Source organism: Dromaius novaehollandiae, chromosome 13, assembly GCF_036370855.1.
Source record: "Dromaius novaehollandiae isolate bDroNov1 chromosome 13, bDroNov1.hap1, whole genome shotgun sequence".
Lineage (NCBI taxonomy): Eukaryota > Metazoa > Chordata > Aves > Casuariiformes > Dromaiidae > Dromaius > Dromaius novaehollandiae.
The window spans coordinates 17,126,062-17,198,150 of record NC_088110.1 but is presented as its reverse complement, the minus strand read 5'-3'; the positions used below and the strand labels follow the sequence as shown (position 1 = coordinate 17,198,150).

Genomic DNA, 72,089 nt, shown 5'->3' with positions numbered 1-72,089 from the left:
TGTCACATTACTTAATGATACTAGTGGAAATTGCCTCGATATTTCACATGAAATGTACCATGAGAATATATTCATTCAAGGACCACAGTTCATTGCGTTCATATTCCTTCAATCTTTGCGTTTAACTAATGTAGAAACTTCAGCATAAGAACTTCTGTTTTCCAGTTTGTTTTATATAAGAGGAAATGGTTGGAGGCAGAAAGCGTATGTGAAAAAATAAGCATACACACACATGCTAGCACTGTGTGTGTGTTTGTATGTGTACATATATAAACAGGGAGTGTATGTTTGTTGTTCTGATCTATTCAAGGGTCCATGAATAACAGTCAAACTTAAGGACTAATCTTCGGTCTAATTTTTCCCTCATTGACACCAAGTGCCCTCATTGCCTTCAGTGGCACCTGTGATAAGCTAACACTAAAGGCTTGTGAAACACTGACTTCCTAATGGTTCAAATGGGACTCTGTGTGCTAATTAACATTTTATTTTATGGCAGCCCTTTCGTCTGTCCTATGTCTGTGTGCTCCCTTAGTGGAGTGAACAGATGTAGTCACACATCTCTTGTGCTTGGCAGAAGATGGATACCACTCTCTAGAATAAATGTTCTTAGTCAACATCAACATCTGTCTATATGGCTACATTCCATATGTGGGGTATTATGGTGTTGTCTAGAGAGATTTCTGAATTAGTCATTGCAGGACTTTGCTTGCTTTTATGTTGTCCAGGCAACCACTTTTTCCTACCTTTTCTTTCATCTTCATATTCTCTATTTAAGTTTGAAATGTGTAAACTGTTTCAGCCTCTAGCTGGCAAAGTGTTTTTTCAGAAACTGTAATGCAGGATAATTCCATGGGGGAATAGTACCAGAAGCTAAAATTTGTCCTATTACAATAACTGAATTTTCCAACTTACAAAACTCAGTTACTTGAAAAGAGACTATTAATGCTTTGCCTTCGACATCTCAGCCTTGGATGGCGTTATCTTCCGTAATGGTGGAACACCAGCATCACCGCATTCATTTCTAGGCAGCCTGAGAAGGGGACACACGCTTCTCAGGGTGACTAACTTCTTGTGAGCTCTGTGGTGCTGCGCATGCGTATCCTGGAAGACAGTTTGGGTTATTTGTGTGGCTCAAGTGTGTCACCCTACTTCTCTTCAAATGCTTCAGATATATTTTCTGAAGCCTTTGCATTATTATTTCAAAATGTAATCCTGTGCCTTTAATAATGGGAATAATCTATAATGAATCCTAATCTATACTGAATCTCTACTGAATCCTGTCAAAGTTCCCTTTTAGTTTGTTTGCTGTATACACATATGTGTGCACGCCAGCACAGCTCTCCTCCTCTCAGGCAGCCACAGCCATGCAAACTTCTAATTGTTATCTTAACTTTTTCAATGAGCCAGGATGGCTTTTCCACCAAAGACTGTTGAATGCAATAAATAAAGAGCAAATAGCAAGAAGGGAGACCAAGATCATCATGTTTCTTCACAGAACAAGTCTGCCAAGCGTTAGTGCAGAGGAAAATTCCCAGGTACCGTTTTGCGTGTGTGCCTCAGGGTGCAGTCTCTGCCCGGCCGGAGAGGCAGTCCCTTCCCATGCCCATTAAATGTGTGCTATGTGATAAACCTGCCAGCACACATGCCAAAGCCTGACTGCTGTGACAGCATCTCTGTGATGTTGGCACCTCAGTGCTGGAAAGCGGAGGGAGACCATCAACTTATTTCACGTAGGCCTCAAAGTAACTTTCCGAATAGTGGAATTTTAACTAACAGTCATGCAAAAGGAGGACAGTAATGAGATTTCACATGAGAGCCAGGGCCTATACCTGCCTATGTTAGATGGTTAAATTGCCTTTTCCACGTGCCTTTTGGAAAGAAACTAATTAATACTTTTTTCTTACATGTCTTCAGTCTGATATTAAGAAGCTGAACATTCCCATTGATGACTAAAATTAAATAATCAGTCTCTCATGAAAAAAGGGTATGATTAATTAATAAACTTTGAAGAAAATAATTCATTTTCACTTTCAAAAAGCTTATTGGTAGATATTTTGAAGGCAAAGGACATGATGATATGTGTAATAAAATACTGTTGAATTCCACTTCCCCATTTATCTCTTTCCCTCCCTTTTGTTCTCTTTGTAGTAAATTCCTCAAAGATCATTTAATTTAATTAAAGTTGAGAAAAGTACCTAATTCAGATTGGTAGGCTAGAGGTGCCTTCTCATCCACTTTGCTGTGAAATAACAGTATAAACTATTGTCAGTCGCCACCTTTTACTTTCAGAAAAGTAGGAGCAGCTCCTGCCTCGAAGTTGTCAACCCTGCATTGATACTTTGGTGTAACCAGAGTTTATGCATTGCAGTGTATATTTATATACATGTGTGTACATTCACACATGGATGTGTAATTTTTATATATCATTTGTACAATATTGAGCCCTTGCTTACATTAAAAGTAGACCCAAGGGGTTTGATGTGTACCATTACGCTTGTTGGCAAACGTAGCAAAAGAAATTGGCCTGTCTCAGGAAAAAAAATTATAATTTCCTCCCACACTAGAAATGGTCCCCTTGAATTTAAAATTGATGCAGTAGGCAGTGCTGCAGTATATTTTGTACTGATTCTGTCACTCAGTAACATTTAGGCCTGTCAGTTGAGCACCATGTACACATGCTAAATATGATGGATTTGTTTTCAAAGGTTTTTAAAAATAAGGAAAGAAAAGGTAGAGTGTACTCTTCATGGAAGCTTCCTGTGAATTTTAACACACTGTGCAGTAAATGTAATAGCCTTCTATACCACAAGCCTAAATAGAGACGTCCTCAATATGGATTTTTGCACTACAAAGTCAAATTTTGAAATTCATTAAACCTACAAAGGTATGAACAATTTTATTATGTATGTATTTGAAACATTTTACTATTCAAGTTGTGCCTTAGGACTCAGTAGAGGACTTTATTTTCAGTGGATCTGTTTCCACGTGATGTGATGAGCGTCGGCAGTCCACTCTGTTTTTATTGGACACGTTTCTTAAAGCATCTCTAACATTTGAAGTAAGAAAGTATTTTTGATATAGATTGTTGCCTAAATCATGTGACCACTTCGGTCACAATTTTAAGGACCGAAAGTCACTGGATAAGTTGCAAAAAGATATCAGCAGGTGCAAGGGATTGCAATGCATTTGAATTGCTGCTTATAATATGTTTGAGCAACTTCTGGAATAGCTCTGATATTCAGTGTATATGCAATTATTTCTGACACTGAAGGGAGAAACTGCCCTTCATGAATTTTAATCCAGTAGCCTTTTGGATTCTCATCTGCACCTTTTTCCTCTGTTTTGTTGTTAAAGCAATGCAGATATTTGAGAAGCTAGTTTTCACAATGCACTTTAAAAGAAGGTACTGCTTGAAAAATTTACTGGAAAAATTCAGTTTATATTTTGAAAGCAAAAGCAAGAACAGTTTTAAAAGTACAGTTTTAAATGGTGTGTGACATAAAAAATGTGTCAGTTTTGGTGACAAGACTCAGAAATCCACCATTTAAATGAAATCATTGTAATAATAGTAGTAAAAATAATAATAAATCAGATATTTCTGTATTTTATGCCTATAGTTGAAGTCTTGGGTAGCTGAAAAAGACTTATAGCTGTGGGGAAGATACTGTGTGTGACTACTTTTGTAATCAAGCAAACAATACTTGATATGTTATTAATAACTATGGTAATAAGAAATACCTGACTCCACCACTGTTTTTGCCTACTGACAGCAACAACCTCTAAGATTGGATTTTTTGATCACTGTTCAGGTCAAAAAGGGTTGCTAAGAAATCCTATAATTATCTGTTAAAGTAGATGATAGCTTGTTGTAAGAAAAGCTCTATGATCAGAGATACATTGTGCAAAAAAACAAGTTTTTAGATAGTGTACACAATCAAAATGACTTTTGTTTCAAGAGAGAGGGAGGAGAACTTTCAGGTATGGACTTTGAAGTGTTCAGCAGTGCAGAGGATGTCTTTTATTTGATCTTCATGTATATTTTTTTGTTGCATGTAAAAAAAAGCCTGTCATTTTCAGTTAATGCGATGTGGTTATGGATAGTTTAGTAAGCTTACCATTCTGTTCCATACTAATCATCAGAAGATACTTTTGGGGAGTTAGCACTCTGTGTTTCATTTTCTACTTAGTGTACCGTACTGCTCTTTCCTGGCCTGACAAGAGTACGCAGGTGTTGGCTGCTCTTACAACTTTTCCACTACTTCTTCTTGCTGAAGAGGTATGTATTTCATTGCTGGAAATTCACTGGGATGTCTCTTAGCTCTTGCTCACTATAATGCCTCCATCTCTCTTTGGTAGAGAATGCCAGAAAGTAGCTTCCAACTCATGTTTAACAGACCTGTCTTCCACTGTTCTCAGCACATGCTTTAAATGATGCATTTTGGAAGAGTCGCCGTTATATCTTCCCAGCGTACATCTTTATTTCAGCATGTTTCTTCAGTGTGAACACAGATATTGTGAGGCTGACATATCATATGTGGGTGTATTTAAAATGCTGTAAAACACCCAGCCACCACCGTGACCTATTCATCTCAACATTCATGACAGAAACATCATTTTTTTCACACAAATCCAGGAGTCCTTAGTGAGATAAAACTCATCTCAAAAAGAAAGAGTACCATATTCAGTAAAGCCGTCATGATCAGTCTCCTAAGCATAAGCTTTATTGTGAAGAATCCCATTCCTTTTTTCCTAGTTTTTTTTCCCCCTTGGTAGTGGTTGTCAGTCAAGTAGGTTAATATAATTTCAAGTTCTGAATAGACTGTTATGATCAGCTAGTATCTGGTACATCACTTGAAGATATGCACCTAAATGTCTTCACATATTTGGGCCCTAGTCTGATTTTTTTTGTAATAAAGATGAAGCTCACTGATGGTTAAATACCATAAGGTTTATTTAACCAATCTGTAATAAGTTTAGCAGACATAATCATCTTTTTTGCACATTCTAATGACCATGTTTTTCCTGCCCAAATTCAGGAACAAGCATTTAACTCTGGGCATTTTTCTAAGTCCCACTGGTTTCAAAGCCATGGGAATTAAGCAAGTGCTTAAAGTTAATGAGGTACTTAATTGCTTTGTAGAACCAAGATGGACTGTTGCATTGCAGGTACAATGAGAAATAGTCACTGTTTTTCTTTCTGAGTGATGAGATTTTTAAGGATCAAGATCTCAGCTGCAATCCATCATTTTAGCATTTATGCATAATTTGATGGTTGGAATTGTAACATTCTGTTGCAGTCTGGGTGGATTCAGCTATACCATCATTAAGACTGTTCAAGCTTGATCAACAGATTTTATAAATTTTCTAAACCATATGACTGAAACCATGGAGGGCTGAGCAAAGTCTAAGCATTTTATGCCACCGTTTTAGCAGAATACAATCAATGCCAAATCATACAGACCAAACAGATTGACAGCTTGGAGGAAAGTGGATCATCAGAACAGACTTTCTTCCTGACAGAAGAGGTTAATCATCTTGGGCGAGTGGAGCAGGGAGAAAGAACAGTGATGGCTATAAACATTAGTCATGAATATATTTTTATTTCAAGGAGGTATCTTTATCACAAAAGATAACTTTACAGGTGGAAATGTTAAGCCAGATTTTAGCTCTCAGTTACATTGATGAAAATCCCATGTATTTCTTGGTACGTTGCTGCATACCACGTGTGCTCGCTGACCGCTGTCATTCTGTGAGGGAGGATTTGAGCAACCTTCACAGCTATTTTGGTAGAGCTGGTAGCATCAGGTACGAAGCAGAAGGAGCATTTCTTTTTGTCAGAAAATAAAGTAGCTGTAGTTGTGGCTGATCCCTGTATAAACAGTAAAGCACTGAGAAGTAGTACAAAATTAACCTTGAATCATTAATATTATATTTATGCCCTAAATCTTGCTCTAATAGAAGACATTCACCATACACGTGCTCTTTAATTAGCATGTCCAACATCTGTTAGATTTTCGTCATCTTTAAAGTACAGAATAAAATACTTTACCATGCTAATGTTTGTTATGGCAACAAAGAATCCACTTGAAGAGGAAAGGCAATTTTTACATTTATGTCTCAGAGTAACTTTAAACTGTTCATGGTATTTCTATTTAGAATAATTCCAGAGGTGTGTCTATTTATCTCCTGCATTAAAATTCAAGAAAAAGGTTTAGCTTTTGGCTTGCCTTCGGGGCTAAGCTGTGCAGCAGACATGTTTCTCTGAGATAATTTGTTTTCTAATTGCCATTCGTTTGCTGAAATACAATTAAAGTTATTGCTCTAATATTAACATCAACATCTTGATTGCCTTATCAGAATATGAATATGTATTTTTCTTACTCTGCTTAGAGACATCTTTGACTAACTTTCTCTGAACATGTAGCTCTTAATTAAAGAGAATTTTTAATTCATGTGTAGCAGCAACACTTTTCCAGTAACTGTTCGCAGTTTGTTGGAAGGGCACACCTTGCGTTCGTGGCCAGGCCTGCCTCACAGGCTGTCGTTCCACCAGTGCACATGTTAATCTTGAATATCTGGGCCTTTGAAACAGCTTATACAAATAATTTGTGCTGTGTGTAATTGCCAAAATTAAGTTTGAAAGCGGGCAAATCTTAGTCAAGCACAGATTTCATTAAGAACTGGAATAAGTCAAGCAGGTGTGTGAAAGCACTGACCAGACCCTTTAGATCTGAAGTACATCAAATGGAAAAGGGCATTCAGCAGGTTTTGACTCAGGCCACAAGATCAGAAAAAGATTACTAACTTTACTTAAAAATAATGAAGAAGTGTTACTGAGCAGTATGGCTTTTTTGTTTCCATTTTCTTTGTGTTTTAGAGAACCATTTATTTAATACAGACATAACAATTATCAAAAGAAAGAGGACACAGGCTGTTTTAAAAATGTCTTTGTAACCTTCTGCTTTGTTTGTTACACTGTTTTACAAAGCTGTGGAATGAAGGGGATTCTTTCAATAAGTAAAAGCAGGAGAATGTTACAAAATAGTTACATAAATGAACAGGCCACTTGGGATGGCAGAAAACCAGAGACAGAGTGAAGCAGCGGTTGCATTTGGTGATGGAATTGTTCTTTTCACTGTGAGAGGTCCTTTTAAAATCTTTTCCTCATTTAGTGATTTTGCTTTTATGATACTGTATCTATTTCCCACACCTCATTAGTTTCTGAGCACATACGAATATCCCAGTGAGTTACATAGGAAATTATTATTTTTGAATATGATGTAAAACGCAAAATTGAATCTTGGTTTTGAAAAATAGTAAGGAAATTGACATCTATGCTCTAGTGAGTTGTTCGGTAAAATGAATTCACTGTATAATACTCAGCAAAAATTAACTTGTATTTTATATAATTTGGGGGTAATCGCTCCATTTTATAAAACTCCATATTTTTAAAAAAGTGGAATAGCAGACCTCAGTTTGCAGGCCTCAAGTGTGTGTTTGTTTTCTCCGAGGAGAAACATTTTTACATCTTGCTAAAGATGTAAAGTGCTAAGATACTCACGTTCCAGTCCTGTTGTAGTGCAAGTAAAATTCGTGGGTGTACTGCATTACCTCTTCTATGTAATGATGAAGGGGCATCTGACTTTTTAGCTCTGAGCATTCAGATTTTCTTCTGTCTTCAGGCGTATTGCTGTGACGCTTCCCTGATAGATAAATTGTGCTTCTCCCTGACAGGAGGAGAGCTGCCATAAATGACCTTAGCTAGCCAATATCTGGAGTGTCATTCATGTCAGAGCTGAAGATGATTGTATGGTTGTGAATGGACAACACTTCACAACTACAAATGTTAGAAGCCTGCAAAGGACATAGGGGAAAAATCTGTAAATGTCTGAGAAAAAGAAAAAATAAAGAAAAAGGAGATTGCTAAAATTCACTGTAATAAATGTGTGCTTGCAAAGGAGGATTAGTTAACTTGGACCAGCTATTTGTTTTTCCGCATGTAGTGCTTTGAGTTTTACATTGTTTTATATCTTCATAAGAGATCCATTCAGACTAAACCAGATTCATTGTGCAGATTAGTGTGTCCAGAAATTCTCTGTCTGCTGCTTAAATATACTTCCTGCACTAACACACTTTTATACAGTGTTTTATTCCATGAATAGATGTCATCATAATTAACACAAGTTCAGTAACTGTATGAACAATTTTGCTTTTGGTTGAAAAGTGGCTGCGAGTGGCATGGAAGAATCAACCTATAGATGATAACTTCATGCTTAAAAGATGTGCTTCTAGCCCATGCATTAATAGTCTTTAGATTTCTAATTGTTATATTTTGAGATCAATAGTATTAGTCTGCTGTAGCTATGCTTTTGTAAAAGCAAGTCCACTCAGCAGCAGTTGTTGGCTTCAGAAAAGCCTGTGCTGATAGTCCTCGGAGATATTCTTCAATTAATGGGAAAAAAAAAAATCAAAACTAGAAATACTCTGCTGTGATGAAACTCTTAGGTGCACTGCATTTCCTTATTTAGTGCAGCTATTGTGGAAGTTTTTTATATGAGTCCTGCTATGATAAAATGTATAATACTTATTTAGTAGTTAAAACAGAAGTGACTACAAGCCTTGAAGAGCAGACAGGCTCTTTCATGTTTCAAGAAACCAGTGTTTCCTGTTGCTGTGCTGTCTCATGGTAGGAATTGCCTAAAGAGCCTTTTCAGTGCATAGATGCTGCATAAAAATCAACTTGCCTCATTGATTTCAATGAGCAGTTCCAAGGTCAAATGTTATTCAGCTGTAAAATTATCTATTAAATTTTTTTTACTAAGGGAAACCATCTGAGTTTTGAAGGACAAGATAATAGTCCATTTACAGAATACAAAAGAAAGCATTTTGTTTGTTCAGCACATCATAACAATAGGGACGTGCTTTGCTTCTCAACTTTTATTCGTAGCATTACAAACCTTAGGATCATCACCAGTTGTGAACAACAGTATGGTTAGAAAGGGAGGACTATAGAAATGTAGCTCCAGATATATCACAAGTGTATACAGAATAATTAGAGCTAGGTAAAGCTTAAGATTTCATGACAATTAGATAAAACAAGAGATAAAACCAACCAACAAACCAAAAAAGAAAAGCTCTTAAAACTGTGTGACCAAAAAGTATTCTGAATGTTGTTTTTCAGAAGCATTGGATATGTATGTGGGGGGAGGGAGTAAGTTAAAACTTCTCGTCTGAGTCTACGTAGAGATACCTGACATTTTCCAACAAGGCTTGCATTTGGGGGATGCCTGAGGTGTTACATTTTTATATTTTTAAAAATATTTTTCAGCTTTAGTATTTTGCTTGGGAGGAAAAAGAACAGAAAATTAAATTTTCCAAAATCTTCTGGCAAAAAGCCGTTTTTGTTGGAATTATTAGTTTTATTTTTATATTAGAACTTTTTTGCTAAGAAATTCTAATCAGTGCTACAAATAAAGCTATAATCCTCCACGTGTATCAGTTGAGGCAGTAAAACCTTAGGCAGAGCATGATACCTCTTAAAGCCAAGTGCGTATAGCCCATAAGCATGTTATGTTAACATGTAAGAAAAGAGTAAGTTGAGACCTTTTCCTACTTCATAGCTGGGAGCCATAATAAGACTGCTCAGTTCAGAGAGTGAGACCAAGAGAGCAAAACCCTGCAAGGCAGATCAGCAGGGGGTAGAGAAAGCTCCACAAACTCTGAAAGCGTTCAGCCATTTTGCACTAGCCACTTTTCCCATAGTCGTGAATGATATTCTGCTTTCCACAGGAAAAAATCCTCCCTGTGTTCCCAGACACTTGCCTTCTCTCCTGAAAGGGCACTTGTCTTCCCTCAGTGTCTCTCATTAAAGCCTAATCTTCACTGGAAAATTACGTCAATTTAGATTATCACCTTGAGAAGTCTTGTTAAATTTGAGGCGTCCTGACTCGGCAGTTAGTGTAGTCGGGATCTAAGAGAGTCCAGCTAATACGATGTTAAGCATAAATTGCTTCCGCCTCTCCTGAGTACAAAGTCACGGTCAACATCAGGTAATTTAACTTAACACCTCAGAATCAGCTTCTAACAATGTCGTTGCCTAGTGAAAACTTATTTACCGGTTTACCTCAAATATGAGCACTTACCTTTCCCCTGTTTGTTTCATTTAGCTAGTTATCAGATTATTTGGCACAGGAATTTGATAACAGTTATTAAGATTCCATGTGCACACTGTAATCTTCATCTTTGTGGTGATGCATTGCGATAACCAGTTTAATGCGGGCAATTACTAGCTCACCTGGCAATTGTAAAAATGTTTCCAAATAAATTGTAACATATTCTCTACTATTACATTGGTATTTCCCATGGGACTGTGCAGATAACACAGATGTGTCAGGATAACTGGCATTCTTTTATAATGTACTAAAATAAATTGTGTTTTTATAGGATGGCCTTAATGTACAGTAACACAGAAGTCTTCAGAGAGACATCGACAGTAAACTGAATTTAAAAGGAAAACGTTACGGATGAGTTGCAAAGAGGTTGTTAAGTTTTCATGGAACTATGAGGTGTGTGACTGAACTAACAACAGGAGTTAGGACAAATGGAAGAGTAACTGATAATTATGGAGTGTCTTAACTAAACTGAATGATTTTCTTGCCCTTATTTCTGTGATTAAGATTTCATCCATTAGCATACAATTTGTCAGCGTAGGCAGACCTAATAGAATAATACTCACAGCTCGGTATGTTCAGTATGATGTGGAGAATGGATTGTATCATTTATCTAGCTTTTTCTTGACAACAGCTTAACATTTATTACAGTGGTGTGTGCTTCAGTATTTCTGTCTGACATAAAAATTACGATTTTTGTAATTTTATCATGATTGTTCTTAACTCTTCCTCTGAGAAGTAAAGAGCAGTGCCCACTCTAAGCAGAAGTGAGGTAGGGAGAGATATCTTTTACTACCCGGATTACTCACAATAATAAACTATCACGTTTTTTTCTGTGACTTTAGCTTGCTTATATCCTTTGATCAGCATGGCTACAACAGCATACCACTGCGATTGGTAGTACACCAGTCTCTCGGACAGATAGATAGATAAACAGGCAGCCTTTGCAATCCTGTCCTCAGTATTTCCCTATTGGGTATTTTTAATCAGTTGTATATTTTTTGTCAGTGTGCTGGCTGAATGTCGTTATAACTACTCCCTGAAAATTGGAATTTTAAAATAACATGATCTAATATCTGTGCTCTCTGTTGCTGTAAAAAGAGCACTGTCGCTCTGTCTCTACCTCATTTGAGTACTTTTATGCATAGAAAATCTCTGTTAATTAAAAAGCAAAGTTATTTACAGAATCCTGCAGTAATGAAGAGCTTAAGTAGGCTTTTAATATAGCTCTGTTATCTACTATATTATGTGCAATATGTCACCTTAACTAGAGGAAAATGTTCTCATACAGATAGTTTGTGTACTGAAAAGTAAACCAGTAATTTTGCCCACACTGCTAACTCAAAAGAAGAATACCTAATTATAGTTTAAACAAAGGCAGTATTTCGTAGGTCTCAGTGAAAACTTGGAAATTCTGTTTATGTTTAATTACATACTTTTTTCCCCTGCTTCCATTAGAGCTTTGGAGTTCCCCATTTGTCTACAAGACAATTTTAGTCATCCCCTCAAGTCCTGTGCCATTATCAGGAGCTGTTTTGATCATTCATACCATTTTTCCAATTCAAGGAGGACTGGATTATTGCATATCAGAATAAGGAACAGGTGTGAGCTACTCCCAAGTAGGTAATACTGAGTTTCATAGCAGACTTCAAGGAGAGATCGTGATATATACAGGTTTTACAAGTACCAAAATGGGAAAATCCATCTCAAAACTCAGTGGAGTCTTTTTAAAGCTAAAGTGAACATAGAGAGGAACATATTATCCACATAAACTTGTGGACAACGGTGTAAAGGGAGGCTTCACGACCTCAGGTGGACACAGGTGCTGGAGGTTCTTGGCTAACCTCTCACTCCAGTCTCAGGTGACAGCTTTTGAATTAAAGCATATGATGTGGTGAACTGCCTGGGGGAGCCACTCCAGACCTTGTGCTGTAGGGGAGGTTTCCTTCCCTCCATTTTGCAAGTGTCCTCCTCTGCCTGTGCTGCTTTTGCAGAGCTTCAGCACAAGCCGATGCAGGTAGGGAGCAGAATTAGCTCAAATGAAATTTGCCTTCAGTTCCTTTGCAGCCTGCCAGTTTCTTAGGCTTGCTGGGCAATAGTAACTGCATTTCAATAGCAAGTGAAAAAATCATGTTTGGATTACTCTTGTTTCTTCAGATATCTTCTGAGTTTTGTTTGGTCAGTTTTATTTTTTTTTCCTTTTTGGAATGTTTGTAAGTAGTTTAGGCCTTTAGATTAAGAGCTATGCTCCATAACTTTCAGTTAATATATTTACTATTCTTATTTGAAGAAAAGAATGTTTTTACAGTTAAATCAATATGCCAGTAAGATCAGAGTGTAGCGAGGACTGTAATGGCTGTGAAGATTTTGGAAGTGGTTTTAATGAACACTCAGCAGGCAAGAAAATATGCTTTTATGTTCACTCAAAACAAAAATATACAAGCTGAGGACAAAAAAGGCAGGCTGTAGCCAACCTTATTAAATGAGAAGTGGCTATGAAATGATTTATTTCAACTAAACTAAATCAGGCCAATTATTGGCTCTCCATATAAAATAAAAGAGAAATTCTCTGTGTGCTTATGAAACGAGGACCTGTTTTGATAAAGAATTACATACAGCCAGCTTACGATTAAGTAATGCCTAGGGAAAACAGAAGGATTTTTTTCCTCATAGATAAACTGTAAACCATACCTTAGGGTCAGATATTCTGCTTTATTTGTATTTTATTATATTCATTTCTATATAATATGAAACATATATAATAATAATACTATAGATGTTATATTTATTCATATTTACCCAAGAGTAAAACATCAATAAGTGTCTTTACTTACAGACACTTTCTGTAGCTTGAATCATGAGTCAGGTCTTTTGGTTCCAGCAGCCAGGGCTGAAAACATTCACCGGTTGTACCCTTAGCCCTGTGAAGGGTTCAAGTAAAAAAGGGATGAAAAAAGATCTCCATGGCACTTCTTCTGAAATCCTGTTTCCTCCCTTTGAAATCAGTTTTCTTTCTTCTTTCCCTGGGCCCTCTGAAAGACTGTCTCACAGGCTGGTACGTCAGGCATGGATGTATACACAATGTGCTGCTTTTGGCTGAACTTCCTGGTGAAGTCCCAGGTGATGTAAATGATTAAGTTGGCCTCAAGCCCAGAAGGAAATGTGATGTGATGCACGATGGAAGGGAGTCTGTGGACAGGTGGCTGTGGAAAGGGAGCACAGGGATGGCTGAGTAAGAGAGAGGACTATCCAGTACCTCAGAGAGCATTCAAGCCCTGTGATTTGAAAGGCCATTTCAAGTCCCTGTTCTGCTGTACACTGCGTGTGAACTTAGACAAATCACTTAGTCCCTGTGTGCTTCAGTTCTCTGTCTGTAAAATGGATATAATAGCATTTACCTACCTGTGGGGTTACTGTGAGGACAGCTTCATTAAAAGGTGTGAGCAACTTGGATGCTGTTACAGCAGATGCACAAAAGAAGAATGGCACAAAGCTGCAGTCACCTCTGGACTAAACAAAACACACGCATTTTAGCTTTAATTTCCTTTTTTATCAAAAAACATGAAAATTTTGAACAAAAATAAACGTGAGCGTGGAAAAGGAATTCCTGAATTATACTCAAAAAAATAATTTCCAGACCAGTTTGCAAAGTGTAAAAGAGCAGTATGACATCTGTTTTGTGAGATATTGATGGAGTCTGTCTTCAGGATCATGTCTGCCTTTCAGTATCTTCCAAAACTTTGTCCCTTTCTGGATAGTTTCAGAACTCAGAACAAAACTGGATAGTTGTCATTCTTGAAAAAGCATACCTTTTAACATGAAACTTGTATGCGGCATAGCTATAAAGCACATAATCAGGAACTTGCGTTATATTGCTCAAAGGCTGCTAACCAAGTGATAAAATTATTTATCTTATTTATTAGTATTAGCAATAGCCTTTCTGTACCTCAATTTATCATAGCAGAAGAAAGATTTCAAAATACTGTTATTTTAAATGGCAGAGACTGAAACTAAACATTAACAATGGAGTAATGTTCATTGCTTTCAGCGTTATTGCCTATAAGCAAGCCGACACCATGACTTACTGCTTGTGGTCTGTTATAAACACATTAACTAATCTAAGTTGCTCACTAAGAGTTACTTTATTTACAGTGATCTTTATGATACCAGATTATCACTTCCTAAAGCATGACTATCTCTGAGGCTGTGGTTCCTTGCAGCAGCCTGACTGCTAACTTCTTATCTGTAATATTAATTATCTGGAACTATTACTGCTCCATTGCTGAAGCCAGACCCACAGTCCCTTGAAGAGCAAAAAGCAAAAACAGGCCCTCATCTTTCTCTCTGCAGTGGGCTAGGGGAAGAATCATTTTAATTTTCTCTGGTAAAAACAGTCTGAGATTTTTAGGATTGCTTTCCCTGGCCTATTCCTATAAAAAGTAATGTAAACTGGGTGGTAAAATCAAACCAATAGCTGGAAAGAGAAGCTGGAGCTTTAAGAGTTGTGGGTTCAAAGTCCCTCTTCTGTTCTAGCCTTTCTGCAGGAACCTGGACAAGTCAGTCAGGGATAAATTCACCAAAGTCCAAACTTTAGATATGCCAAACTCTTGCTTAGTTAAAGTCTATGAACCTTCAAGCATTTAAAATGAGTAGGCTGGGTATAGTTGATACACTCTATTAGTATTCACAGAAAAGCCAGTCTTCATGAAACGAAAGCCAAAGTTCTGAATTTTCCTACCAAATTAGGTGTCCGGCAAAATATATCAGGAGGAGAAATAGAAGCCTTTTTTTCTTTTCTTTTTGTTTTATTTTTTCCTTCAGTCTAGCACTGTAGGGATTAAAGCATTCAATTGACATAGGAAAAAAATCTCTACTTCAGTAGATTTGACTCTCATCTTCCATCCTTAGCTTGACCTTAGAAGTTCTTTTGGTTCCTCGTATTGAAGCTGCTCCATGTTATGTCCCTAATGAAATACTGCTGCATGGGTAAGGAGGAAGGATTCCAGGATTCACTGCCTCCTACAAAGGCAAGAACTGAACCCTTTGAATCCTGCTTTTTTACAAACGGTAAGAACCTGGAAACAGTGCCACAAGGCTAATTTTGATACACACTGAAGTCCTGAAAAGCTGTGAAACACTGCTGCTTACCCTAGAATAAAAGATGCACAACCCAATCTGACTATATTGAATACTACTAATATTAGCTGTCAGCTGCTTTATACCTTCTGAGTGCACTGAGCTTGGTGGCAGGATAAAAAGATTTTCTTATAATGGCAAAAGAGAGAACTGCAGTCATTTGGAAGCTGCAGACTGTTCCTTCAGCAAAAGATTGGATGCTCAATTTAATTGGTTGTGCTTCACTAGAAAAAAATAGCGCACTCATTAAAACATCAAAACTCTAAGTTGCAGGATATCTGGCATGGTTTTTTTTTTTTTTTTTTTGAATTGCAGCATATGTAGAATGTGAGACTTGATAATATTTCATCCTGATTATACTTTTTTAACCAGACAATCTGTCGGGGACAGGGAAGTTCTCGGTATTATTGATTTACACTGTTGAGATCAATGTTATAAGCATATTCGCATTTATAAAATAGATGGAATGGTTTTATTCTTCTCCCTGAAGCCCTAAATCAATGTGAAGCTTGTTTTCTTCTTTCTTGTTTTTTATTACAAAAGTTGAAAAACTCAAAATAAAATACTAAAATATGCATGTAGCCTAGTCTGCCATTGCCCAAGCTGTACTGTGAGTAAGGAACACCAAACAGGGATTTAATTTCAGCAGTATATTTATAATCATGTCCTCTGTAGGACAATATCCCAGAGTGTTATATGACAAATCATAAAATACTACAAAGACTGCAGTGGGGGAAGGGGAATTATTTAGCGAAACAAAGGCTTCATTTTGTTTTCCGAAGCGGTGCAGTAGATTACCTAGCAGACGCAAGAGTTTCCTGTGGCGGGGCAGTACTGAATGCGCGTCCTGGCCCACCACAGCGTGTGCAGACAAGTGCTTCTGCAGCAGGGTCACGGGCCAAGGACACCGCCTGGTCATAAGCATGTAGAGCCTTGTCACCATGAGGTCCTTTAACATTTTAGTTTATTGTAAGTACTTTAATGCTCTGGACATCATCAATTTCTTCTCCCTTCTTCTTCTGTTTTATTAACAACAGCAAAAGGCCTTGTTATATACAGTACTCTGTACAACTTAACAAAAAAACCTCTCTTCTGTCCTCAAAGAGCCCCACGCGGGCAAGTGGGGAGGTGCAGATGTTTGCACCTAAGCTGCACTTTGATAATTATGTATTCAGTACACTCTGCTGATGAACATTGTTCCCATGTCAGATTTGTTGGCTTCCAAGTACCTTGCCTTTTAATAGCTTTTTGAGCTTTAATTGGAAGATTTGTTGTGTAATTACAAATCTGGTTTCATGGTGTAGCACTCTAGCAACTGCCTTAACTTATGGTGTTCTCACTGCTTTTTATGCCTCTCATAATTTGGTTCCTCATATTTGAGGAACTCTTAAGGCTACTGGTGATATTTAGAAGATTAATTAGAATCTAGTGAGATGGCTTATCTTCCCAGATTCTTGTTATTTCTTTCCTTTCCTTGTCATTTTCCTCTGCTTTCTAACATGGAACTAGATAGAAAACTGGTCTGGACATGTGATACTAGCCTCACCATGAAATTTTTATTTTTTTAAGATTTAAAACAGATGTTAATGACACATGCACACATATGCACAATTTATTGCATATCTCTGTATACCTTTGTTCTTTGTTAATACCCAACATTTTGTAGAGATTTCAGAATAATTGTTGTTTTCTCTCCTTCTCACTAAGGTTCCCTTGAAAAGGCCAGAAATTCATGAGATCTTTTTATCCCCTGGATTGTAAAAAGATCACTTAGAACTCAGCAATGAATACCAGATGCTCAAATTATTTTTTCTAATACTGGGTTAATTTGTACTTGTCATCATTGAACTTTATTGTCTTCCGCGATGTGCCTTCATTCAGCTTCGTGCAGTCCCCCTCCCTGAAGTTCTGTCTGGCTTTGCGAGTGATACGCCGTAGGCAGCTGTATGGTCTCTGCAGATTTTTCTCTCTTTGCTGTCTGTCTCCTTTGCCAGTTGTTCTATGACTTGTATTATGGCAGTTTGGGAACTCTGACTGTTAAGCTTAAAAACATAAAAGTAGTGCGAAGTTTGCACTACTTTGCACTTGCAAAGATTGTCCATAAATGAGTGAATTTCACTCAGCTCTCTCTTACAATGTAGATATCGGGCTCCTTGTAATTATTTCCTAAAGCACTTTCTCTGAGCTGTGCCTCTCTCCAATAGGCGTACCTGAGCGACCGTCATTTTATTTGGAATTCTGGGATAGCTCTCAGCTCACTTTAAAGCTGTGTCAATCTTCAGATACTGTTATTTCTTGATCCTCTTTTATATTAAACTGATTCCTTTTGATACCTATCTGGCATTTTTTATATTGCTTTGTTTTCTTTTGGTGTCATTCCCTGGAAAAGAAGTGTTTTACGTTCTATATCTGTTTATCACTTTTTTTTTACCCACTATATTACTCCTTTCAGCCCCTACAAACCTTTCTTCTTTTCGTATGCATGCTATAAAAAATAATCTAATGTTCAGTTTTAGCCTACCCCTTTTACTGTTGCACTCTTTTCACTTTTTTACTCATTTACTCTTGTGTACCCTTTTTTGTGTTTCTGTTCCTTAACCTTTGATTACTTTTTGCGGTTAGACTATTTTATCACTGTATTTGCTCCTGGACGTTAAGCTACGTACTACCCTCTTGAGCATACACAACTGTCTGGAAACAATTTTCATTCTTCTTCTGTTTCTCCTTCCTTCCTTTCTTTTCCCCATTTTCTTTTACCTGACAGTTTCATGACTTTTCTAAAGCACGAGTTTAGTGTCCTCACTTAGAAGTCTTCTACTTTTAAGACAGAAAAGCAAAAATACAGTAGTGAGGCTATTGTTGAACTAGCAGCTTCTTCATGTCTGGCTGTCTGCTGAATTTAGTTGATTCCTTTTTAGTTTTTCTTCTTCCTTACATAGTTTTTTTCCAAATTCTACTTCTAATCCTCTGCCATACTTGATTGATTCCTTCCTCTTGAGAATTTATATCAAATATACTGAAAACTGTAATGACTAACTGTACTTTCACATCCATGTTGTTTGGTTTTGATTAACCTTTGGTCAGGCATCCCTTTCAGATCATCAGTTCTTCTCTGCCAAATATTTCCTTCATTACCTTTAAATCTGTATCATAGTTGTTTCTCCATAATGTACATGACACTAGAAATTATCTAGTGTATGTTTTAAATGTATACTTTTTTCCCTTATATCTGATAGTATTCTCACTTAAAATCTTAAGATTTTTACGACACCCTTATATCTTCAGAACATAGCACCAATGTCTTTTTGAAAGGAACAGTACATCAAAACCATTTTTGGCTGAATCACAGTAATTAATGAGATTTCTTAAGGCCCATTAAAAAAAAAAAAAAAAAACCCTACTGCAAAAATGTAGCCCAGTATCTTGAAATTTCTTGGGTACTAATCTAAACATCAGAATTCAGCCAGTGTGCACGCATTCCGTGCACAGTTAAACGTCCAGTCCTAGGTCGTTGAAGGCGTGTATGTTAGTTAGCTCCTTATGTTTTGGTTGTTAGCTCCTTATGTTTTGGTTGTGGTAACTTCTGTTTAAATCTTTGAAGTGGTGATCTCCAGATTAGATGGGATTTCACATGCCTTACATAAGAATTGTTTTATCAGCTGTGACTGCTAAATTTTGCCTTAAGGTCTTTGATCAATGTGGATAAAAAATTTGGAAGAATTCTCTTGAAACTAATCATCAACAAATGGTAAATTTGTATGTGCATTAGCAGAGAGTCTTTGATAGCAATTCAGCTATCTGGAAGTTAAAATTTTCTATCAAGCACTTCTAAGTAAGCACTATATTTTGCATTTGGTAAGTGGATGGCTGACATTTCTTTTAGCATATTGTTGTTCTTCTGGAGTGTTTCTGTGACAACTTTCAAAATAAGCAGGCCAAGGGGATAAGCAACCTCTGTAGAGAGTCTTACGAGATTATACAAGGTGGATGTATATGTCTGCATATTCCCCACATTGACCCCCAGGGAACTGGAGATTTATTTAACCTTTTGCCTTACATGAAGGCATCCAAAGGCTTCCAAATAAAGCTGAGGAAAAACTGCAGGTTACTCTGTAAAAGAGATATATATATTATTACTGAAGTCTGTTCAGGAGGCTACAAATTCTGAAACAAAACCTCTTTGTTTAAAAAATTCTCTGTGGGAGACTAAGAGGATAAAAACTGCTCTGTGAGGGGGAAAACAAAAACAAATTTGAATTTCTCTGATGTTCTGATTAAAAGCAGATTGTGAAACCATAATCTAGAAAAGAATTACCATTAAGAATAAAATTTACTTGAAAGTGAAATCATGTTAATATGCTGCTAATCAATTAAAAATATTATACCACTACCACCTGTATTCTGTATGTAGGTGAAATGATGTCCTATTAACACTGAGACCAAAATACACATCCATTTCAACAGTCTCCTGTTTCATGGTTAATAAATTTTTTTACAGTATAATATTCCTACTGCTCCTGATGGCTTATCTTCCCGGATTTTTGTCGTTTCTTCCTTCTCACCTTGTCATTTTTCTTTTTCCCCTGCTTCTAGCATGCAACTGCTAGAAAGAGCAGAACTCCCTTTTTATACATTAATTATTCTCTATCGTGTAACTGGTGTAACTTTTCAGTAGGTAGCAGCGTACAATCATAGTTACAAGAATTATGATTCAGAAAGTCAACACTGCCAAGCCAGGACAGTCTGTTACTAGTTGCATTCTGTATTTAATAGAGGAAGAAAAATGTAGCATTTCTTAGATTATATACTTTGTAGTAATCTCTGTTGGAAAATGAACATTTTAGGGGATGATAATTATTACAGTGTACAGACAGCCTGCTCCTTTATCCCACGTCTTGTAGAAGACCACAAGACACCATAATTCGTATTCTATTGATATTGGCAGTGGGCGTAAGATGAGCTGTTAGTTCAGGGAATCATCTTGTTCAGATGACCGCTCACATAAAGATGAATTATGGCAGGATCCACCATTCTGTATACTGGCCCGAGCCCATGTTTAATGTCTTTGTGAAAGATCTCTCTCGGACCAGTATTGGCCTGATGCCTCTAGCTTTTTATAGGGTCAAGCCAAAAAAGCGAAAGACCTTTTTGTTTGTTTGTTCCTTAGAAAGGATCACTCGTTGTAAGCTATTACCAGCAGGTGTCAGGTTCAGGTGATATCTGGGTCTAGCAGTTGAAAGGCAGCTTCTGAACCTGTCAGGGAGCATGTTCATACTCGGGACAGGGCTATGGTTGGTAAGGCCTCGGAGCCTGGTGAGGCTTGCACGCTGCCGGAAGGCCGGAGCCCAGTGAGGCTGGTGCACCACCGGAAAGCTGGAGGCTGGCCCGCTGCTGGAAAGCTGGAGCTCGGTGAGGCTGGCACGCCGCCGGAAAGCCAGAGCCTGTTCTGTTCTCCCAGCTGCTGCTTTGTGTTTGTGGGCACTCTGCTTCAAACCAGATGTGTGTTAGAGTGATTTCTGTGCAGATGCAGTGTTTAGCAGAATGCGAGTAAGCTGTCTATGCATGCTGTCGCCACTCTAATTGTATTCAAAAACATTAGGTGTTTTTGTTTGTGAGGCTGAGTGCTGAAGGCAGAGTGCCAGCAACTGGAGAAGAGGCAAACAGCTACCTACTTCATTGTCTCATGGTTATGGACTCCCCCTCCTTCCTATCCAGTTTGCTTATTATCAAATATACCAGGAAAGGAGGATCTGGTTAATGAAGAGGAATGACTGCTCAGGCTACAGCTGATCCAAACTGACCGCTAATCTTTGTTACTTGCAGCATGGGCTGTCACTAGTTGCTCTGCTTAGGTTCTCTTTTTATTCTGATTTCATTAAAAACTAGTTTCAAGCAGACAGTGCAAGCAATAGGGTATTAAAAGAGAGGAAGAGAGAGGAAAAAAGGACTCGGATCTTAACAGTGACAGAAGTAGTTGAGGAACTGAAAGATAAGAGGTCCTAAGGAGCCAAACATTCATGATGTAGGTAGGGACGTTGAAAGAGAAAAGGTCCATTGGCTTGTAGAGAAGGTAGCACAAAGCTGGAGCATTTGTTTGGCTCGCCATTGATAACAGGAGAGAAACAGCAGCCCCGGTGATGTCAAATATCAGTGATTCAAGTGTTGTTGCTATAGTAATAAGCTGGAGGAAGCAGCCTGATATGCATATTTGAGATTTGCTGTAGGATACGATCTATTAATGTTGGCCCATGAAAACAAAACAGACTGGCTGAAAATCCAGTCTTGCCCAAATCTGTGCATTAAAACAGAACTATCATTTCTTGTATGATTGCAAGTATCCACAAATAGTTCACAAAGCAACACACCTTACCATTTATCCGCATCGTCAGAGGAGAGATGAGAAGGTAGCACAGACAAATACATGGGCCCTGGGGAAACCCGCTCCGCTTACATTTGTAGCACCAGTAAGGTACATTGTTTTCACCTTGTTCCTCTCCTGTCATCCTCTCCATTGTGCATTCTCACCGCTATCAGCATGTTATTCTCCAGCCTGCCTTCCAACCCTCTGAGTCATTGAGTGTTTTTTACCCTTTGATATCAGCATCCCTCTTTGCTATGGAGTTACTTTTATCACACCCTTTATCCTAATCAGCTCTTCCATTTTTCACAGTCCTTTCTCACATCCTCTCAATTTCATCTTTCCTACTGATTGACTCCTCCTTTCCCCTCCAACTAATTGTTTCATTTTTTCCCTTTGCCGTGAAGACATTGCCAGAATGTCACCTCTAATCTTCTTTCCCATTTCTAGCATGTAATTTATTAATCCTCTCTCTCCCTTTTTGCCTTTTATTGAGCAGCCTACATGCTAATACAGCTCAAGTTTTATTTTCAGATTGTCAAATAAATAATTTCACAAGTCTTAAGTGTAGGGGAAAAAATAAAGAGCTTTGAAATAATGATTACCCCTGTCTTTCTGGCAAGGCACTTGCTTTTAGATCTATACAAATCACTTTATTCAGGGATGATATAGCTGTCCCATACCAGCTAAATTAATTATTGTTAGGGTATTTAAGGAGCTGAGGTGAAAAGCCAGCCTTTATCTGATTGATAAAGAGCTGCTGCATAAAACCTTCATATTAATATAATTTTATTCTCTTAAAAATAATAAACTCTTAAATTTGTATTGCTTATTGTCCCCCACCTTGGTGTTAATAACACTTTTGAGTGGCATCTTGTATTGGTAAGTTGTAAACTTTCTTCTGGTCCTTGTGAACACTTCCATTGGATCTCTAAGTCAGAAGGAAAGAGAAAAAACATCAGTTTTTTTGGAGCAGAGATGAATGACCATAAAAATGCAAGCACAGTTTGGTCTTGGTGCCAGGCCTGCTTTGAAGTGTAGTATTATTTTTTACTGATAACTTTTTTACCACTGTTGTTTTCAATGAGATAAGAATGATTACTCCCAAATTTGACAACTACTCTGCCCTCACAGAGGCTAAAACATTGCCCTTCTCACTTTTTGGCTTCTGTGTTGTGACTTTCAGTCTTCTATGAGAGGTGCTAACTTTGCTTTAGGACATCAGGAAGGATGTGGAATAGATGCACAATGGACCTTTTCAAGTTCAAGAGCTAGTGCATCCTTCCCATGACTGCAGGGACTGATCCCTTATTTTCTTTTATTGCACTACTCTGGTAGCATAAATGCAAACAGGCATTCAAATATTTAATGTCATGTAAAAAATGAATTTAGGTCCAAAATAAGGCATTCTAAGAGGTTCTAAGCATTGGCCATGCCCAGTCCTACTTGCCTGAGAGCTCAATTTCCACCTCCCATGCTGGGTGTCCACGGTCCCACACAACGTATGGACACACCATGCGCAGAGAAGGCAGCCTGTAATGAGATGGTAACGTGCCAGTGGCGAGTGACCTCCGAGTGTAATGAGGAGACTGGCAGAACAGCAGCATTCACACATTGCTCTGTGGCCAGTAATAGATGTCACCCTTTGCTTAGGCTAAACCTTTTCACAGAGTTAAGCAATTAATCAAGGTCACCTGCTTTTGTAACCCAAGTTGTGTTAATTTTGATGGAATAAACAGCTTTAGAGAGCAAATGGTGTAAATATGACCCTATCACTGACACAATTAAGCAGCTACACACATCTAATATCTGTTACTGTCCAGCTTTTGCAGAAGTGCTAATATCACTGATGGGCAACAGAGCATCTGCACACACACTATCATCTGCAGACATAGAAGAATACCAAGTCAGATAGCTTAAGTCCAATATTTAAGTACCACTGAGATGGCAAAGATCTTTCTTGATTGCTGATTAACTCTGTAGGCACTTGAAGTCTTAAAATATCTGTACCTGATCCTTTGCAGGCAGTTTCAAGCTTACTCTGCCTTCATTCTGAGCTGACTATAACCCCCATAGCTTCAGTTAGTGCAGTGCCAAGGTGTGCTACTAAGCTTCTTGAGAAAGGGGGTGCTGGCTCCGGTTCAATGCCACGCTAATGTGACTACACTACATCTCGTAACCTTTAAGGATGGGCAGAGCATGCTTGTATCTGCCAGGAAATAATTGTAGAGATAGAGCTTCTCTCTCCACCACTTATACCCTATAGGTATCCCTTTCTACTTCTGGGCATACCCAGAAACACTTAAATCTTTGACAGTGCTGACTTTCTGGGTACTCTGCCCTTGTTTAATCCTGTAGAGAATATATAAAGCAGGTACTTCCCCATTTATCTGGCTTGCATAGGCCTGACTGGACAGGCATTCTCAGCAGATGCCTTCACTGTCAGTGTATTGGCCTGGCACAAAACAGGCAGACTAGCTGATCGGTGCGAGACTCAGCTTTTGCTACCTGGCCTAGAACATTTGTTGCTTTGGAGATTGAGCTTCGAGGACTGGGATCAGCGGGCGAGTAGGTTAGCTTTGTATCACCTAAAGAGAGTGCCTCAGACATTGACTATAGCCCATTCTGGGACAGGACTGCCTCAGTCTGAGCTGTTAAAGCTATATAACATTTACTGTGTTTACCTTATTAAATTTACATAAGGTGTAAAGCATTTTAAAATGAACCGGGGAAGCAAATGTGAATGAATGTTTCCCCTACTCATGTTAGTGCTCAGCTCGTTAGCGTATGGAGTCATTTGCTCTCTTGGTCTCGTTGCACTGATTCAATGAGCAGTTAAGTATATCCTACAAAACGAAACAGCTTCAACTAGAGAGGCAGACAGAGATGTAGCTTGGTGCTGTAGTCAGTGCACAAGATGAGAGAAAGGGAAGTGGGGCGGGCGGGGGGGGAAGCCGCATGTTTCATGTAGGACCTGATTTAGCAGGTGTGTTCTTAGAATGATGCCTCCTTTCGTCCTGTGCATGAGAGAAGAAATATCCAACTTGTGCATCCCAGCACCCTGAGCCATGAGCTGTGCGGCTAACTACTTGATAGTTGCACTATTTAGGCAGACAGTCTCAGAAACAGCTTGTTAAGGAATTTTCTTGGTTGAAAACCTAAGGGATTTAGTTTTTTCCAGATGAATGGAGGGTCTGGTTTACAATTTTGATGCCAAAATGCCAAAGTCTTTTTGTATCACTGCTCCAGTCTTTAAGGAGGGTTCATTACAGGCCACATTTTCCTTCTTGCAATTTCCAAACGACTATGCCAGTTCTCTCCGTAGTATGGTGGCTTAAATGCATCTTACCTTTTCCTTCCAGTGCACTGGAACCCTGCGTGCCAGACTCAGAACCGCAGTTTGTCTTAATACTTAATTCCCAAGTGACCTGCTGTCTAAATTGTAAAGTCTTTCTGCCTTTCTAAAGTAACTTGTTTTTTCATTCCATGTGTGGTGGAGGCCCAGTGTGAAATTTCCAGACTGAACAGATTCTAAAGTGATCCCTTCTGGAGCATAACATATCACATGGCACTGGGAAATGCCAATAGATCACAGACTTTCCATTTGGAGGTACCACATAATTATGTATGTAAATATGAGCAAACAGACACTCTTGGACACTGCTACAGATGTTGTACTTTTAGGAACAACAACAGTAAGGAGGAGTGTTTGCTACTTAATGAAAACACAAATGTTCTCCAGAGCCAGGAAAGTTTAAAATAATAAATAAATCAGCACACATCATGACCTAGTCTGTCTGTCTGTCTGTTGCATTAATGACATTTGCAAATAACTCGGAGCTCAAATGTTCACTACCACTATCTATTTCCTCCTTGGAAATGTGGCAGTTTTCTTTGCCAGTATTTGTCAAGCTACCATGAGTTGCATTCATATTCCATATGGATATGTATTTTTTCTTTGTTTTCCTTTGACATTAATGCTCTTGCAGAGATTTCTAAGTAGTAAAGCACAGAAATTAACTTACATTTGCTGGCTTGCTGAAGTAAATTAGCTACACTTTTGACTTTCTGTGGTTTTACTCTGAATGGGAAAGGCAATAAAAATGAAATAAGGCTAATCACTGTTGTTCTATGGTTTTCTCTGTGGTGTGTTAAGAGGAGAAGAACCCATAATGAAAACCCATGAGCTCATATCTGCTTAAAACAGGTCTCTAATTAGCTTCTATAATCGATCTCCCTGCTCTAGCAGGTGAACCAGGTAATTATCTTGTTTATACTGTAGGTGAGGCACAAAATGCTGGATAGCTTTCTCTGTATCTTTAAAAGATAATGCATTGTAACAAGTGTTCCCAATATGAATGAACTACTGTCATAACCCATACCATCTGTTTTACACACAGCAACATGAGATCTCATTTTATGCTTTGTTACAAAGCGCTCCAGACATCAAAGAGCTGTCCCTTTGACCACTGTCTCAATCAAAGGATTTTTACCTAGACAAATCTTTACGTCCCATTATGATTTAAGTGCTTCAGAATATCCAGCCTTTCCTGGTATGAAGAGGAGGAATCCAGTCACCAGTGCTTTTTCGAAGGGCCAAATCTTGTCACTATTCACTTCCCATGGGCTTTTTGAGTAGCACAGAAACTCCAAACTCAGCAGTTAATTAGAGGTTAGTTACTTTGGGGCCTGAGGCTTTGCAGATGGACTGTGGTGCACTATACAGTATATGTGCTTTATTCAGTATGATGTGTCTGTCTGTCACCTTCCAGAAGGTGAAGTAGAGATACATTGGCTAAATGCATGGTTAGCATTAAGTAAATGTTACAGAGTACTACCCCAGTACATTTAATTGCTCATAGAGAAATCCCAAAATACGACGTATATTTGAGTCCTCTTTATGTTGTCCAATCTGTACTTTATTTACATAATACAGTTATTTCTTTTTCGTGTGGGTCCTCTTATAGTAAGCTCTACAAAGCAGACAAAGGAATAATCATTTCTGACAACCTTTAACGGGTCACAGCTGTATTTGAAGCCTGTGATCTGTAGCAGTAATAGTAGTGTATTTGCAAAGAAAGGACATACAGTGCAGTTCTTCTTGGTATAATGTAGAAGTGTTTCATCTCTTTTGCACTAGAGAAGAAGCTTCTTGCTTGTGGTAAATGGCTGAAATAGGAGACTACGTACTTTCTGTAATCATTAAAACAATGGTTTACCAGCTTTTCCCCAAGCTAAAAATAATCCTATCACGGGCATACCCCTTTTCCTCTTCTCCTTGATAGCTGAATTCAAAACTCCCATAAATAAGTTTTTTTTCTTTTTTTTTCATTTTTTTATAGACTTGTCCCTAGCAAATTTAGTTTCAAGGTCTTTTATTTCTGTTTCTAAAGTAATTATCCTCTGGGCCTCTTCTTTTCTTCCTGGTATGATGCTAGACTAATTATTCTTCTTCTAATGAATGCTTGAAATGGATCCCATATGGTGGCATATGTGCCTTCAGATGGAAGCTTCGTTTGAATAAAATAAGAAAATTCTTCTCTTGGGGCTTTCTTAAATTTTTCATTCTGTAACAATGATGAGTGAAATCTGTGTCTTGGGGATAGAAGCAGCGAACTTGCTTTCTATTAGGCACTTTGGAGCCTTCTCTGAACTGGAGATTTCCAGGTCCCCCTCGCTATGTCCATCCATAGTTTTGGACTCTTACCCCGCATTGCCAAAAAAGATTATTTCAATGAGTCAAAGCATCATTAAATTTGATCTGAAAGGCATTTTTTGTCTCCTTAAAAAAACACTATGTATTCAGTCATTTGTCTTTCAGAAGCACTTTGGCACTTTCCTCCAGACCTACCCCACAACACGTAATGTCCTTTTATATTGACTCAGCTCAATTGACAAAGTGACTCTTCTTATACAATTACCTAAGAAGTAAGAAAGAGACTAATTCCAGTTTATTCCCTGCCTGAGATGAGTTGAACTCACAGTTCTCTGCAGAATGTTTTAACTACCAGATTATTGCATATTCTATGGCACATGTCGATGTATATGACAGCAAGTACTTTAAGTACATATCTGTAAAACAAAGGTCTTTGTTCTCAGCGCTGTAAGCACTGCACTGGCAGTAATAGTGCTGCAAGCTGGGAAGAAACAGTTGCTACCTTTTAGCTCCCCATCATCTTTAAGAAATATAGTTTAAAGCTGCCATTAAAAGCCCCCATTAAACCTTGTGCTGCCTCTTACTTGAATCTACTAAGTGATACTGTAGTGAATGAATAAAGCTGCATCTTCTAATTATGAAGGTGATCCTAATGGCCTGGATCATTCTGAAACAGGGTCGTGAGTACTACTCACAGGAGTACTACTACATAATAAATGTGCCAAAACTGAAGTATCTGTAGACAAATAAAAAGAGAAAATGAAATATTGTTAAAAGAAAACAAGGAATCTGCATAAACTTATTTTAGTAGTAGATCACTTGAATCATGCTAATCACTTGTGAAAATATCTCATTTTATCTGATGTATCTATTTGTTCTTACTTTCAGAGACACAGTGGGAAAATACTACCTTGATTTTCATTACAACATTTGATCCCAACTTGATCACGAAAAGGACAGTAACTAACTGTACCACTATTAATACCGAACACTGCCTGGAATTAAGAAAGACCTCTAGCAATGTTTGAATCTGCAAATCAGGGAGAATGTTAGAATAAAAAAGCCTGATTCTAAGATGTACCATGAGGCCTTAGTGTCTGTTGAAATGGAAAGACTGTTCCCAGGCCTCTGGGTGGTCTTAGCCTGAGAATATCAGGCCAACAGCTTTGGAAAATACATACTGTACTTTTGTGAATAAGCTTATTTCTCACTTGCTGGCATTTTCTTGTTTTCTCTTCTATGAATGAATAATTGTTAGCATTCCAACAACCCAGCTGAGGCTTTAAAAAAAACAAACCTCTAAACAGATTTTAGCTACTCTAACAATTTTCAAGCTTACAAATTCTTTTAAGGCATAATCCTTGATTTGGATTTGTTCTACTCAGCTCCATTCTGTCCTATTCTGTGCAGAATTTTCAGCTTTTACTTCTGAAGATTTTTAACAGACCAAACCTGGAAGAGTCCCCAGGGATCTGTTCAATAGCTTGTGTCCTCTACCTGACTTTCAATCACTGGCTACAAATAACCAAGGGAACATAAACCATTTTAGGGGATAATAATTTATCTTTTGCAGAACAGTTGGTTTCTTTTCTTTCACTGACTCAATACAGGGACCATACAGAATGCTTAATTCATAGTTCAGAAAAAGATTTCTTGTTCAGCTTTCTTATTAAAGTTGCAGTGTCATTTTCTGACGGGGCAGTATTTGCACATACTTGCCTTGATGAAAGGCCAGTAACCAACAGGATTAGGGAAAAGGGGTCATTTCTTATTCATGTCACAGTAGTGGCTCTTTTCCCCTGCTGGAAGTTGGTTCTGAACACCCTCTTTAACAAATTATGCTGCTGAAGGTAATAAATAACTCCGGGAATCTGGGAAGCAATTGCTTTTCTTAGAAAACCAAAGCCAAAGCTCTCAGTTTTGGCTACCTAAAGTTAGGCTCCTAAATCTATTGTTAAGTACTGAAAACAAATTGCTATCATGATGAAAGATTCCACTTAGCCACAAATCTAATTCTGACAGTGGGAGCTGTGAGTACTCAGAGCTTTGTAAAAGCAGACCACTTAGATTTAAGTAGAGACAGAGAGACCAGATCTGATTAGATAGATCAATTTAGGAATTGTGTTTCAGGAATACAGTTCTCGCACTATCAAGTGCAGGACCCTGTCTTTTTTTTGATGAGGACAAAAGTTAAAACCTTTCTTTTCTCTTCCCAAGACAGAGTCGTGTTGACTCACTGCGCCCTAGAGCCAGGAATTTCAGTAGTTTGCTGTATCAAGAGGCTACTGAGCAATACTCAGGTTTTCCAGATGTTCTGAACCAACATTTTGGGGCCAGAATTAGAGAACTACGAAGGCATTCAAAGTGCCTTTATCAGAAGGGACATGTGATATTGATACCTCTAATACATCAGATATTGCCACAATAACTTTCAAAAACCAGTCAAGTTCTCCTGAAAACACAGTATCAGTTTTGCCTGCTCTGCTCTTTCAGGAACCCACAGTAGTTCTTAACTAGGTTTCTTCCTATGGAATTAGCAGAACCTTGCTGTTGGATAGAAGCCTTTTACCATCCAGCCTAAATTAATTCTTAGCCCATGGTAAGAGTATACCTGCATTATTATGCACCTAAATCCCTTTAAGAATCTTGAATTTTGTGCTTTCTATCATAAGACAGCCATAGGCTACATTATTAGAATTGCTTTGCCCACTACAGGTGTGGTAGGTCACTGAGGGAAAAAGTAATAACCTGCATCCAGTAAAACTCCAGCATCATATGATAAAGGGGGGAAAAAAAAAGAACCGTTTATCAGGTTTTGTATTTTTATTTTCTAATGTTCTGGGTGTTATAAGCCCAGGGAGAGAGAGAGAAATGAAGAGGGTCCTACTGTTTACCGATGCAACTTCACTTAACACAAATCTAATGTAGCAACATAATTATACTATACTAACAATTTTGCAAAGTTGTCAGCTCTCTTACAGCTCTGAGCCACAATACAGACTTCTGAATTTTACTGTGTCTTTCCCTTAACTGACCATCCGATGTGTACTGTCACCTGGTAAGAAGCATAACAAGACAGGAAATGCAAAGAAGCAATTTTGAAGAGCTCCAAGCAGTACTCTCAAGCACCCTTTCAGATTTTCTTTGTCTGACACATTATATTTAAAAATTAATCTGGAGCACCCCCACAAAAAATCTATTTTACTTGTTTAACAAAATGGAGTATTGATTTGCCAAAGCCTAAACAAAGCAGCCTACATGATTCATTGATCAAGAATTTGGGCTCAGTCCATGTGATCATTAACTTCTTTGTCAGATGCATTCATTTATTCATAAGCTTTGTTTATGACAGGCCCTTTCACAGGCTTCTTGCAAAATAACAAAAACCAAATGGCTTGTCTACCTTCCATATCACTGGATGTAGAAGACAAAACAGAAGGTTCTGTCAGCTTCAAAGATTTCATGAGCCTTTTGAAGAATTCAGGAACTCTGGAGGCTTTCATATAAGTCCAGGCTTCAGTATTATTTAGGAACTGTGTATCACAAGTATAAAACTCTCTGAAAAAAGAAACCCCTTGTGCTGCCTTGTGGGGAACATAACGCGATTTCACAAAGTCAGTAGCTGCTATTAGGAGCTACATATACCTTTTTAACATTGTCGGGGAAATGCTAGTTGCATGACCATAAAGCTTTTCTCTTGATGGGGAGTTGTTGCAACAAAATATGCTCATTGGGAACTTCTGATACATAGTTTAAAGGATTATGAAACAGAATCCAGTTAAAACCAGTGGCTTAATCCTAAATCAAAACCTTTTTCTTTGTACATTCCCTTTGGTTTAAAATAAGCAAAGCAACAACAGGCAAGAGACATCTGAATTCTCTGTTTTTTTTCCTTTGAACATAGTACTGTTTTAAATTCCAGCCTTTACTGTGCTCTATAGCTTAATAGCAGGCAAGAAATATTAACAATGAAAAATGAGTCCTTATAATCAATAACTGAGTATTTGCTGCACTCCGTTAATCCTTTATGAAGAAGAAACATCACATTCATGAAGAAGTTGTTACAGGGTATGATCTTACAGTGAGTTAAGTCACTCTACAGTTAACAGACAGGATTCAGCATCTTTCCTGAAACACACACGAGTTAGTAAGCTAACCCTTCAGCAGAAGATGGATAAGCTCCACTGCCTTTGCTATAAGCTCGTGTGGGTTAAAAGCACACTCAGAGACAGTTGCCTCAGAATAGCTTGCATGTTCACTCACTTACCTTGTTGTAATTTCTCCGTAAGCCTGTCTCCTTAGTGTGCAGCTGTCAACCTTTTAACATCAAAAATGAAAATAGTAGGAAAAGAAGATGAAACAATTTGTGATTTTTTTGGTCTTGTTTAAAGAAAGAATAAAGTAGTCTCACTCTCAGTAATTTATACAACTGAAGTCTAATTTACATGTTGGATGGGCTATAATGCAAACTATCGAACATATTCTGACTTCAGAAGCCTAGATATCTCTGTAGATGTGGAATTAAATTTTTCTGTAATTCTTCTACTAATTCTGCAAAGACAGTAATGGAAATCCCACTATCTGAATCAGAATATTACAGAATAAATAGCATAAAGTATGAGTGCTATGACATAAGGTAGGAAATATGACATGAAGTAGGAAATAAAGGTCTCGTCCAGAACTGTGAAGTAGATGGAAGGTTTTTTTCCACAAATTGCATGCACCAGGTTTTGGATTAGACACCAAGTACCTGTGGGGATATGGACAGGGAATGTAATAGCTCAATTTTTGTATATTTGGATGGGAGAAACAAACTTCATTCTGATTCCCATAATTAACTAAAACTTGATTCAGTTATCCCAAACTTACTGTGGATAACTTGGTCAAAACTCCTGACCAATAAGCAGTGAGTTTGAGTGTATGCTGTGCTGGGTATCCACTTGAAATCTCAGTAAGTCTTTCTCTCTGAGAAAGTTTTGGGGCTGCTCTTTAAAAATGGAGAACTCATAAACATCTCAAACTCAGCTCAACCTCAAGCAACAGAAAGGCTCTGAACAGTTCTTCTGGGAAACATGTCAGAAACATTTTGTCACAACACAGGAGAGAACCAACATTATACCATATTCTCTATCGGAGAGACCCTGATTTTAGAAATAACTCTCGTGTAACCACTGATTCCGTGCCAACAATGGAGCAGAAAACAGAATCACGTTTTGCCTGAAGCAAAGTTCTCGCAAAGTCTATTCTGCTATCGATACACGTCAGAAACCTTTTCTAGAGTGAGATCTCATTACAAATATTTTTATGCTCTGGAATGTTCATTTGATTTAAATTTTCTTCATAAAATCAGACTACTTAACATTCGGACAGTTTTTTATTATGCACAATACAAAACGATACATCATGAATATGCATATTGTGTTCTCTGCATATACAAAATGTACACACACACACATATGTATCTGTTCAAGCAAGCTCACAGAATGGAAAAAAAATTAAAACATTTGCTTAATACTAATGCTATAGATACACATTTTTCTGTTAGCAACATATTTGCTTTATGTTTTCCTTCAGTTAAAGATTGACTATGTGCCACAAGAAATAGGCTTTAAATGGATGCACAATAGTTGGCTACAATGGATAATTTCATTTCGGCACAGCATTACAAAGTAGCCATTTTTAACTTCAACTAGATTACACATTTACTAAACCTTCCATAAATTCATCATTTGGCTGAGTCACACTGAAAATTGTTTTAAATAAATCTATGTGAAAATTAAATTTAAGTTGAAAAGCAGCAGGAAAAAGATGTATAGTAAGTACTTCATTTGTTGTAATGGGACTATTTGGAAGGAATACAAATGCACTTCAAATTGTAAAAAGCATAATTATTTTTCTCCAGAAGCTGAATGAAATAGAGCAGCTTCTGCCAATATAGTATTTGATAAGAATTATCCCCAGAAAATTCAAGTTGGAGTTTTAAAAATTAAGTAGTCTTTTCTTGGTGTATAGTAATTACCAAAGGTATCTGCTATTTCTTTTTTTATTTTAATGGCCAAAAAGTACATAGGAATTGTCTCAGTAGGTCAGACCTGCCCTTTTTCTTCTCCACTATTACTACCTTTGGCAGTGGACACTAACAGATGCTTCACAGAAGTGTCAAAAACTCATTTATTATAGAAACGCTGGGAGGACGGTGGGCTTGCACAGAACCCAAACCCTGGAAGGCGTGTGAGGGGTCGCCCAGACTACCACCCTCTCCTGCTAATCCACCCAGAGAGGAAATTTCATTCTAGCTCCCAGGAGTAAGTGGTTGTCTTAGAAACGTTCAGGTCTCTGGGTTTCTTTCCATTTCTCTCTTATCTAACATAACTGCAGATGTGCATATTATCCATATAATGTCTAATCCTTTTCAAATCCTGTACAGGGTTAGCGTAGTGTAGATGACTGCAGAAGATCTGGAGTGCCTTGTAATAACTTACTCGTAGTAGGTGATTGCTGGGATTCTGAGACATTTTATATCACTTGGGTTTGGTTGGGAATATCAGGAGGAAGGAGGATATCGTTCCAGACAGCCATCCATCAAGTGACACTTAGGAGCTGTTAAGAAACAAAGTCAGACCTGTTAGCTTTAATGATTCAACCTCCTTTTCCAGACAGCTGACCAGACTTGTTCTGACAAGAAATGATTAAGGACTCACCAAAAAAAACCCCAAAAAACCAACAAAAAAACCCAGACCACCTGTGGTGAGCTTTGCATGAAGACCTTCTTAAGAGACAGGGGAGAGAGAGGGGCCGGTCTTTGCGACACGGCAGAGCTCTGAACAAGCAGAGGCAGGAGCCAGTTCCAGAGTGCGGAGCAGACGTTTGCGTCAGCACGGTGCTGGGCTGGCGAGGGCCCGCTGCTGGAGCCAGGCGGTCCTCGCCCAGGGCTGGCTCCGTGCTACCCCCAACACACCTTGCAGAGCATCGCCTCGTATCCTACACAGTGCCGTGTGAAAGCACCAGCTCAGGCTAATGCTTCTGCATTTGCCTGCTGGCCAGACCAAACCAGAGACCAAGCCAGAACCAACCCCAAACAGAATAATGAATTTAGGATATCTAAAAAAGCTACCCCTATCTGGTCCACCTCCCTCCCTACCAGTGCTTAAAAGCCTCCCCTCTAATTTCCTTTCCTTTTGTTTTTTTCTTTTTTTTTCAATCTTGGTCTTTAAAGATTTATGCCCACAGCCAAATGCCAAGTAAAGAATACGTTTCTTTTAAAAATGTTGTTCTGGCACTGACACTCTTCCATTCACGGCCTTCTATATGAAGTTTAACCTGCAGGGGAAGAGTGATTGATATTTTGTGTATCATAGCCCAGGGGCCTGGTCTAAAAATGAAAAAATTGTAAATTCCCCTCCAAGGAGCCCCAAGACCCAGGGGTATGCACTGGACAAGGGAGACAGAGATGTAGCTAACTGTGTCACCATGACAATATATCATGAATTCCAAAGGATATTTTTTACTTTACGTTAATAAACTGTTTTCTTTTGAGGGTCTGAAATGCACTGCCATTCCAATTCACCAGACATCCCTTTGTTAGGATAAGAAAGCTTAAACAAGACTTTGTTTTACCATCTCTGTATCATTCATAGTTTTGTATACTTCCATCATCACAATTATTTACGTTTTGAGACAGTTCTGATCTCTACAGGGTCTACAGAGGATGACATTTCTCCAGTTGGATACAGTGTTAATTAAATACTGCTCAGGTTCTTTCCTTAAGGGAGACAACATTAAACTCTTCAGAGACTTTAGTATAAAAATAAAATCATGCCAAAGAAATTGCCTACATTAAATATCTACTTTATAAAATGTGTTCCTGCCTTCGGAGAAGAAAGAAATGGAATTTCCAGTTACTGTGTTTGAAAGAGGTGACACAAAATGCCAGCATCTTGCCTCATGCTGTTGTTTTAGTGTCACAAATTGTTAGTTACATTTGAAAATCATGGATCTCTCTCATTGTGAAAGTTGTGTCTGCCAGTTGGTGCCTGTACACTAGAGTGGGTTTACCCAATTAGCAGAATTTCCCAGGCAGGACCCAGAATAGCTGTGCTTGCAGCCTAAACATTACCACAGCTGAGGCTCATCCTGGGACTCTGGTGGTCTGAAGGCAACTGCTTTAGCAGGTGAGCTAAACGCAGGAGAAGTTGTACAAAGCTCGTCTCAGCGGGAGTCAGTCTTGGCACGTCTAATCGAGCTATACTTGTCTATAGTGCTCTCTCTGACAGATACAGTCTGCCTCAGTCACAAACACAGCGTGCAGCAGACAGAAAAATATTTTTAACCTCAGTGCACTCATGAAATGAAACAGGTCATGGAGACAACGACATCTAAGTGTTACTTGTAATCTTCATCGCCAGCCGTCTCAAGCTATTTGCATCGCTCCTCTGGCACACTCAGCTGAGTGCAGCTCACCCTCTGCAGAGCTGGGTGCTACTCAGGCCAGATCAAAGGCTCATACGAAGATGATGGGCGGGCCACAGGGTAACTGCTTCATGGGAAAAGAATCCGAGGAACTTAAGGGACTGATTTCTATACGAGTTCAAAGTTAAAGAGGCCTAAGTGGAGAAATAGCATTCCTAAGAAAACACAGGCTTAAGTGCAGTTCTCCACCTGCCAGTGGATTCAACTGCATGTTCCCTATTTTGGGCTTCATTAAACAGTGGCAACAGTATTTGCTAACCAGTGCCACCAGTAATGGAGGGCCCTGGACCTTTCCACATCTTTTTTTGCCTTGTTTCTGTATATAGCTTTCTGCACTTTTCTAGCATGGGGGGTAAACACAACGCATTAGAACTGAGTCACAATCTAGAGATTACACTGGACTTCAGCAAAAAGCAGTATGATAGAATGTATTATAGAATATAATAATGAACTATAACAAAACTGTGAAGTATCTGCCAGCTTTATAAATAGACAGAATATAATCATAAAAAAAAAATATCATCATGAACTTTCCCTAGCTGTAGTTAATAATTTACATCTTTTTCCTTCCTTTAAACAGTAGGTAGGCTTTGTAGGTAGATTTTCATTTCCATAATGAACAGTGGAAAAAATCACTCTCTTTATAAACAGAAACAAATTCACCATAACCTTCCTAATCAGTGTTTTCATGATCTACAGATCATGGCAGGTACTGCTTTATTAATTGGTCCCAAGTTAATGCAGACAGCTTTGTTCACTGAACCATTCCGATAATAAGTAAGCGCCGGGTAAACTGTAACTTATCAATATCCATCACTTTTTTAATAGGCTGAGGTGCATATGAATTTATCAGGATTACCTTAAAAATGTTAAAAATTCTGTTTTAATTGATCTTAATCTCTCGAAGGCAATCATGTTCTATTTACTAACTCTGTTTTTCTTAATGTAATATTCTGTCTTTCATTAAAATTAATGTCTATTTTATCAGTGTAGATATATGTAAGAAGTCCCATCCTGTAGTGCTGAACAGTATAAAATGCTTCTGTAGTCTACTTAGAGCTATTCTTAAGAACTCAAATATCAGAATGAGCTAGATATATTTTTAAAGAAGAAAAAAAAGGAATTTTGGAAAGACAGTCACGATATAAAATATTTCTAAGTTTCTCCTTTGAAAATATACACACACACAAAAAAAAACTATTTTAACATGGATGAAGATAAAATAGGATATAAAACATTTTGGTTGAACAAAACGACATATAATGTAATTATAATCTATTTAGGTATCCCAGGAGGAGAGGGAGGTTTTTTCTGCTCAAAGTATTTCTCGTTTTTGCCCAAACTATGTTGTAATTTTTGTTTTGACTGTTTTTGTGGTTAAACTACCAAACCAAGCCATTCATTATTCATCCACTTGTAGATATGGATGAGCAGCTATATGTAAGCTGGGATCCCCACTTTAAACAGATCATAATCCTCCTTTTCTTTACTGATCATTTGCATTTGTTATGTTTTGAAGAGTCACTATTAACTTTTACATCGCTTAAGTCTCATTTTATCTAGTTATATGTGGGCTCCAAATGAGCACTTCCATTTGTGGCATCTGTTGTGTTTCCCACTCCAGCCGCCCTGTATGTCCCTCCTGCTGGGAGAACCTGAGCTGACACAGTTGCTGCTGGCAGTGTCACTGTCTGCTTTTCATCCAGAAAAATGAGTTCTGTGTCTTAAACACCCTAAAGGAGGCTGAATTGGATGTTTTGTGTCATTCTGCATTTTACTCAACCAGCAAAGGTTTTTCCTTCTCTATTCCCTTCATACCAGTGAGCATGTTACTCAGTAGCAGTATTTTGGAAAGGCTCTCATGGGTAACAGGGTGAATGAGATCAGTGCACCACTGCAACCCCCTAAGAGCCAGCATTCTGGAAGCATTGATTATACTAGGAAAAATATAAGCTGTTACATGCCTTTTTCAACATCAAGGACGCTCTTTCCTGTTGTGAACATTCTTATTTTCAAGGATGTAAGATAAAAAGAGCTTCTAGATGCCTTTGGATATATAAGAAAACAAGATTTTGGCCTATTGTAGCAAAATATATTGAGTCCTTTGGGGACCTGAACAATGAGTGAGATTTACTCCTGTGCAGAACAGTGAACAAGTTCCCTACTAAACCTTCATATGCTTGGGGTATAAAGCACGCCCCTAGGAAGAGTCAGCAGAAGCAAGAACTGAATTTAAATGTTAACAGCTTTAAGCATAGATCTCAGGACAACAATGATTACCTGCAGTTCTAGGAGACATGCAGATCTTTCTTTGTGGTCAGACACTGCTGACAGAAGACAGAGTTTCAGAGATTTCATGTTGTGCTTCTTCACCCACAGCATGAATCTGACGATCCAGGGATCCACTTGAATTTTAAAAGCACCTTTGCTTTGTGTGAGATGTCAGTGAGCTGTCTGACCATGACTTGCTCAACAGTATGTGCTGTGGAGTACACTTCCCACCTCGTTCTTGGCATCTGTGAAAGGACAAGAGTGATCAGTGCATTAACCAATTGGTTACAGAAGCTTAGTAAATTGCCTCCTTCAGCTGAGCTGCTGTAATGTAGCAGTTGATGTGTGCACTCTAGGCTGTCCCTTTGCCCCCAGAGTAAAATGCAGTAGCCGTGGTTTCTGAGGCTTACCTGGCATTGCAGGGAAGGCTGTAAGTGAGCACACGAGCTGTTACTAACAGCTACCATGACTCGGCTGGTGCGCAGGAGCTTCCTTGGCTGGTGTAGTTCAGTTACAGCTCTGAGCCCCTTCTGCAAATCTATGTCTCACTTTGGAAATCTATCCCAACCCCCAACAAAAAAAAGCCCAACAACCCAAAACAGATTAAAGAAACTTTTAAGTTTCTCAAAACCTATTAAATGCTGTTGTTCTGAGTTCATTCAAATTAATTTGAGGCAGCTTGGCACATTTAGAAGGAATAAAATGAGGCTGGAGGTTTGAGCTCCGATACACTTGACATATTTTGCTGTGATAGGGAGGTTTTGCTTCATAGAAGTTTAATTGCCCCTCATGCAACAGTGAGGATAGACTTTCTAGGTCAAGGTTGAGATTCATAGGTAGAGAATAAAAGAGCCTTTCTCCACATTAGTTCTTGCCCTAAAGACAATAAAATATCTTTCTGGAGCCCACATGGGAATGCTGCTTGCAAAGACCAGATTATATTTTCTCTGTTAGTACTGAAGAGCAGACCTGTTTTAGCACAAAATGCTCATTTTAATTTCATGAGAACTTTAAAATGTGGTATTATATCAAGAGAATACAAGAGTGAAGATTGGTGGTAACTCCTTATATCTGGTTGTCAGAAGACTTAGCAGAGTGCAGGAAATCTGTTTTGAACTACTTCCCATGTTTTAGGGAATCTGAATCTACATTTTTTTCTACCTCCCAGAAAAGTGTCCTAACCAGGAGATTAGACTGTAAAGGGATGCGTCAACTCCGTAATTATTACGTCATGTAAAATAAACTGCTTCCCTAAGAAAGACTGAAAAAAATCCCTGCTCTCTCACTTGCTCACAGACACACATGGTGCAACATATACTACTGAGGAAACATTCTCCTGAAAGATAAGGATTTAAATTTGAATTTAAATTCTCTTGATAGAAGAAGCTGTGAGTTGAAGCATCCTACCTCTTCAGTGAGTATTTTAGCTACTGAGATAGATGAAGGTAGAAGAGGAAACATCTACTTTTTTTAGCCATCTGTTTAAAAAAAGGAAATTGTCTCCTTATTTTTCAAAACGAATCCTGAAAGAAGGTAAGCATTTCCCCCCAGTTTAAGTCCACAGAAGGAGGTGTTATTTAAGACATACCTGATCCGTCATGTTTCCAAATAGCTATTTTAAATGGCTGTCTGCACATGCTGGCTTTGGACTCCAGTTCTGAGGTGCCTGATTCTCCCCACAAAAGCTAGACTGAAAGGCAAAAAGAAAAAAAAATTGAAGATGCCTTTGTTTGAAGTTCTTCATGAAAAAAAATGTGGGTTTTGACCAGTGCTAATGTGGAAGGTGGTTAGGCACCTTCTGGAAAGAAAACTCAGCATTCTTTGAACATTTTATGCTTGCTACCAATGCAAGCTACAGACATGAAGGCTGATTCAGGAGGGAAGTTCATTTTTTCATATTAGGTCCTAATTCTAAAATAGCATAAATTTAGATGGTGCCCTGCACTTGCATAGAGCCCCACTTCCAGGATGAAGCAAATGGGACTACCCAGCTAAGGCTATGTAGTAAATTTATTCAGTGTATTTCTTTTTGCACAGCAAATTTGTATGGCACTTAAGACCAAGTATGATTTTTTTTTTCCTTCCCTCAATACATCTGCTTAAAATATCAGCATCCATAGCATTCACTGAGTATTTACCAAATCTGTGTAAAATACGGTGTTTGTTATTGTCACAGGACAAAAATATCAACTAAAGTAATTTTATAACCTTTGAATAAACACAGGTTCTCAGGCTGAGCAATTGCTTGCTGTTTTTTCATACCACTTAGTGTAATTGTTCATTCTCCTTAGCTAGAAGCAGAAGGTAAATGCTTATGAAGCCTTAATACACATTTTACTGAAAAATGCACTTACTCTCAAGTTGATACCGTATTAATTTTCCCTGAATAAGTCATGTATGTATATAAAAAGAACTTGTACTTGGCTAGATTTGCCTTCAAAAGTGTTTTCCTAAAATTTAAGAGAATGCCTCTTTAGTGCTTCTACAAAGGTAAGGGGGTATACATAGGTGGAGCTCGAAGTCATCTGTCATGTCTAAAAGGTCAGTGTGTTCCTTCTGACCTTAGCACTTGTGTATCTCAATTCCAAAGTGAAACCTAAAGGATAAGAGACAAATGCATTCTCTCACTGTCCGATGAGCTATTTACTCATGGGAAAAACAACCACAACCCCAAACAAATCACAGAACTTTCGAGTTTTTTTCCAAGCACCATTTAGAAATATTACTATAAATAACCTTATTCCTATGTTACAGATGGAGAATTGAGAAAAATTATCCCCAGAAAATTCAAGCTGGAGTTTTAAAATTAAGTCTTATTCCTATGTTACAGCTGGAGAATCTTAGCATTTTATGGATGCAGCGCAGCTATGACTTGCCATCATTTCAGCCAACAGTCAAGCAAGGAAGGGAGCTCGGTTCTTCAACGATTATCCACTCATGTATCTATCAGATTGCTTTACCTCTGAATGAGAAGCCTGTCTTGATCTTCTTACTAAGATTTGGTCTGAAATGAAGTATCAACTGCAATAGTGTCTGGTAGGTAGTATTTTTGACCAGATTAGAGTCAATGACTTAGAAATGAGAACTTCTTTTGCATAGTAAAGCATAAGGCATTATTTCCTGGGAAATGCAATCTGCTCATTTATCTATTGTGCATTTACTTGGATTTTGTATTTAGATAGAAGAAGCATTTCAATTTTATGGCTTGTCAGCAGCATGTCACATTGAACTCTCAAAAATTATTTAATCATGTACCAGTCATAGTTTGTGTCTGGTTAAAGATGACAGGTTTTAATACCTCATAATTAAAGGACAAAGATTAAGTTAATATTGATAGTTTCTTGGCACCATTAGATCTCTACCTATTAAAGAAACATTTCAAATATGCAGTGGAGTCTCAATAACTTGCCCTAATGGCAAGATTCACAAAAAAGGAGTTCTAAAAGTTAGTGAGAAAAAGCTACTTATTTGGGAAGATATTTTCAAAGATACAAATTGAGAGAGTGCTACCTCTTCTTGTTCTCTCTCCCATTATCTTCATGGGCAGATAATCTTCAAAGGAAGCTGATGATAGGCAAACAAGTTTTAACTTTCTATGATTGTGTTTCAACCACAGTGACTATTATATGACATATATCATGTTAAATAACAAAGTCTGTGTCAGGTTTTCTTATTTTCCTGAGAAGTGGGGAAGCACTGGCTTTCTTTGTGGGTTTGCATATTCACATGGATTATGCAAAAAATAATATTAGCAGGTTTCACTTCAGTGTCTTACTAAATGCTATACAGCAGCTACTGGAATACTCACATTAGACCAGATGTCATAATACTGAATTCCTATCCCAGCGGAGTACAACATTTAAAAAATTGTTACTTTTGTTTCTAATTTACTACTCTATGCATGAGAGAAGTTCCATCTGCTTACTTTATTTTTAAATGAAAACATAAATGTTGTCCTGTGACAATTAGGCTAGATACTGTCACTAGGTGACATTAGGCCAGATATTACACAGAGAGAGAGAGACCCCAAGCAGTTAAAATTTATATCGAACAAATATGTTTTCTTACATACAACCATCTGCATGATAAAAGCAATGGGTAAGTCAGTCTATGAAGCTAATGTAAACAGGATTCAGAGTGTGGTTCATTTTTATGCTAGTGTGGAAATGAGAAAAATTTCAGGAAAGCTGGAACCACAGTTTCTCCTATGGCAGAAGTGTGGTCACATGGGATAAAGGGAAAATCAACTGCTGGAATGATTAGATCTGAAGACAGTGGCAATTCAGCACAGCTAAATTCATACAGCTTTTGAAGGATTTCTCAGGATTTCAGAACCACTTCTCAAATCTTACGCCTGTCTGTGATTCTTTGTCAGCGGGAGTTTGGGTTTCACAGCCCACCGCTGTAGAAGTGTTGCTGAACACAGTGAAAGGAAGAGATGCACGCTCTTCAGTTTGAAAGGGAAGGGGAAAAGACAATGGCAATATTACAGTGTTCCTTCCCTCACTGCCATAGTTCTTCAGCTGGTGATGGTAGAAAATGAAAATGAGTGTGTTGATATGCCTGAGATCACTATTAATGAAAGCAACCACCTTTTTCTGTGGGAAGATGGTCTAGCATGGACAGTTTGGTACCTTGCTATTCACTTGTCTCACTGTTCAAAAGAATATGTTCATGACTCAAAGACTAAAATTTCAGACAAGAATTTGATTTTTTTCTTCTTCCCACTGGAGCCACCTTTCTAATACTGAATTTATGGCTTCAAGTAGGACATACTCCTAAAAATTAAGCCTGATGACATCAGGTATAAGAATTGACACCAGTGAAAAATTCAGCCTGAATAACGGTTTCAGGAGGTGAAATGCACTGTCTCCCCCATATCTTTCAGAGCTTTATTTGCCAATGAGACTGGATAAACTTGCCATGATGAACTGCTGCTTTTTACTGTGTAAGATTTTTGGACATTGGTGTTTTCTTCTAGTTAGGCAAGTTGCCAGGCTTAACTAAAAGTGTTCAATAATATCCTTTCTTTCCCATAATATAGTTAAATTAAAATAAGCTTGTACTTTGTAAGTGTGTTGCTTCTGTGTCAGGTCTGTAAAGACTGTGTGTGTCAAATGCATACATATGTATACAGAAGGACAAGTTGAAAAAGGAGGGTGATCTCCTGGAAGTAGAGCACTCTAATAATACTCGACTGCTTGGGCATTGTGGCCAGGCCAGAACAAGCCATATAGGAAAACCTGGGAATTCAGCAGACTTAATGCACTTCCAAAGCATGCAAATGGTATTTCACTAAGGACTAAATGAACAATTAATTTCTTCAGCCTGCTTCAGTGATTTTACAAAAACCCCTTTCCACATGTATGAAACAGCATCTTACATAAAGAAGCACGGGAAAAACAAAAGACATAGCAAATGAACTTATTTCTCCTGCAAGTTGGAGGAAGAAAAAAAGATTATCTTTTTCACATAGTCAAGTAGAAGGAATGGGACGATGTATTTGTAAAACAAAGATAAATATAATTTAGAATAGAAAAGCCCTTGAAGGATCCTAGGTTTCAGCTCTTGGTGAGCGACTGTACTTTTTGAAGCCCTTCTGAAATGTGGGTTTCACGTTTGAAAAGGTTCTTCAAGCTATCTACTGTTGAGAAAAATAATTATTGTTTCAATGCTAAATTGTTTTCTAAAGCATACTGACTCTTCAGAGTGTGAGAGCACTACAGCTGGTGACCCTGTTTTTATCAGGCCTGATATGAATGGAAGCTTTCTCATCTTCTTCAGTGAGCTTTTAGCTGATGCCCAGAGGTATTTTAACACAAGATTAGAAGTCAGGAATTTGCGAAATATTATCTGGCTGTGACCAGTTCTATCTGTAGCTTTAGCAGGTCTTCTCAACTTCCTGTTTTAGTAAAATTAATGGGGATTCTAATATTTACCCTCCAGGCATATTGTAAAAGTTAATTTATTGATGCACCTTGTAGATGGAAAGAACTGCTGAATGTTGTTATCCTTAGTTTCAGAAATATTCAAAGACTGCCATTCATGGAGCTACAGATTTCAAGGTCAGGAGGGCTTGATCTTGTCTATGATTAGCCTAGTTAGTCTGCTTCTTCTTATATCATTTTCAGACCTTTTAATTGCAATTATATGTTGTTTTGAAACAACAGTTAGAGATACTTTTGAAATGGATTTTTTCAATAATGTACCTTAGCATACATGCATATGTTCTCATATATATCTGTATATGTGGGTAAACTAGCAAAATCATCAGTTTTCTATTTTTTTTTTTATGATTGTCAGTCTGTGTTGCAAAACAAAGAGTAAAGGATTTGGCAGAAGTCTTGCCCTCTCATAACTTTTCACTTTCCATTTCCCCTGTCCTTGGAGATTGTCATAATGCATCTCTGTGCCTTTTCAGCTAGACTTTGCCAGATGTCTACTTCTTGCATATATTTGGAAGAAGCTAAGCTTAATTTAATTGTGCCCCAATTCAAGAGAGTATCCCTGTGCTGGCAAGTTGATTAAGCATGGCGGTAATTTTAATTATCTTCTCATCTCTCACTGGAGTGCAGTTAGTGGAGCTGATGAAGTTAACCCCATAGATAAGTACCCTTTTTAAATTGGGGTCTCAAACAAGAGGGATAAAGCTATCTTTTCAATATCAAGAGTTAGTCTTCACATGCCTGAAGCCATTTCTTCTCCACCATCCCATCTGCAGATCATCATCTTCCTTGAGAGGCTTGACATTACAGTTGAATTGCCTTTATTATTGGCTTTTTTATTTCTCTACTAGTTTTCCTCTTCTCTGTGATTCATTGCTGTCTTTTACATATGACAATACTAAGTTGGCTGCTCAGGCTTTTTTCTTTTCTTTTTTTTTGTCTTTGCCAGCTGTTCCTCTCTCCACCTGACTAATTCTATTGTGTAGGTGCAAAAGAAATGGCACAAGGCCAACATTTAAAGGATGCAAATTAGTGCATTAAAAAGTTGAGGAGATCTAGTGTCAGTTTTACATGTCACGTTCATGGTAAAATCATAGAGATGTACAGGCCTAACATTTCATTTCAGAATCAAACATATGAACAGACAATTTTCAAATGTTGTATTTAACTGCTTTGTAACTCATTTAATTTTCTTTCTGAAAGTGTCCTGTCAGAAGCCTATAGGAGAAACAGCAGCATAATTTAAATGTCATTTTGCTTCCCAATGATGAATTTCATAGTCATTCCACCCCAGTGACAAAACTCACATCTCTGCTAGCTTGTTGCTGTTCATTTGGCCCTGTTTTCAACGAGATATGCACAGTAGCTGGAGTACACTTTTGTATACTTACTAGTCTGGGTTTTAATTGACACAAAAAAACAGTAGTCTGGAGGGAAGCACAGAGAGGGACTCCATAAATGAGAGGTCATTTGCTAAACAAAGGCACAAGGTGCTTACTATAACAAAATTACAACCTCGAAGTATTCCGCAGCTGAACTTTTCATATGTTTTATGAATATCAAGCCATTTGTGGACTTCCTGTGTCTCTCAGACCATTAAGAGAAAGAACAGGATTCCTGTGCACATCATAGCTACACACAGTCAGGCTTAGGCTGCAGAGGCATTCAGCTTACCCTGGATCCTCAACGAGGCAAAAATGCCTCCTGGAGAACCTAGCGCAGATCCATTTAAGTCACTACAAAAATAGTCCCTGCTATCTTTTGTGCTTCCTTCATGGGCATGGCAGGTCCCTCCTGCCCTAGCTGGCACCATACCAGCAATGGTGATAAACCTGCTTAATCCTGTCTCATTTTTTTACAGAGCTATTGATGGGACACAGCTGTCTGGACTTGAAACTACTCATTTCACCCTAAAATGCTGTATAAAAATGATTCACTTTAACCCATAGTACAGTTCAGGCATACCTGTGGTGACCCGCAGCCTCTGTTTAAACAGCAAAAGGAAACAATGTATACCAGCTAGGAGGAAAGAGTCAAGGAGAGTATTTCCTCCAACAGAAATTTAGGCAGGAAGAGTATCATTACTGACAGCACAATCTCACCTCTGGGATCAAACTTACAGTCCTGCACAGCACTGAAACTGCCACATGAATTTCCTGAATTCTTCCATTTTGCATCTTATTTGCAGAAACCTACCTCCAGTTATACAAAGACACAAACATAGTCTGAAAGGTTGCTTCGGGCCTGAGAGAGATTTGTTCCAGTTATTGATTCCTCATTGCAATTTCTGCAGCCCCTAAGATACCCTTAGAGAGCTAACATTAGAGTACTGGCCAGGCCAAATCTTGCTTCACTTATAAGCGCTGATGCGTTTACATCTTTAGGGACTATCGATCTACTGCAAATCATCATTTTTTTTTGTTTCAAGCAAGCTGAAACTCCAGAGGAGAGACAGGACAGCAAAAAGCTTGGCCAGAGCTTGTGAAAAAGATCAGGATATAATAATAGTGCTTTGAAAACTTACAAGGTGAACCCAAAACTCAATGGCAAACATAATACGGAAGGGAAGCTCACACATGAAGAATGAAATTTGTATACGGCACTTCTTCGTAAGAGAGCTTGAGCAACATCTGGCACACCTAACCTTTTAAAATATCGTTGCTGTTTATTTGTTTACAAAGGACTTAAGCTAGGAAAGAAAGGGGAGATGCTAAAGGATAAACCTGTAGAATAGCATCTTACCCTCTCCCTGGTAAAGATTTCAGGGCAGGTGTTGTCGGCCTGTTACTGTTGCTATCAGCCAATATCAAAAGCAGTTGGCAACGCTCTCATCATGCAAAAATTCCAATCAGATTTCTCTGCATAGTACCTTCTAATTACTGCAGCGGCACCTGTTGTGGTCCTAAATGACTACCTTGTTACAGCAGACAGGTCTGTCTTCTACTTAGCTTTTATTAGCTCTTAAATATTCTGCTTCCTCTAATTGCACATCTAATCTTACCAAACAAATTTAGGAGTCCACATCTATTCTTGGCCACCCGATGCTTTAATCCTATGCATATTTGAAGTTAGGCTGCCATCTTTCACCTACACTATGACTATGCCCATCCCAGCTTCACACCAAAATGGGAAACTTTCCTTTCTTTTCCTTTCTATACATGTTATCACTTGGCCAAGTGATTCATCCAAATAATGGCTTGTTCTGTCAACTATGCTGATGATATCCATATGCAGGCATTTATCAGGCACTCTAACACAGAAATGTCATTTCTAAAAGCCTGTTTCTTTGCTATCATGTCCCATATGACAAAGAAAGAAGTGTCTTCACATAAAGCAGTTGTGGATTGATTGTACATGCTGCTCCACTCAGAAGGTCTTATGTTCACTGGTACCTACCAAAAGCAATTGGCAATCATTTTGCAAAGATACTGCCAAGCATTAATTGTGGCACGCTCAATTGACATATGTCACTTCACTCAGAAATACTAATGTATCTCTTCTTTTCCTGATCTGGACCTGATTCAGATCAACTAGAGAGCAGCGTGAACTTTTCCACTGACTTCAGCAGATCTGGATAATACCCCTAAAATATGGATTATTACTGCTGAAGAACAAACATTTATATACAGTAAGGTAGACATAAAAGGAAACTACTTTTTTTTTTCAAGGAAATATTTTAACAGGCATAGTGGTCAAGATGGGGGTAAGCAAATGAATAAATTTGACAAAACTATGAAAAGTAGGCATAGATTGCTGTACATTCCATTCCTCATTTTGCTGAGCCCCAGCTGAATTTGACTCGAGACATATAAATCTTTTGCTGATCAGGCCATAGATTCTCTTTCCAAATTAATCCCTGTGTACCTCTTTGCTCACATGTACCAGTATGATCAGAATGATGCAGAGTTGCTCTCTGCAATGGTACCTAACAACATACAAATCCTTTTCGCACTATGACCCTGAAATTTGGAACATTATCTTGTTGTGTGCTCATGATGGATATCTGATGTCCTAGTAGAATTGTATCTCAAGCTTTAGCTAATCTTGGCTTCATGACGTTAAGCCAGGTATACTGATTTTGGTAACTGCAAATTCAGTTAAATTCTATTAGTGTCAAATTATGTTTCAAGATACCCTAAAAGTTAGTAGAAAGGTGCTATGAAATTACAGGTGATACAGAACTGCAGTTCTGCATTTAAAAAAAAAGAAAAAGTTTCTACAAACCTCAGAGCAACAGGATCATTGATTTTTGTCCTCCATAAAATAAGGCATTTTTCCAGAGTATAAAACCTAGGCATTTGCAATTTCCAGTAACTTGAACATGAGACTGACTATAAGCAAACATGACAGTTGAATCATTGTCATCATCCAAGCTGAGAAAGCTGCAAAATCTGACCAAACTAACAGAATAAGGGCTTATACATTTACTTCACAAAAATAATAAGCATTATCATTACACTCATAAGTTAAAAAAATACACATTTTTGCTCCCACTCTGATTTTTAAATTTTCATTATTCCTTCAGCTTGTGTTATGTAATTATATTTTTATGTATTTGAAGAAACTGTAAGTTTCAAATCCTCCCTTGTTCCTACAGATAAAAATTAATTTAAGATCTTCAATCATAATGCACAATCACTTCTCAAGGAGAAGAATCACAGGTTCTGAGAGAAGCCTCAGCCATTTTACACTATAAAATCGCCCTGTCTCCTTACACTTTATTTTGGACAGCTCACTCACAGACCACAGTTACAGAAAGCATTAATTGCTTAATGATAATTTACACAGTTAGATGATTATATCCCTTTTATCTCTCCTTATTTCTCAAAACACACTGTTCTGTCACAACATTTATTTAAAATATTTCCTACCCATGCTATCCATTTCTGTCATTAACTGGTCTCTTTGTATGAACGCTCTTCTATCTGCTCAGCTACTCTCTTTCATCTAATGCTGACTTAATGATAACCCAGACATTAATATTACTATTGAGTTCACTGACCAGTGATTTTGCTGTGGTGTGTGACATTATTAGTTGATCCAACTAGATCAGGCCATATCCCATGTAACACAATACGTGCACGATAAAATGTTACAGAAATATGCACAGTCACGTAGCTTCTCTGCTCTGAGATCGTGTAACATGAGTTCAAAAGACAGCAATCATTCATTTAATCACTACTACTATTTGAGATAGGAAAATAGAGGAGAAGACACATTGCACGCTGCTGTTTCATTTTGTATTCTTACTGTTGATGTTCTCCCCTACCAATTTTAATTTATTTGGCACGATGGCTAAGTAACTTTGGTTCTGGGTGTGGAAAGTGCCATGGGTACATCCAAAGTAGGGGACCTGAGAGTGCTTTCCAGCTCTAGAGTTAACTAACCCTGGCTGCACCTTGACCTCGTTGAAATCTCATGTGCCGAGCTGCCACTGGCAAGAAAGCCCCAGGCAGATGAGGAGGTCTCCAGCAGATGCCCTGGTCTGGATAACTGGTGGCCAGAAGTGTAACATTTTACAGCACCCTGTCCTGCAGTTTAGACACAGCTACCGAGTACCAAAAAGGATTTTGTATCAAACCTCTGCCAATTCAGGAAAGCAGTTCAAAAAGGAGTGTGATCTAACATATTACGGTTTGGAAGAAAGACAATTTTCCGTAGCAGAAGTAAGACTACACTTCAGTCTGTTATCAATGTTATTTTTAGAGGTCCAGACTGAATTTAATTGAAGTCATCTAAGCTCTCAAAGTAAAGAATTCAGGGAAGTGTTTTTATAGATTCATACACAAAAGTACAATTGCTCTCCTGGAGCAGGATTTCTTTTTTCTTTCTTTCTTTCTTTTTTTTTTTTCTTTTAATCTTTAGGCTTACCCAACTCTTCAAATCATTCTAGGTTGGTTTCTCTTCAATTGTTACTCATTTTGACGTTGGCTCTGAATTGAACACTGGAGTCAGGTGACCATCAGCATGGAGTGCTATTGTGATACGCTGGGATAGAGGATGGACTTCCCGCTGAAAGGATGGCCACAGCAGTTACACATACTGATCCAAAACATTTTCACATGCACATACAACACACAATAGCCCAAGATAAAGAAAGACCTCTTTAGACACATTAAAGAAATGATGTCTATAAAATTACTCTGTTACAAAAGAGACCAGCTGTTTAAATGACTGCATTGTACACGGAACAAATAGGGGTACCTCCTCTGCATACAAGTGCTTTTGGTTTGCAGCTTTAGCATTAAATCTTCTTCTGGTGCTTTGGCCATTTAAACAGTTGCTATAATTCTAAGTTGAATATGTTTTACACGAACCACAGCTTTTGGCTTGCATAGCTTGTATAATGCTGTTTTCTAATTTAGTTTGTTACCTATATGGACAAAATTATTAGTGAATGCTACCTTATTTCATAAACACTATTAAGCCTTTGCGGAAATTTCAAGGTACTCATATAGAGAGCCAGTGTGGAATGTATTCACTGTATCATGACACAGCAATTACAATTCTAAGCTAGAAGTATATGACACATTTCAGAAAAAGCAGGAGGAACAACATTTAAGGAGTTAATAATGAACCACTTGTCTTCATTTTGAGATCCTTTAATCTAGCTATTGTGCAGTTTTCACACACTGCTAAATTGAATTACTGCATCATTTTTTACAATTTCTTCGTACAGCTGACCCAGTTTATAGCAGGTTTGAAAGCATTATCATTGCTTAAGGTTCAAAGATGCTGCAGTGTATTGCATTACAAGTCAATCAGTGCAGAAGCATTTTGATGTCATTTTGCTTTTGGATATAGTACAGCAGATCACAGGACAAAGGACGGTATTTGATTTTGTCATGACAATGTCACATAATACAGCGTGCCTTTTTATATAATACATATGGTCTCATTTTTATTATATTTCTTTCTGTGTATCTCTGGCCATAATGAAGTGAATCCTCAGTTTATGCCTTTCAGTGTTTTTATTAACTTCTGCAAGGAGAAAATCAGAAAATTTCTAAAGTTTAGAAATTTTATCGTTTTGTAGAAGATACGTTAGTTCCGTATCACTGAAAAACTTAAAGTGAATACTGAGTATCTAAACATTACACCACTTCCTAAATGCTCCAAGTGAGAATTTTTTTTATCTGAAATGTTCGTATTCTAACACACACTGCTTTCTACAGCTTTTTTAGCACATAAACATGGTGCTCAGTTTAAATATACTTTAAGCAAAGTGTTCTAGGTAAAGCATTTCATTCTTTTCAAGGTCATTCTTTATGCTTCGGGTGTTAATTTGTGTTGTTCTTGAAGCATTCCTATTATTGATAGTAGAGTCCTTGGTACATGTTATATTGAAATATTGCTAATGTATGAACTGTAACATTAAATTTTTAATCTAATCAATCAAATGGCATGCATATGCAGTAGATGCTTGGCTTTTACTAAGATTAATTACCATGTGCTGTGAAAACGAACTCGGTAAGGTGAAATATTGCATGCACACAGACACAATGAGAAGAAAAGAAAAGAAAGCAAATTGTGCAAAGGGATGAGCACTGTAATAAGTTAATGACTACTTCCGTCATTCAAAACATATGCATAGCCTTTAAGACAACACAAAACAAAGATTAAACGCATGCTAAATCAACTATCTATTAAAGCATTTAGAGCTTTTCTCCAGATTCTACATGAAAATTATGCAATCTGTTGCAAAACTAAACACTTGTCTCCCAGATGGTGCTCAGAGTCTGTCTGAGCAAACACTCCCTCCATGCTCTGTGTAACAAATTGTGCATATTTTTGTTCCATGTGCTTCATTTTATGTATTTGAGGACGTTTACACTGAATATGCTAGGCAGAGATGACTAAATTTGCATTGTAAAACCCAGTGATGTTGTATTAATATATATTCCTGATTGCAGTCATGAAGTGGAAGATACTTCATCATGGAAAATAGCATTATCTCCCTTTTTGCTGGCTGGAAGTTACAAATATATCGTGCTTACTGCAGATACTGATCTCGTTAAAATTTTCACAGGCCATTGATAGTACTCCATTAAATAATAAGTAGCTAATTGCTTTGTTTGAACTGTATTGCAAAGTTAAGCTTCTATGACAGTGTTTTGAGGGGGTGTTTTACTATGCCAAATAATATTTATGATTGAAACAGGAACAAGATTAAAGCTGCACTAACACTTTTATAATTTTATTAAAAGGCACATTATTCATGTCCTAGAAATGCAGGGATTGCCCTTTTGGCTGAGACTATGGTCCAGCTAAAGACATTAAAACCTAAAAAAGTCATCTGCAATTGATGAGGCTTCAATTCAGTTTTTTTCTTCTCAACACTTTTTTTTTTAATTAATAATTCCTCTGCTTTGGTTTCTATCTGTAAAATGGAGATAATACTAGCTCCCTATTTCACAGGAGCAAAGTGAAGATAGATACACTACTGTTAGTGAATTACTCAAATACGTGATAGGTGACTAAAGACGTACCTGAGATTAACAGACATTCTTTTTGTGGAGAAGCCCATTGTGATAACCATTTCGGAACAGTTTCTCCAACCTTATCCTGCAGACGCAGCAATGTAGTTTTCCTTTTGAGATTTCCTCAGCTATCTGGTTTACCAAGGAACAAAAACACAAAAGTATTCATTCAGTCTTGGTATCATTAAATGTCACATCTACGTCTTTATCTTTTAAAAAGGCAAAGGTGCTCACATGCATAAACTGAATGTAAAACATTGCAAGAGGGAACTTGAAATATATTTGCCTGATAAAGTACTCTGCAGTATGTCTTTCTTTTGCCTTGTTGATTGTTTTTAGTTCCTGTCACAGAAGAGTCATGCGTATTAAATGAATGGAGAACCAAAAAATTTAAGAGCATCTCTTTGTAGTCCATTTCTGCAACTTTTTAATAGAGTACTTGGCCCCATTAATCAACATGACTTTTGTTAAATCCATTTATTATTCTAACTTCCATATTTTTCCTATGGAAATTTTTTTTTTTTTTTTTTTTGTTCTGACAAATTGCATTTGTCCAGTCAAGAGTTGGATGCATGGAAATTATACATATAATTCAGCAAAACTGCAAAAGAAGAATTTAGATGAAAAGTCCTTCAAGGAAGCTTTACTGTGGCCAAAGCATGCTTTTTCATGCTTTCAAATTGCCAAGGGGGGCTACCAGTGCATCAGACAGTAACACTCCATATGATGCATTAAAAGCCGGGTTAACGTCAAAGTTAGACCAGGCCTTTGTCCTGTGAAGTCCTGAGTATCTACAAGGATGACATTCCACAACCTTTCTGGGCAACCTGGAGGAGTGCTTTAACCACTGAATCGTGGAGAATTTTTCCTTATATCTATGGAATTTCTCTTGCTACAACCTATGTCTTCTTGTCCCTTTGCTGTACATTTGGAGAAGGACCTGGCTCCATTCTCTCTATAGCTCCCCTTCGCATAGTTGAAGACAGCAATTAGATCCGCCGCTAACATCTCCTCAATTTGCTACACAAATACTACAGGAAACTTCTGAAAACTCTGCTAAGTCTAGGTAAGCAAAATCCACCCACTTCCCTGATTCACAAAGCCACTCATTTCATCACAAAAGGCAAACAGGTTGGCCAGGCACAGTTTGGCTCTGGTAAATCCATGTTGGCTGATACCAATCAACTTTTTTTTCCTTAATGTGCTTCAAAATGCTTTCCAGGAGGCCATGCTTCATAATCTTCCTAAGGGCTGAACTGAGGCTAAATGGCCAATAGTTCCTCGGACCGTCCTTATCTTTCTGAAGATGGGCATAACATTTGCCTTTTCTAGTCCCTGATTCTCATGACTTTGCAAAGATGACAGCAGCCTTGCAATGACATCAGCTAGCTCTTTCAGCATCTTTGGCTGCATCATGTCCACCACCATGGACTTGGAGGTATTTAAAACCTGACTGGACAAGATCCTCAGCAGCCCACTGTAGCTGACCCTGCTCTGAGCAGGGGGTTGGACAAGATGATCTCCAGAGGTCCTTTCCAACCTCAGCTATTTGGTGATTCTGTGTTTATGTCCAGCTTATTTTAGTAGTTGTTAACTTTCTGTTAAATCCTTGCTACCCTTGTATAAGCACAGTCTGCATTGCCAAGCAAATTGTCCAGTATCCTGAATACAGCAGTTCTAATTCTTCATAATCTGTGCAATTTGATATGCCTGTTTTAAATTTATGAAGCTGTAAACCAATTTCCTGTACTAATAAACACCTTTTTTTTCATTCCTATTTATCTCCTTTTAAAATTACTGCACTGCCTTGCTCTCTTTCTCTTGTCCTTGTCTTGTAAGAAGGAAAGAGAGAGAGGAAAAGAAAGCAGCAGCTCATACTAAAAAATGGGACTTGGGGAGAATCCAAGATCAACAGACCAGCAAGCCCACTCATTGTTCTTTATCGTTTTGGCTCTCTTCCAGCCCCTCTAGGTTTCCATCTCTTTCCAAACTGCTTTTTCACATATGTTATAGAAAGTATTATGATTTCAGAAAAGTGCTTTAATTTTGTAACAGCTTGATCTGCAAAAGAAGTTGTCTAGTTTTTAAGGGAGATGAAGGGAGCTTGTTGCTCTGTCTTTCCTTAATATATGCGTGTGTAAACTTGATTATTCTTAACAGGAGATCCATATGTGTAGCATCACTGGAGGAGAAATGGATGTCTTTGCATATAATTAGTGGGCATAATTATCTGTAAAACTGTTTGTTTTTGGATTGCTCTGGCAGCACAATAAATATTTCAGCTCCAGAACATATCAGGCCTGCCGACATCTTTGCAGTCAGAAGCGCAGTAGTTTAGTTTTGCATTTTGTCACAGAAATGATCAGTCTTTTTAATGCAGCGGAAAGAAGCTAGTGTGCTGGTATAAAAAGATATTGTTGAGAATATTTTATCTGTATTTCTAATAGATTCTTTCTAAATATATTAATTTTTGAAAATTACTGATAGTACCTGCATAGTTACTAGAATAATTCAACCCTTCTGATCTATGGGGCTACAGGTACGAAACACGTTCATAACTTCAGAGCTCAAGGCACAGCAGCTCAATTAATGTAGTCATTATTGGAATAATTCTCCAAGTGTAAAACAAAAAGGTCAAAATATATCCTTTTCTCTGTAGGTGTCCAAGCATCTACTTAATGCACTCTTCTGCAGAGCAGTACTTGCTGTGTAGAAACAAGAAGCTATACACTTTGGCACAGAACTGTGCCCTGCCAGGGACTGCTTTTCATGCCACTGTACAAGGACATTTCTAAGGGGAAGCTACAGCCCGCAACTGCTCAGGTCCACTAGTCAAACAGCAGTGAGAGGGACGTCAAAGCAAACGTAAGCACAGTTGTGAGAACAGCATGAGAGCATCATCATCCCATTTGGAGGGAGTATGAAAAAGGTCTGCTCTTGCTGCTGCTGCTTTACCTGCTCCTGGCTGGTTCTTGCAGAATTTCCAGAACTTGGATGAAGGTTTGCTGGAGTCACATTTCAGAGCTGGAAGAGGGACTGGGCATCGCAGAGTTGCACCTGGGCAACCACTCATTACCAGAGAAATGTAAGCAACTGATGAATGCAGGCCAGGTTCTCCAGGGGTACGGGGTACCTTTCCAGACATAGCTGTAGGCTATTACACGGCTACATTTTTACAAAATGTAAGAACGATAGCTAACTTATGGGGGGAGGGAAGCAGCAGCAGCAGCAACCTTACAGTAATGCTGCTGAGGAAAGCCTGTTACCTTAAGATTTTTCAGGGACATTCACTGGACTTCGGGTCTGGCATCAGGCTATGAGAGAAAGCAGACATATTTTGTGCATCTACAAAATTACAGATTTTCAAGGCTACGTGTTCTTTTCTTCTCTGCTTTCATAGGTAAACTGAAGCAAATTGATCATTCAAATGAAAACTGCATAGTCCAAGGATTACCTAAATGTTTAAAGATAGGTAGAAATACATATATTCAAAAATACTTTAAAAACCTAAATCTTCAAACTTTTCTGTATATTGTACTTCAAATGTGTCTGTTGTACTTTTTCTCATTAAAAACATGTAAATGTGAGAGATAAGCACTGGTTATTGTTAAACATGTTGCAGGACTTACATCTTCAAGTGAAGAGAGAATGCTGTCAGCAAACCTGATTCTCATCTGCAAACCCAGCACTGTATTTCAGGGACTGTGAATGGGGAAGAAACAAAAAAATCATAGTGAGACTCTAAGCCAGACTGATTTATACTAGCTCAAAGCAGAAACAAACCAGCTCAGCGGAGCATATCACTACCACAGGTAAATAAGTAAATAATGTGTAAAGCTGGTTTATATCCCAGCTGTCCCCATGCTCACTGTTTTAGGGCTTTTCCATTTGTAGATGCAAGAAGGTTTCATAGAGGCATATATTCTCACTTTGACTCCTGCTTTTCATTGCTTTTACTGCATCTCTAATAACAATAACAATCAGATAAAGTTGCTCATTTGACTTTCAGAGCCAGTGCTCAGCAGGGCTGGAAATGTGCAGTTTTTGGATGTGGTCTGCCTTTCAATATTAGAAAGTGCCTGTCACCATTGTTAATTAAGTATGACATTTACTCTCTTCATTGGTTCAAACCATGCACACCACGATCTCTGTAGTGTATAAATACTGCAGTGTACAGATGGGTGAAGAACAGATTCACAGTTTTAAGATTTATGTGGGTTGTGGTTACTCAGGGAAAATTCTGGCTTTGGGGGTTTTCTGTTTGGGGGTTCTCTGCTTATTTGTTTTGTGAAAAAGAAAATCTACCTACTGACCAATTCTAATACACAGTTACAAAGCTGTGCAAATAAGTCTAGCAAAAATGAGAATCAGCCAACTTGAGCTTTTCTAGAAGCTCTGGTTTGGTATTTCTGGAGCTTGTGACCAAAGAAACTCTCCTCTGTTACGAGGCTTTGTTTCCAACTAATGCTGCAATAACTTGGTTACACAAATACATATATATATATAAAGTTATTTTTATATATATATATATATATGTATATATACATACACACATATACACATATAAAAGGAAAAGATTATCATGTACAAGTAAACCAGCAATGCGTTGTCTTGCTAGTCAGGCAAATGAATCATAATTTACTGCCTTAGAATGTTTCTGCATTTATCAACAGGCCACAGGATGCCTGGAATTTTCCTGGCAGTTTCGTAGCTAAAGTCAAAGAGAAAATAAAATGTGAAGCAAGTAGCTTGAGGGATTTTCAAACGGGAAGGATTTGTAAAGCCTGATTGCTAGTACGGATAGCTACATGTGATAAGCCTACTTTTATGTCTCTATTTACATATTAATTGTAATTCATCTGTGGCATAATTAAAGAGGCTCAATACAAGGTTTTCTCCAAACATCAGCTGCATCAACAATAAGCTGAAGACTTTTGAGGACTGGTACGGGTTCACTTAAAATGCTGTGATGGTCCTTATCGCTTGATTTTTGTGACATGTAACTTCCTAGTTTAAGAACTCTCTCACTACAGCTATTCAGAGATTCATTTACAAAGATATATTAAATAGAAATGCCAACTTAAATAAGCATAAAATGAACAACGTAGAATAATACATTATTACTACTATTCTTACTACTTCTGCCACTGCTATCAAGCATATATAATGCCACAAGCATAGGACCTTGTAAGTCTCCCGAATAGATAGCTGTATAAAAAAAGACAAGCACATAATGAAAGGAAAGGCTGGCAAAGATAGAGACACCCTCACTCATAAAACCTATTAAATATATGTTTTATTTCAAACATGTAAGTAATCTCATTGACTTGTCAGACATTTTCTAGTAGATCTACAGAGCAAAACTGTATAAATACTATTTCTTACCTAGGCATTAATAATTACAAGAGAAACAGGTAAAATCTGAAGGAGAACAAAGGGAAACCATGTAAACAGGAAACCATAAGAAGACAAAAATGGCATTTAAGGGGGATGTGAATGGCAATGGACACTCATAAGAGTCAGACTGAAGGGCACAATACGACACTAAAGGGGATGAAAAAAAGATTGACCTCTCTAGAGCAGTACAATGCTAATTACAAGTGATAGCAATCTTGTCCACAGTACAAAAACCCTGAAGTCTACTGGGTGCTGATCCCGCAAATATTTGCACATGCCCATAGCTTTTTACATTTCCCATAGCATTCATTTTGCCTCTTTCTAATCTAACCCTTAAAAAAAAATCAGGTGTCTGTTCCTAGCCAACTGTCTAAGCTCCTTCTGCAGTCCACCTGCTTCAGACATCTATCTTAGCAATAGATGATTTGCCTTCTGAAGGTGCCTTTTCTTTCAATCAACTTAAGAGGCTGCAGCTAACTTGGATGTGATGCAGGGCCATGATACTCGACATGAATTCCCTTAGTTAGTATTCCAAAAATATAGTTAGGATCACTTCCACAAGCAAAATCAAACTTGAATGCACTGGGTAGGGGCAAGGCAACCAGAACTGGAGTATCTGTGAACTATTTCTGCCCTTTTCCCACTGTCTCAACTCACCCCAAGTTCCAAAGAGTAGGCAGAGCACAGTCTGGGATACCACACTCGAAACCTTCTCCTTCACCTGCTTTCGTATCTTAGTTTTCCTCTAGAGGTACGTATTCCGATCTATTTCTTGGTCCTTTGTTCAGTGAGACATTTAGTGTTTCTACAGTCACTTGTTCCTAACTCACACACAAATCATCCAAACTTTAGTGTCAGTTCCTGGTTCAGCACTAATAAATATGAATTAGAAATTTTGTTGTTATTCACAAAATCAGTGATATCTATACAGGACTGTGTGTGGACAGATGAATAGATTTTATATCCACTGGTAATATAATTCAAAGCTTTCTTACCTTGTCTTTTTTGACCAAGAAGATTGAACTACATATAATAAAATACTGGTATATTAAAAAAAGGTTCAATAATTAATATAACAAATCTATTCAGAAACATAGAACAATTTACATTCAAACACTGAATATTTAAAAATTAACAGAAAATATCAGCATGTTAATAATTGAAATCACAGGCATGTATAATGAGATGGCACTTACCACAGTGTATTAACCATTATCTGGAGCTTGATAGGAAAATGTTTAACCTCAGAAAAAATAGACTGTGCATTCTGTAAGCCCCTAAGGCTTTGTTATTATTAAGCCAGTGTGCTCCTTGAACACACATACATGTGTACACCCGGTGTAAGCAGAAGTACATTTACTCTCACAGTATTTTTCTTTGTCTAAGAATAGCTCTTTTATCCATAGATCTGGGAGGGAAAAATAAAAGCACTGAGGAGTGACTTCACTACAGAATAATGCATAAAATTAGCACTACATAAATGTCATTTTCCTGAATTTTCCACTGCTTCATGTATTGTTTTCTTTACCTTTCACAATTTTTTGGTGCATCAGTTCAGCAAACTGGCAACAGAAGCAACATCATGAATTTTCTGGTTAAATGCTTTAGGACTTCACACCTATACTAAGAGTTTTAACCTCCATCCCTTTTATTTTTTTTTTATATATATATATATATATATATATATATATATATATATATATATATATATATATATATATATATATATTTGTTCTCTATTTCCTCAATTCAAATGTCCTTTCTGAGAAGACTGATTTCATGCAGAGAGAAAATAAAAATCAGAACTCTTACCTCACATGCAATAAATTTGTCATTTTTATCTCTCCCCAGTAATGGTGGGTTAGAGAAAAAAAAATCTCAGATTCTGGTACCTAACATTTAATTCACATTCTTCCTGTTGCTAAAACTGTAGAAAGGAGTTGGCAGGGGGGTGGGGGGTGGGGGCATTTTTTCTTCCCGTGCTATACGTTATTCAGAGCTATGAATGTTGAAATATTCATTTTAGAAAGGTTACTAAATTGCTGTGGCCCGGATTGAAGAGAATATGTCTGACAGCATAATTATAAAGGGTCTCTTATGACTGTGCAGCAGACAATTGTTGCTACTGTTGTTTAAACAGGCAATCTAGTAAAAAAAAACAAAGTAATCCACATTCTTTAGTATAGGCACTTTCCAGTCATGAACAAGATGGGTTTGGAGCTTCTGTTTATTGCTGCAAACTGAAATGAAGTGAGGTGGACTGCAGCAAAACCTCTTGAACAATTGGTAAAGATGCATAAATTACTGTGAAATGCAAGTCAAAACAAATTGGCATTCGGGGAGGCCAGACAGCACAGACAGTCCATTATCCCTTTAACCACATAACTGACTGAGACACAACTGCTTGATCAATCTGGAGGCAGATGCTACAGCTGGAAAACTATTTTCAACAGTTTGACATCTGAGTGCTGTGATTGCTCAGAGAAAAAGGATTGGTACAGGCTGATGAGGTGAACTGCAGCCTGCTGTGGTCTTCAGCTTATAATTAAATATGCTTTCTTTGTAAGAGAAAGCAGTTAAAGGAACAAACGTGATTAGAAAATGCAACTTGTGTTTGTCAATTATAAGCTATATGGAATGGAAAGCTAATTGTGCACTTAGTTTTGACCATCAACCCCTAGGAGAAATTTTAATAGAAAGCCTATGCTAGCAGTAGTTTACACAGGCATTTAGGACTAGACCCTGATTCAGCTGGGCATCTAAGAACAGTATTCTTCAACCACGTGAACTTAAGTAAGTCCTATAGCCAAAGACAGCACTCATATGCCTTGCTGAACCACAGACTACAACTGTACCTTGTATTAAGAATATTAAGTAATATTACTGTCATGTTACCCGGCCAATTTTAATGATTTGTTCTCGTCTTTCCCATGCATAGCAACGTTTCTGCATGTTCTGTAAGCTCTGAGCAAACTCTCTTCTCACATATAATGACATTATCTGAGTGGCATTACTTATGTGAAAAATAAGGGGCAAAACTGGTCCACTTCGCACAACTGACATGAACCCATTATGGCTTCAGTGTTGATTTATTCCAGTTGAAGGTCTGACCCCTATTGTGAAATATTTACTTGGAGAAGTATAATTTTTTTCACTGATTTGGAAACGTGCAGTAGATCTATAGAGCAAAACTTTATGAGTATTATTTCTTACCTAGGCATTAACAGTCACAAGAGAAATGGGTAAAATTTGAAAATTGAAATTTTCAGGTACTGGTATTCAGGTAAAATTGAAATTTTACATACTGCATATGTCAGATATCTAAGTTATTGTTTTGTTGTTGTGGAGGTGAGAAAATAATAGAATATTTTGTTGAAATATTAACATGGAACAATAGGGGCCAAAACATGCATGTTTCCATTTGCTATCCCGTTAAAACTAAATGCTGCATAAAATGCCAGCGTTCTGCACTTCGGTCTAGAAATGAATGCAACACCTCTGCCCTCTATTTTCCCCTCCCTCAAAAAGGACTGTGGTTTTTGGTGTAATATAAAGTTACTATTCTATGCAGTTTGGTATCTTGGCTCCTGAAAGGCCCGATAAGTTCTTGGTGTTGTAGAGGATCTGATTCCTACTATATGTGAATTCCTCTTAATTTCTGGTAAACAATATTAAAATTAACATACCCTTCCAAATTACATTGACTTCTGTTATTTCTCTATTGCATCAAACTCATTTTTCTGCTTTTAGATGAACGTAGACTACATTTTGCTGGCATCTGACATCAGCAGTGTTACTCCAGACTTAGGGACGGCTCTTTTACCCAGTTACACCTAATGTGCTTCAGTGTGGCTGTGAGCAGAGGAAGAACATGACAAGCCAAAGCTGTTTCAAGAACCCGCCAGTGTAAGGAAAAGATTAACTGATCTTCAGTCTCTGCACTTCAGTAGAAGTGTAATGCTGTTAAATCATAAAATGGCTAAGTTCGGCCATTTGGTTTATTAAAGGTGCATATTCACTTTTCCTCTGCCAACTGCCTTAAGCTACTTACTAGCTGTAAATACTCCCTTGTTACCAACCCCTGGACTTTCTCCTTTCACCATCTTCTATTCTTCGAGGTGATTTTCCTGAAAGTCAGAGGGCATGGGCAGTCAGGCTTGCGTCTCATTTGCATCTTTACTATTTGAGGCTTCACAGACCCCCATTCCATCAAAAAGATTTAAAGGAAACATTACCCCTAAAGGATTTTCTTTTAAAATAATCCAGTCAGAGGTCAGAGTGTAAGGAAAAAAAAATACTAATATAAAGGGAATGTACAATATGGCCTGCACCTACATGAAGGACCAAAGAGCCACATTAGGTAGCTGGAAACCACCAAAAAGGATGTGGGGGAACTGGGAGAGAGACTGAATACTCAGCTGGTTACTGTGGAAGCAGGATGCTGTACCGATAAGGAAGCCTGGTACTACAGGGTTCTCTATTCTTAGCTATCCCCTAGCCAAAGCAAGGACTGAAGATAAATGAATGGGTACACAATCAGATCAGAGATGTTTCTGAAGCACTTTCAAATGACACAGCACAGGGATATTAGATTTTTTAAAAGCCAGACATTTGAGGAATTAGACAAAAGCTAAAGAAAATTGACTGGAATGAACTATTACCCAGGATAACTACTGCGGAAAAGTATATCATATTTAAAGGGCAGGTATTAAAGAAACAATCATTCAAGTGAAATCTGAATTTCAGCAACAAACCTGAAGCTAGTGTGATTATTAATAAACAGAAAAATAAGAAAGAACAGGTACCTGAATAACTGCAAAAACAGATTGGTGGCTAGGTGATTTTTGTAAGTTAAATCATGTAGCAAAAAATTATTATGGAGAACAGCATCAGACAAGCAAGCTGCATCAGACATCCACAGCAAGAGCTAGAAGATTTGTATGAAGCATTTGCACACAACAGTACAACATGATGGGAAAAAAGGTCAAGGAAAATTAGTCATGATTGTATAGTACAAAGGGCTAAGTTTTATTTTAAGAGCTGCTCTTGAAACTGAAACCTAGATTACATCACCACCTGAACTAACGAAGGCAAAGATGGTTGTTCAGGTTTTTGGGCTGGGGGTGGGGGTCATTAAATACATATTTGGGCATCATAATGATATTTTTTTTCTTTTACTGAATATAGAAGACTAAATAAATAAATGCAGACTTAGCCCTAATTCCAAACTTTGCAAGCAAATGAAAATGGGGACGTAACCATACAAGTGGAGGTGTTCACAACTGGGATCCAAATACTGCTGCATTTATTACCCATTGAGTTAATAACTGACAAGGAGCTTGAGTACACCAGTCAATTTATATACACTTACATTTTCAAAAACACAGAACTGGCCTACCAATTTAATTGCACTGTTTTAGTAAAAATAAATAATGAATATAAATAATAAAATAATTAAATAAATAAATAATGAAAATAAATTATAAAATGATGGGATAAATAATAATTAATAAAAAGCATATACACAGATCTGTGCAAATCCTTATAAAAACACACTCGCATTTAATTGATTTAGCTTGTATCTGATTATTATGCTATCTTGGTATAAATGGATCTGTGAGCATCTACAGAGAGGTTACAGCAATTCGGTTCATGCAGCCAAACCAGTGTATGCTTAGATATATATTTAAGTATGCAGCAATATGTAGTGACGCTATCGTATGCAACACTTCATAGGGTTAATTATGATTTTACTGTAAAATACTTCCTGCCATAGTTTTTCGGTATTTTTGAACACTTGTTTAATAAAAACAGCAGAGAAAGAGGAGACAGATTTTTGTCAAACGTTTGGGATCTTCTGTTAGCTATCAAATAAGTTTGATCTTCAGACATTTAATCACATTTTTAAATTATCAAAAGAAAATACCTGACATTTTCCTTTGGTTTTTTTCAAGCAGAACTTAACCTGAGGTTTTCTGAGCAAAGATAGTTTACTTTTGAGACATTTACTATTCCAAGTGTTTCTGAAAGCAGCAGCATCACCTTTCGGTCTTGTGATTCAGAATCGTTGATTTTATTCTAATCTCATTTTTTCAATAATGTTGAATTAAGGATGTAATGTCCTTAGTGCAGAGATGCACTGAATGTCTGTGATCCCCCCATCCCTTCTCATGTGGAAAATGACTAGTAATGGTAAGAAAACATGGATTTAGTTTTACATCCTTAGCTAGACCCATGCAGACTAGAACTGTGGAAAATTCCAAGCCTCTATGCTTCAAAAATCAACTTCCCTTGAAGTGCCTGTATCAAGCTTCCAGAAACTGAAGCATCCACGAAAATTAGTTACTTCTGAAATGGCAGCGTTACTCTTGTGTCTGAAATGCAGCGAATATTTCTATTGATATCACAGACATTGGCCAACTAGCACATATGCCAGCAATAACAGTTCAGTATTAATGAAGTGTCTTTTTTTCACTGGTAATGAAATTCATTCTTGGCATTAGAACTCTGCCTTACATTGTGAAAGTAAACAGAAGATGAACAGAAATGGCATTTATTCATTAAAATTGCAAAATAGCAATTAAATCTTCTTCTCCTCTCTTTCTGAATACTCTATTCCAAAGTATCTAACTAACATGTAGTGGGAAACAGTTGTGGGTAAAGCTGATCAGAGGATAATAACTCCATTTTGTGGCAACCGCTGAGATGTCGGAACTTGTTTATATTCAAGCATGGTCATGTTCACAGAAACAAAACCCTTCAAACACATCCACAGCAAAGAACAACCCTGGGGAAGGTAGGACGTGAGAACTGAGTCACACCACAGAAAGGTGGAAATTTCATTTCCTAGCAGTCAAATTAGGACCCTACCGCATTTGATACTTAGTTTTAAATGATTACTCTGCCAGAGCGGAAGAGGGCTTCTCAAGCCAGTCATTACCAATCGAGACAGTTAGACAGTGATCTAGCAATATATCCGCCTAGCTAATGGAGCTCTGTTCCAAATCCAAACTATTCCGTGATAGAAATTTTAAGGAAACTGGGAGGTGTCCAGGAAACATTTCAGTCACTCAGGAATGAGCACGTGCTCTGACGTGATGGAGCAGAATACAGTTTGCTAACAGTCCTCATCATGTAATAGTTAATGTTCTAAAACACTTTGGCTGAAAATGCTTGTCAATAGGAGTTAAGTATCATTTTCCCTGTAACACAATCTAAGAAACAAAAGCACAGAAAAGTAAAGGTATTTTTTTGAGATCAACTCAGCAGGTCGCAGACTCAGCTTCTAAGGAGCTCTAGCAGGACACAGACTCATCAGCGTAAATGTCTCACTAGCAATGTTTCACTTTTCTTTCTCACATGCCATTTGCTACACTTCCCTCCATGTTTCTCACAGTGACATGGATCTGGAAGAGCCACTTTGGTCTGCACTTTAAATGTTCCCTGTACTAATGAATGTCTTTTTTTATCCCTTAATAGATGTTTAGATGGTAAAAGGGGCACACAGAACAACCACCACCAATTGGTCCCCATAAGTAACTGCTGGTACCCTGCAGTGATTCTGTCTGAGCTGAATGAATTAAAAGCCAAATGTGCGATTCCTCTCTCTCTTCCTCAGCCATCACTAGCTATCATTCCATATGTTCCCTCCTCTTCAGAAAGGGTAAATGTCAGACTAAAATAGGTAAGAATTTATCACCTTTCTGGGAAAGGCAAAGAGTGCAACAGAAACACACCTGAAAGAGATGGGGAGCTCACAATATGGCAAGGGTCAGTCATCCCATTACTCATGTATTAATCATACAACAGGTTAAAGCAAAGGCATGAATGACAGGTCACAGGCGAGGAGAAAGCAGGATACTGACAGAATTAAATATGGTACCTATTAATACAAAGCCAGCTTCCAGTGCAGTTGCAAGGACATCATCATTAAAAAAACAGCAGAAATGAATTGTGCTACTGTTGCCCAGTAAATGATGATCAACTATGCTGGCAATAATAGCAAGACTTGATCCTGAAGTCTTTGTGCCATTAGACATTTTACCTGAATAATGACTCTAATATTGGTTTAAGAGTTTATTTCTGAAGCACTAATTTAATTAAAACATTCTAGGAGCCCTACTGTAGTATTGCAGTGGTGCTTTATGTCTAAAATCTGCCTGGGGTCTCAGTGAAATTCCATCAGACTTACCATGCGTGTGGCAATCTCAATCTACAAATTTAAGTGATGGCTAAGAAACGCTGAAGCTACTTACCTCACCATTTCAGATAACCTTTCATGATAACGTCAACCTTTTGAAACAGGAGGTCGGAAAACTTCAGTTCTGCTTTTTAAACAGGAAATTTGTCAAGATCCACTGTTCCTCAGACAATGCTTTGATTTTGATGCCTTCTTTTGTTTCTTTCTTTTTCTAGGAGAAAAAAAAATAAAGTTTACTCGCAAATTCCAAATCAGGTATAGACCAATGTCTGCTGACTCTAACGTCCATTTTCTCAGTGTTGATGTGTGCAGAAAAGCACTGCAGATAGGTATATTACAGGTGTCGAAAGGTCGGGAATGAGCAATTTCAGTGAAGTGCACAGCAACATCAGCTACCCCTGAGAAAGCCATCATAATGCTTAAATGGGAGCCAGGGGCACTGCTTTTCTAAAGACACAGATGGATGCTGAACACAGAATTCAGAAGATGAGCCTATGGGGAGCTACCTGCAAACCCTGATTTTGTGTCATGGTTGATTACTGGGTGCTAAATGGTGGGTAAGGCAAGGAAGAGCTATCTTTGCCTTTCTTGGTACCAGTAAAAGCTCAGCAGCATCTCTGTTAGTGACCTATACAAAACCTGCTGAATTACCCAGAGGCTTTGGATCAGGCCCTGGTATTAAAAATGCTTTGTATTTTTGAAATCGCTAGTTAATAAATAAGGGGCCAGCAGATGCTACAAAAAAAACCAAAGCAGTGTAGTTCCTGAAATTTACTGACTAATAAAATTTCTTGTTATTGTGAACTGCAAATGGTTTCCTCTGTGCAGCTCTTTACATCAGCTTCTAACAGCTCCTATAGAGAAGAAACCCTTTTTCATTACATTATTAGTGTACCTTGGCCCAGATAAATGGACAGAGAAATGTGGTACAATCAGGGAACATTTAAAACAATAAGCCCCAGAGAGCAAAAGGAAGCGTGCATGAGGAAGTACAAACAAACAAAAGACAGTCAACAGTCTGATCAGAATAGAAAATTTGGCACTTGTTACAGAAACAAATCTCAAAAGCTTTTTCAGCCTTATATTTGGCTGCTAGTGAATAAGATAAACAGGCTGGTGGGAGGTGAGCTGAGGGAATACAATGTGAATCAAAGCAGGCGGTGTTATTGCTTTGCAAGGCAATGGTTAGACTTCACGTAGAGTAGTATATCTAGCATTTGTCATTCTTTCTTAGATAAGATATAATTTCTCTAGAAGGAATGTAGAACTGAGTAACTTAAATGATGCCAAACTTCAAAGATTTAAAATGTGAAGTGAAAGTGAGAAAAGATATGCATGCCCAGCCTGATAAAAATAAGGATGATAAATTTCTCTTCAGACTGCTAGAGATACAGGAGTTAGAATTACGGCTCTCAGTCATTTTTCCTACCTTGTTTTTCTCGTTCCTCTTATTAGCACATTAAGTAACACCATTCTGGGTAAATGGCACAGTGGCAAAGTTCTGGAGGGATGATCTTGTGAAGTAAAAGTGTATGCGAAGCAGTCATTACACATTCGTGGGCAATTCTGAGATGTCTATAAAATACTCTTACATGAAAGGCAAACTTGAGTTCCCCAAGAGTCTGGAGAAAAAAAAAGCCAGTGAGGAGAACTGAAATATTGTTTCAATTCTTTCAAGCATTGTATTGGACTGTTTAATCTTTTAAATATTTTAACTACATATTTTGTTTTGAAGCTAAGTATATTTTGATTTTTATTTAGAAAACACTGACACATCAGCAGCTTGAAACCATTTTTTTCCAGTATTTTTCCTGGAGCAAGAAGTTCACAAAAGGTGGGTTTTTTTCTTAACGCTAACATTTTCCAAAAGATAAAAAAAATTCTCAACAGGTCTATTTTAGAGCCACCCTATGCAGCCTGACACGGCTTGATCCAAAGGCCACTGAAGTTAATGAAATGACTTCTGTTGTTTTCAGCAGGCTTTGGGTCAAGCCACTTAATGACCAGAAAAGGACTGAAAGTCCTAATATAGTACCCTGCACTGAAAAGTGACTGCTAGCAAAAAACAGTAGAGATGCCCCATAACTCAGAACATGACTGATCTGTTAGCATAGTGAAAAAGCAGGTTTGCAAAATTAAACCATGGATGATAAGAGTTAGCAATTGCTTCTGAGCTACACGTTCCAATCTAACAAAACCTGTATGCAAACAGAGTCAGTGTAATGCTGCTGAGGGGCTGGGGCAGAGGGTCAGGGCCCCCATGCAGAATATTACTGTGTTGGTGAATGGTGCCCAAGCATAAAAAGGGCTTTGGGGGAGTGTGCGTGGGGGGGTGTTGAAGGATATGGATTATGATTAGAACATAGGTGAATGGGAAGACCTAGAAATCGTGACTAACTAAGCACTTAGCATCTCTTGAGTACCACATTTAAATCACAGCATGAAAACGTTATGAGCGAGTAATTTATTCACCCACTCTTCTTATGACCACCCCTTCTAAAGGACATTCCCTGTGAACAGACTGTGGCTACCCACCATCTAGACAGCAATAACTTTTTTCATTGGTGAAAAGCACCAATAAGTTGCTTGCGAAGTGGGGAAATGAAATTATTCTTCCTTCCTTTCTACAAGGGCAGTCAAAACTGTCCTTGTGAAGCCTGTAAAATAACACGAAGCAATGGGCCTTCTGGCCAGGTAAACCGGCCTTTGTGCAAAGTTCATTTTGTCACTTTAAAACAAGGGGAACTCAAAATAATTAGCAGCTAAACATCTGTTTTCATATTCCTATGTGTCCTGAGACAAAAACCCCACTGAATAAGCTCAGCAAGTACACAATTCCTAGGCAACTGGCCTAAAACTGTGGCTGTGTGAAAATTCATTAATAAAAATTCAAAATCTGGTGAAAACTGCCTGGTTTCTAGTTTTGTCACAAATCTGAAACTGAGGCCAGACTCACCTGCCCATCAGGCTTAGATCAATTTTGAGCTTTGAATGGAAACCAGGTAAAACCAGGTGAAATTATGGTGGTGATGTTCTGAGCTTTGGTTTGCAATTCCATGCATTAGACTGGCAGCTTGGAGAAAGCCGTGTAGCTTCGCTGGGCTTAGCGAAATCATACTCATTTATCCCAGATGAAAACCAGGCCTCGGATGTGTAAGCCTGAAGAGCAAGAGCAAGATCAAAAAGGGGGTTAGAAATCCAGAGTTAACCAAATGAAAAGACGACCCTTCCACCCCCCCCCCCAAGAACTCTAGACTTGAATTAATCACATGCAAAGTAAATATAGTTGGATGCGCAGCTGCTGAAGCCTGTCAGTTTGCCTTGCTGAAGAAGGCTTAAAGACCTGTGAAAGAAATCACTGCTAGTAATTCTTAAATAGGTCCAACTCATTTCATATTTAAAGCAAAATTAACACTGGGAGAAAGGCAAGCAAAAAATAGTCTGTGGCTTATTCATTACTTGTATTCATAGAAATAGTAATTCATAAAAGAGGGGAAAAACTCTCAGCCGTCAATAGACCAATGGGGAATTGTTATCATCTTACCAGAGGCCAATACCTAAAGAATAGCAAGATTTAGGGAATAATGAGGTCTTTTTAAAACTGAAAATCACATATCCGGTAAGCAGACGGTTTTCAAGACAATGAATAAAGGCAGTTGGAGGGTATTATAAGACTGTACAATCTATGTTACAATACACAGAATGAACAAAGCAAAAAATAATGAAATGAAAGATGACAGTCAAATCAGCATGTGTGAGGGCTGGTTACATCTAGCTGGTACACAGGGTCAGAGAAAGGTATTAAGGTCTTTCATCCTTCCTATTCCCTGCATCTTCCAAATCCACTTGAGTTCAGAATGGCTTGCTGCCAGTTTTGCTTGATCTGCCATTTCTCCGAAGAGATCTCTCTAGTTACAGAAGGCGGGAACCCAACTATGTCATCCTCAGCAGCAAAAGTTTTGACGCACGCTTTCTCCCCACATGCTCAGCAAGCGGGGAACTCTTGCCTGCCTCAGAGTAACCCTCTGGCTGCTACTGCTCCTCACTGTCTCTGACACAAACTTGGCTCCTCATGCCCCAGTATGACTTAAACTGAGAACTTCAGAATGTATGATGAAAATTGACTCTGCTGACTTTTTAGTTTCCACGTTAGCAAAATTCATGCACAAAACTGGTTTGCTATAGACCCACAGTCACAGCCTGCATGAAATGATTTTCATGCATGCACTTGCATGGGAAAATGCTTGTATTACGAAAATCAAAGCCCCAGGGAGTAGATTCTCAAAGGCCTATACAATGAGTGAAATGCATAAAAATTACATGTAATAGGGACTATGTATATTGGAGCGGTTTGCCAAACACTTAGGCCTTTTGAAAACCTGGCTTCCTATGTCAAAATTCACTCTCTTTCAATCCACCTTTTAAAAATGGTTGGAATCCCAAACTTCAGCTCAGAAGCCTGTGATTTCTGGCTGGCAAGGCAGCCGTATTCCACCAGCAATAGAGTCAGTTCTCGTTAAGAGTCTTGACTGTTTGCGTAAACAGAAATGACAGTTTATAGGTAAATCCTACCCAGTGTGGAGTCCATTCATTTTAAATGTTATGCTCAAAAGGCCACAGCAGCATAATAATGTGAAGGCAGGCATGAAGCCTCCAATAAAATTGCACCCACTGGGTCAGTGCCATTGCATGGCATGCTCTGGATATTTACAGAATGATTATACACTAGGTGGTCAATCAAAGCTCGGTCTGTCTGTCATAAACAGTAGACCTAAAGGCCACAAGGTGTGGATTTCACAGAACTGTTTCTTGTCTCCACTCTCATAGGGTACAATACCTATGTACCTTTATAAAGAACTTGCCCTAAGTCATTCAAGCCCTTCTGAAAGTGATTCTTCTATACACTGCATCTATTATGTTAGTTTATTAAGGATACTCCCCTGATGCTCATACCTCCTGGCAGAACTGCACTGTCATTTTTTCATCTCTCCTGTGTTCATACAGACAATGAAACTAGGAAGTCTGTTACTTACATTTTTCTACTTACACTGTCTTATCAGTTGATGGCAGATGGTTTGGGGGAATCTTAGAGAGAAAAGAGCCACTGCTAATGTCACCTCCATATCCTGAACTTTAGTCTTTCCCACTGCATGTTATTTGTTAGCAAAACATGGACACCAGAGCAGCACAGCACCCTGTCTGAACTGTGAGAGCAGCTTTTCTCACCAAGAGAGACAAAGACACAAATAACTGTTCTGTATTTCAGAAGAGGGGAAAAAAAGAAAAGAAATCCAGAAACATTCCATTAGAGTAGTTTTGCAAATGTCAGGTGTTAAATGTTTTGTGGTACACAAAGAGCAGCAGCAGTCTTTCAATGTAAAATAATGGTTCTACATAAAGGGGTCAAAAAAACAAAAAAGGAAGGAGAGCAGGAAAGCTGGAGGATGGGGAAACAGTGGGAGCACAGTATGTCCAGGCTCTCCATGGAAGCAAAAGACCAGCTGCTTCTGTGAAGGGGTAGTATTCCTAGAGGGAAGACAACGCTAAGAGACATAACCAAGCACAACTGCAAAGGTGCCCAGCACAGAGAGTTGTAAGTAAATTCAGTCATCTCGAGCTGGTCCTACCGCCATTGCAGAACAGGGCACTGAGCTGATCTCGAGCCTTGGAAACCACTCAGCTGTGGTAGTGCAGAGTGCTCCCAGACTGATTAAGCCCTCCTAAGAACTGAACACCAGACACCTAACAGCACAGGTATGGTATCAGATGGATGCTGCTCTATTTTTCCAGAGCCTGAACTATATTACCTACATATGATGAAGCCCTAGGTAGGGGATTATGGCACTGTATTTCACTGCAGCATGTGGATACGCCTAGGTTTTGGGGTTTGGGTTTTTTTTTTTTTGGGGGGGGGGGGGGGGGAGGTTGACCCACAGCACCATCTTAAGCAAAGAGACATTAATGGCAGGGAACTGCCTTAAACCATACATCTCATCTACGCTACGAAT

The 72,089-nt window shown here is 38.1% G+C and overlaps 1 long non-coding RNA gene across 1 annotated transcript; it reads right to left on the bottom strand.

The window, feature by feature from the left end:
• Window positions 1-39,655: 39,655 nt before the first annotated feature.
• Window positions 39,656-52,608, bottom strand: LOC135329736 (uncharacterized). The gene is made up of 3 exons (XR_010391343.1): window positions 52,494-52,608; window positions 49,876-50,016; window positions 39,656-39,749 (listed from the first exon to the last, which is right to left on the bottom strand). It is a non-coding gene; the product is annotated as an uncharacterized LOC135329736 (long non-coding RNA).
• Between the last annotated feature and the right edge of the window lie 19,481 nt (window positions 52,609-72,089).